Source organism: Oncorhynchus clarkii, chromosome 32 (assembly GCF_045791955.1).
Source record: "Oncorhynchus clarkii lewisi isolate Uvic-CL-2024 chromosome 32, UVic_Ocla_1.0, whole genome shotgun sequence".
Taxonomy (NCBI): domain Eukaryota; kingdom Metazoa; phylum Chordata; class Actinopteri; order Salmoniformes; family Salmonidae; genus Oncorhynchus; species Oncorhynchus clarkii.
The window spans coordinates 38,367,699-38,431,846 of NC_092178.1; the positions used below are offsets into that span (position 1 = coordinate 38,367,699).

Below are 64,148 nucleotides of genomic sequence, written 5' to 3' on the forward strand. Positions count from 1 at the left end.
GAACAGTAACCGACAGAGGGCACATATATAGCATACTAATCAGGGGAAATGGGAACCAGGTGTGTGTAATCAGACAAGACAGTCCGGGGTTTATGACAATGAAACCTGTTCAGTGAAGCCTAGAAAACCGGTGACTAGACCTTCGGAACTGGAGAACAGAATGAGCAGCAGTAACGGGGATCCGTTACAGGTAAACTCTGATCGAGGTGAAAAAAGTAACGCACCCTATACTTTCAATGCATTTTTCCGCAAAAGGTGGGTTAACTGTAAAAACATGTAATTAAATAAAAAGTAGGTAGCCAAGCTAAAGCTACGTAGTGCTCGCAGGCCACTACACATAGACAACTACCCACAATCACAGGTGGGGAAAAAGGCCTGCCTAAGTATGATCCCCAATCAGAGCCAACGATAGACAGCTGCCATTGATTGGGAACCACACTCGGCCAGAAACAAATAAATAAAGAACATAAAATTCCCACCCAAATCACACCCTGACCAAACAAATAGAGACATAAGAAGGCTCTCTAAGGCCAGGGCGTGACATGCACTTAGAGTTTGGACTTCTGTTTTGAAGCAATAAAACGGACAATTGTTCATTTTTGATTAAAAGTAATGATGATGGGTTTACTGTTGTTTGTATGTGTGTGCTTAGCGTGACTTTCACCCTGATATTAGCTACTAGGTAGCTACTAGGTAGCTACTTCACGCGCACCTGCGCATAATCAGACTCACCTGGACTCCATCACTTCCCTGATTACCTTCCCTATACATGTCACTCCCTTTGGTTCCTTCCCTAGGCGTTATTGTTTCTGTTTCAGTTTCATGTCTGTGCGTTGTTTGTGTTTCTTGTTTTGTATTACGTTGCATTTATTTATTAAAACACTCCCTGAACTTGCTTCCTGACTCTCAGCGCACATCGTTACAGTACTGTAGATATGTGGTGGAGTAGGGGCTTGAGGGCACACAGTGTGTTGTGAAATCTGTGAATGTAATGTTTTTAAAATTTTATTAACTGCCTTAATTTGGCTGGACCCCAGGAAGAGTAGCTGCTGATTTGGCAGATCCAATTGGGATCCATAATACAAATACCCTTCATTACTCCACTGATCGCTGATGACATTTCAGTGATGTCATTTCAGCAGCTTTGACACAACCTGGTCTTTTCAACTAATCTGTGAGCTAATGAGTCAGTGTACAATTTATCGTGTATGCGTGTGCGTGTGCCTTGAAGGAAGCAATAAGCACATGGACATTCTTTGGAAAGACTGTATCGAAGGCCTGTCAATCAAAGCAACAGCTGGGCACCACAGAGGAGAGTGAAAACAAATAACAAGAATGTTGCTGTTGCAGCTAGCTCTGTCTCACATCAGAATTAGATGTTCATCCATGTTTCTCAAACGTCAAATTTCAAAGTGTTTAAGGTTAAGTTTAGGCATTAACTTGGAATGGTTTGGCGTAGGCTTAAAACAAAAATCTAAAAAACAACTTTATATCTCTGGATTTGAACTTGCAACCTTTGGAATCAGAGGCTTACACCCATCCACAATTCCCTTCCACAACACCCTAGCAAAACCAAAACCTACTTGAAGGTAAGTGCCTGGTTTCCACGTCATCTCCCGACGTCCTCCGACATGGAAGGACATCGAATACTGACTTGTATCATCGATGACCAGGCTGGCTGTTGGCCATACCACTATGTGAAGTGCTTATGCAAGGAGAATTAGGGCTCCTGAAGTGCAGACACAGATAGCAATAGAGACATAGGCACATTTCAAAGCCAAGGGGTAATTTATGTTTGATGTAACAGAGAGTTTGCAGTGGAATAGGTCTTTGAGATTGTAATCTATAGTCTATACTACATAGCCCAAAACAAGTGACAGATGGGCATCTGCACTATATCCAGGTGATGAGGATGATAGACATTCTCTGTATAAAGATTTCCCAATATGTTTAAATAATCATCTTATTTCTATATTGATAGATTGTGTATGCGTGTGCGTGTGCCTTGAAGGAAGCAATAAGCACATGGACATTCTTTGGAAAGACTGTATCGAAGGCCTGTCAATCAAAGCAACAGCTGGGCACCACAGAGGAGAGTGAAAACAAATAACAAGAATGTTGCTGTTGCAGCTAGCTCTGTCTCACATCAGAATTAGATGTTCATCCATGTTTCTCAAACGTCAAATTTCAAAGTGTTTAAGGTTAAGTTTAGGCATTAACTTGGAATGGTTTGGCGTAGGCTTAAAACAAAAATCTAAAAAACAACTTTATATCTCTGGATTTGAACTTGCAACCTTTGGAATCAGAGGCTTACACCCATCCACAATTCCCTTCCACAACACCCTAGCAAAACCAAAACCTACTTGAAGGTAAGTGCCTGGTTTCCACGTCATCTCCCGACGTCCTCCGACATGGAAGGACATCGAATACTGACTTGTATCATCGATGACCAGGCTGGCTGTTGGCCATACCACTATGTGAAGTGCTTATGCAAGGAGAATTAGGGCTCCTGAAGTGCAGACACAGATAGCAATAGAGACATAGGCACATTTCAAAGCCAAGGGGTAATTTATGTTTGATGTAACAGAGAGTTTGCAGTGGAATAGGTCTTTGAGATTGTAATCTATAGTCTATACTACATAGCCCAAAACAAGTGACAGATGGGCATCTGCACTATATCCAGGTGATGAGGATGATAGACATTCTCTGTATAAAGATTTCCCAATATGTTTAAATAATCATCTTATTTCTATATTGATAGTACCAGGCTTGGGGTCAATTCCATTTCAGCTCAGTCAATTCAGGAAGATTGTAAGGAGTAGGTCTGTTGGGGATGTAGTAGTAGTACTATTGTAGTAATTGAGTTATGAACTTTATTGTAGACCGACTATTGTTGACTATTATTTTAATGTCATTAAACAATTTAGATACTTATGTTTCACCTAAATGGCCTAAGAGCCACTTTGAGATTAGGGACATTTGGCTCATTGTCGACAAATAGTTTTTCTAATTATACTTTTTGATTAACAGTGAGTGTAAAGAAGGGGAAAAAATAACAAGTAAAGAAGGAAAACGATATTTGCCTTTTTGTCTTGTCATATTGGATGACATCCACTGATGCAAATGCACCACACAGTCTCAAGCCTTCTCTCCAAAGGCTAGACGTGTCTTCATAGTCTTCACAAAATCCGTTCTTCTTTAAAAGTTTAACGTTTGTCTAAGAATTACATACATATTTTTCTAAACAAAAACAACACAAGATATGACTGATAAATTCCAAACGAGTGCATTACAAACAAAATATCTCCTCTTGAGATGTTGCCTGTTGGCGAGGTTTTCGGGTTCTTGATGCATTCAGAAGTTGGGACAGGAACGCGGTTGCATGCACTCTCATTCATGAGCATGCTGTTCTAAAGACACATGCAAAGAATCAATTTCGTCCAGGTCTCGAACCTAAGAGGCGACCCAGCTAGCACATTTGGTTCCTTGAATTTTGTGGTTATGTTACAGTTCCTTGCAAAAGTATTCATGCCCCTTGGATTTCTTCACATTTTATTGTGTTACAAAGTGGGATGAAAATGGATTTAATTGTAATTTAATTCTAAATATTATTTAAAGATTGATAGAAATTAAATAACTAAAATATAGTCAATACATATAATAAAAGCCTTTGGCAGCGATTACAGCTGACCTGTGCGTCTTCTTGGGTAAGTCTCGAAGAGCTTTACACACCTGGATTGAAAAATATAATCCCATTATTATCTTCATCATTCTTCAACCTCTGTCAAGATGTTGTGGATCATCACTAGACAGCAATTTTCAAGTCTTGCCATAGATTTTCAAACAGATTTAGGTCAAAACTGTGACCTGGCCACTCAGGAACATTCACTGTGGTAAGCAACTCCAGTGTAGATTTGGCCTTGTAAAGTAGGTTATTGTCCTGCTGAAAGGTGAATTTCTCTCCCAGTGTCTGGTGTGAAGCAGACTGAAGCAGGTTTTCCTCTAGGATTTTGCCTACGCTTTGCTACATCCCGTTTCTTTTTATCCATGAAAACTCCCCAGTATTAGCCGATGTCAACCATACCCGTGATGCAGCCACCGCCATGCTTGAAAATAAGGAGGCATTTACTCAGTGACGTGTTGTGTTGGATTTGCCCCAAACATAATGCTTTGAATTTAGGCTCAAAAGTGTATTCCTTTGCAATGTTTTTTTTTGCATTTATTTTAGTGCCTTGTTGCATAGGCCTCTGCTCCCGAGTGGCGCAGTGGTCTAAAGCACTGCATTTCAGTACTAGAGGTGTCACTACAGATTCTGGTTCTATTCCAGGCTGTATCACAACCGGCCATGATTGGGAGTCCCCTAGGGTGGCGCACAATTGGCCCATTGTTGTCAAGGTTGGGATTTGGCCAGGGTAGGCTGTCATTGTAAATAAGAATTAGTTCTTAACTGACTTGCCTACTTAAATAAAAGTTAAATAAAATACAAGATGCATATATTGGAGTATTTTTATTCTGTATTTATTTTTATTGTTTTACTCTATCATTTAAGTCATTATTGTCGAGTCACTACAATGTTGTTGATCCCATCCTCAGTTTTATCCCATCATAGCCATTGAACTCTGTAAACTGTTTTAAAATCACCAATGGCTTCATGGTAACAGCCCTGAGCAGTTTCATTCCTGTCCTGCAGCTCAGTTTATAAGGATGACTGTATATTTTGTGTGTCTGGGTGGTTTAATACATAATCTACAGCATAATTGTTAACTAGACCATGCTTAAAGAGATATTTAACGTCTGATTTGATATTGTTACCCATCTACCAATCACTACCCTTCTTTATGATGTCAACCCCTATTATTTCACACAGTGTGAGTCCATGTAACTTGTTATGTGATTTATTAATTAAGCCAAATTTTACTCTTGAACTCATTTAGGCTGAATAATTATGCAACAACTATATTTGAATGATCTAGTTTGTATTATTCTTTTAAAAAAGAATTCTTGCAGAGTATTTTGAGTAGATTGTTGACAAAAAAAACAACAATTAAATACATTTTGCAGCACAATAAAATGTGAAGAAATCCAAGGGCTATGAATAGTTTCCAAGGCACTGTATATTTTTGGTTTAACATTGATTTCGGGTACGAAGCCATAGGTTTCCTGACCAGTAAACCCAAACGTTTTTTAAACCTTCTGAGAAAAGAAGTGAAAATGTTGCCTGTTCTGGGAATGTTTAATTTTAGCTTGCAGGGAGGTTCTGAGAATGTTTTACTCTGGTTCCTTTAAAGTTTCCTGGGAGTATGATGATGCTGAGAATGGAAGGTATATGTTTTTAGATAACTTTGGTAATGTTCAGAGAACGTTCTAAGAATGTTTTCTTGTGATTTTTTAATGTAGTTTTCTTAACTTGGAAAATTTGAGAGCATGAATTTAAATAGAACCATGTGGAAACCTGTAGGAAACGTTATGCTGAAGTACTGACATTTCCACAGTTGAATGTTGTTTCTTAACGTTCTTTGAACTATACTGAACAATAAAGTGTTGGTGCCATGTTTCATGAGCTGTAATAAAAGATCCACGAAATGTTCCATACACATAAAATGCTTATTTCTCTCATTTTCTCTCCCAATTTTGTGCACACATTTTGTTTACATCCCTGTTTGTGAGCATTTCTCCTTTGCCAAGATAATCCATCCACCTGACAGGGGTGGCATATCAATTAAACAGCATGATCATTACACAGGTGCACCTTGTGCTGGAGATAATAACAGGCCACTCTAAAATGTGCAGTTTTGTCACAAAACACAATGCCACGGATGTCTCAAGTTTTGAGGGAGTGTGCACTTGGCTTGCTGACTGCAGGAATGTACACCAGAGCTGTTGACAGACAGAGAATGTAATGTTCATGTCTGTACCATAAGCCACTTCCAATGTCGTTTTAGAGAATTTGGCAGTACGTCCAACCAGTCTCACAACCGCAGACCACGTGTAACCACGCCAGCCCAGACCACGTGTAACCATGCCAGCCTGTAATAAGCCCTTTTATTACAGAAAAACATGACCATGACCAGGAGAGTGGAGGCAGCAAGAAAAGGGAGCCAGCGATTTGAGGGAACACGGCTGGCAAGGAAGCCCGAGAGGCAGCCCCAAAAATTTCTTGGCGGGGGCACACGGGCAGATTGGCGGAGTCAGGTAGGAGACCTGAGCGAACTCCCTGTGCTTACGTACTGGCAGGCACCGTGTTATGCGGTGGAGTGCACAGTGTCTCCAGTGCACGTTCACAGCCCAGTACGTTACATCGCAGCTCCTCGAATCGGCCGGGCTAGAGTGGGCGGAGGGATGGCATCTGGTCTCCAGTGCATCTCCTCGGCCCATGTTATCCTGCTCCAACTCTGCGCACTGTGTCTCCAGTGCGTCTGCAGAGCCCAGTGCGTCCTGTGCCTGCGTCCTCACCCTTCACTCCGGCGCTGCCGGAGTCTGCCGCCTGTCCGGCACTGCCGGAGTCTCCCGTCTATTTGGGGCCCGCTGCAAGGGTCCCCAGTCCGAGGTCGGCGGCAAGGGTCGCCGCTCCAAAGGTGCCACTTAAGTGGGCCAAGACTATACAGTGCCTTGCGAAAGTATTCGGCCCCCTTGAACTTTGCGACCTTTTGCCACATTTCAGGCTTCAAACATAAAGATATAAAACTGTATTTTTTTGTGAAGAATCAACAACAAGTGGGACACAATCATGAAGTGGAACGACATTTATTGGATATTTCAAACTTTTTTAACAAATCAAAAACTGAAAAATTGGGCGTGCAAAATTATTCAGCCCCCTTAAGTTAATACTTTGTAGAGCCACCTTTTGCTACGATTACAGCTGTAAGTTGCTTGGGGTATGTCTCTATCAGTTTTGCACATCGAGAGACTGACATTTTTTCCCATTCCTCCTTGCAAAACAGCTCGAGCTCAGTGAGGTTGGATGGAGAGCATTTGTGAACAGCAGTTTTCAGTTCTTTCCACAGATTCTCGATTGGATTCAGGTCTGGACTTTGACTTGGCCATTCTAACACCTGGATATGTTTATTTTTGAACCATTCCATTGTAGATTTTGCTTTATGTTTTGGATCATTGTCTTGTTGGAAGACAAATCTCCGTCCCAGTCTCAGGTCTTTTGCAGACTCCATCAGGTTTTCTTCCAGAATGGTCCTATATTTGGCTCCATCCATCTTCCCATCAATTTTAACCATCTTCCCTGTCCCTGCTGAAGAAAAGCAGGCCCCAAAAATGATGCTGCCACCACCATGTTTGACAGTGGGGATGGTGTGTTCAGAGTGATGAGCTGTGTTGCTTTAACGCCAAACATAACGTTTTGCATTGTTGCCAAAAAGTTCAATTTTGGTTTCATCTGACCAGAGCACCTTCTTCCACATGTTTGGTGTGTCTCCCAGGTGGCTTGTGGCAAACTTTAAACGACACTTTTTATGGATATCTTTAAGAAATGGCTTTCTTCTTGCCACTCTTCCATAAAGGCCAGATTTGTGCAATATACGACTGATTGTTGTCCTATGGACAGAGTCTCCCACCTCAGCTGTAGATCTCTGCAGTTCATCCAGAGTGATCATGGGCCTCTTGGCTGCATCTCTGATCAGTCTTCTCCTTGTATGAGCTGAAAGTTAAGAGGGACGGCCAGGTCTTGGTAGATTTGCAGTGGTCTGATACTCCTTCCATTTCAATATTATCGCTTGCACAGTGCTCCTTGGGATGTTTAAAGCTTGGGAAATATTTTTGTATCCAAATCCGGCTTTAAACTTCTTCACAACAGTATCTCGGACCTGCCTGGTGTGTTCCTTGTTCTTCATGATGCTCTCTGCGCTTTTAACGGACCTCTGAGACTATCACAGTGCAGGTGCATTTATACGGAGACTTGATTACATACAGGTGGATTGTATTTATCATCATTAGTCATTTAGGTCAACATTGGATCATTCAGAGATCCTCACTGAACTTCTGGAGAGAGTTTGCTGCATTGAAAGTAAAGGGGCTGAATCATTTTGCACGGCCAATTTTTCAGTTTTTGATTTGTTAAAAAAGTTTGAAATATCCAATAAATGTCGTTCCACTTCATGATTGTGTCCCACTTGTTGTTGATTCTTCACAAAAAAATACAGTTTTATATCTTTATGTTTGAAGCCTGAAATGTGGCAAAAGGTCGCAAAGTTCAAGGGGGCCGAATACTTTCGCAAGGCACTGTATGTGGAGTGGGGTCCACATCCCGCGCCAGAGCCGCCACCGCGGACAGATACCCACCCAGACCCTCCCCTATGGGTTTAGGTTTTGCGGCCGGAGTCCGCCCTGACCGTAGATTGCTTTGTAGGTTTCTATTTTTAGTTTGGTCAGGGTATGATGTGGTTGGGGAATTCTATGTTGTAGGTCTAGGTTTTCTTTTTCTATGTGTTTGGCCTGGTATGGTTCTCAATCAGAGGCAGCTGTCTATGTCTCTGATTGAGAGCCATACTTAGGTAACCTCTTTTCCCATTTTGAGTTGTGGGTGATTATTTTCTGGTTAGTGTTTGTTGCACCTGTCAGAACTGTTAGTTTATCGTTTTGTTGTTTTTGTTTGTGTATTCATTCTTGATTAAAAGTATTATGGATACGTATCACGCTGCACTTTGGTCCTCCTCTCCTTCCACCAACGAAAATCGTTACACCCTGCTTTAGCCCACTGCTGTAAAAGGCTAACCAGCCAAGTTTGAACCTCCGTCTGTGCCCTTGGGCATGTGATTTCACCATGAAAATGAAAGATACTCACGAGTGCTGTCCTGTTTGCCTGGAGTGGAAACATGCTCAGGAGGCATTTGGCTCTGACCAGTTTGTATGACCATTGTCTTTGGCTGGGATCAACTTTCATTGGGTATCAGGCTGACTTTATGATTGGGCCTGCTGGCAAAGGGTCTTCCGGTGAAGCGACCTATGGAATGGGCTTGTCTGAGGCCGGGAGAGAGCAGCAGCCGAGGTTGGAGTTGATAGCGGTGTCGTCCCAGCCGATGATGTACTATCCCTGGTTGGCTCTGGAAGGTTTTCAGGGTATGAATCGGATGACAGTCTGGGGCAGCTTAAAGCCCTGGCGTTGCTTATGTAACAGTATAACTTTAGACCGTCCCCTCGCACGAACCAGGGACCCTCTGCACACATCAACAACAGCCACCCACGAAGCATCGTTACCCATCGCTCCACAAAAGCCACGGCCCTTGCAGAGCAAGGGGAACCACTACTTCAAGGTCTCAGAGCAAGTGATGTCACCGATTGAAACGCTATTTAGCGCGCACCACCGCTAACTAAGCTAGCCGTTTCACATCCGTTACACTCGCCCCCCTTTTGACCTCCTTCTTTTCCGCAGCAACCAGTGATCCGGGTCAACAGCATCAATGTAACAGTATAACTTTAGACCGTCCCCTCGCCCATACCCGGGCGCGAACCAGGGACCCTCTGCACACATCAACAACAGTCACCCACGAAGCATTGTTACCCATCGCTCCACAAAAGCCACAGCCCTTGCAGAGCAAGGGGAACCACTACTTCAAGGTCTCAGAGCAAGTGACGTCACCGATTGAAACGCTATTTAGCGCGCACCATCGCTAACTAGCTAGCCGTTTCACATCCGTTACACTTACCCCTGTTTAAAGATTTTGCAGATGAGCTAAAGTCGACCTGGGATTTTCCTTATTCAGCCAGGCTGGTGCTACCAGGTTATGGTGAGTTTATGAATGTAGAGGGTATGGAGGCAGCAGGGCTCATTTGCATACCGCAGATGGATGGAAAGCTGACGAGATACTTAGCTCCAGGGGCTAACAAGGGGGCTAATCCTGGCACGGTGCTTCCGAATAAACAGAGCTGGTTCTCGGCAGATCAGCTGGACAAAGTGTACCAGGCTGAGGGTTTAGTTCCTGAGAGGGAATTTGGACGAGCCAGTTTTGCCAACAATGTTGTTTGGCTCGGCTATGGAGTCCTTACAGGCCCGTTTCGAGGAGAAACAAAAACAGGATGTTATTTTCCCATAAAAATCCATCGCAGGGGCAGTTCCCGAGGTGTGAAGGAAAGGGTCCAGGCCAGAGGCGGTTTGCCCTGGGCCAGGGGGTGGCTTGGTGTTTCTGGGCAGCGGTGAACATCTTGGCACAGACGCCGTGCTGTGTCAAAGGAGAGTGGGGTGAAAGCTGATTCTTTCGCAGAATGATAAAAACAGTTCTTGCTCCATATTTTGACACAAGGTTGTGAAAACAAGACTGACATTTTCTTTTATATCCCAGTCCTCAGGGTGGTGCTCTGTCCGTTCAGAGCATAATGAATGGGAGTCTGGCATCATGCTTTGTCCAGTGGCGGGCATGCACATGGGTGATGAGGACGGTGACGAGGGGGCAAAATATGCAGTTCTCTGTGCGTCCTCCTCCTTTTCGTGTTTCTGGGTCTTGTTCTGGACTCAATTCTGAATCATGCATTATTGTCCCAACAGAGGAGAGTCGCATTCTGGCTCTGTCTGGGACGGTTCCTCTATGATAGCTGTGGTGCCTCTGGGACATCTGTTGACGTGTCTGTTTCAGCACTGGGGGATTTATTACGCTACTGGATGCATCTCACTGCTGCCATTGGTTGCTCAAAGTATCCCCGTCGTGCCTAAGGGCGTTGACTACTTGGAGGAATCTGCGACTGCTGTTGCAGGGGGTTCTCATAGGCTGCGTAGTGTCCCGCATCCTGATCACAACAGACTCATCCTTATTGGGATGGGCAGCGCTGTGTTTGGGCTACATGGAAAGAGAGATTTGGTCAACAGCGTAAAGGGGACAGAATGTGTTGGTAAGGTCCGACAACAGGACGGCGGTGGAGTACACCCACAGGCGGGGGACGTGGTCTTTGTCTCTCCTAAACCTTGCCTGTTCGATCTGCTCATATGGAGCAGGCTGCATTTCCTGTCGCTCAGGGCAACATATCTTCCCAGATCTCTCGACGTGGGTGCGGATCTACTTTCTAGGGGAGGTCCCATCTCTACGGATTGGAGACTGCACCTCACGGTGGTTGCCCAGATATCCTTTTTGGCATGCTGACGTAGATCGTCTGTTCTTCTCAATGAGGGATCTGGGCGCTCTGTTGGGAATGGATGCTTTTGGCGTATCCGTAACCTCGAACCCTGCTCTATGCGTTTCCTCCGGTGGATCTGATCCAAGCCACCGTGGAGAAGGAACTAGTGTGTGCTTGTGCTGCCGGGGACCTCCTAGTTTGGTACCCTCTGAGCCAGCTTGGGGCGTGATTGTACAATCATGGCCAAAAGTTTTGAGAATGACACAAATATTCATTTTTACAAAGTCTGCTGCCTCAGTTTGTATGATGGCAATTTGCATATACTCCAGAATGTTATGAAGAGTGATCTAATGAATTGCTATTAATTGCAAAGTCCCTCTTTGCCATGCAAATGAACTGAATCACCGAAAAGCATTTCCACTGCATTTCAGCCCTGCCACAAAAGGACCCGCTGACATCATGTCAGTGATTCTCTTGTTAACCTCTCTGATATACGCTAGCGTCCCACCTCGCCAACAGCCAGTGAAAGTGCAGGGCGCCAAATTCAAAACAACAAAAATCTCATAATTAAAATTCCTCAAGCATACAAGTATCTTACACCATTTTAAAGATAAAATTATCGTTACTCCAGCCACAGTGTCTGATTTAAAAAATGCTTTACAGTGAAAGCACCACAAACGATTATGTTAGGTCAGTCTCAGAAAAATCCAGCCATTTTTCCAACCAAAGAGAGGAGTCACAAAAAGCACAAATAGAGATAAAATTAATCACTAACCTTTGATGATCTTCATCAGATGACACTCATAGGACTTCATGTTATACAATACATGTATGATTTGGTTGCTAAAGTGCATATTTATATAAAAAAATCTAATTTTACATTGGCGCGTTACGTTCAATAGTTCTAAAACATGCATTGATTTTGCAGAGAGCCACATCAAGTTACAGAAATACTCATCATAAATGTTGATGAGAATACAAGTATTACACATGGAATTACTTCTCCTTAATGCAACCGCTGTGTCAGATTTCAAAACTGCTGTTCACAAATGCTCTCCATCCAACCTCACTGAGCTCGAGCTGTTTTGCAAGGAGGAATGGGAAAAAATGTAATTCTCTCGATGTGCAAAACTGATAGAGACATACCCCAAGCGACTTACAGCTGTAATCGCAGCAAAAGGTGGCGCTACAAAGTATTAACTTAAGGGGGCTGAATAATTTTGCACGCCCAATTTTTCAGTTTTTGATTTGTTAAAAAAGTTTGAAATATCCAATAAATGTCGTTCCACTTCATGATTGTGTCCCACTTGTTGTTGATTCTTCACAAAAAAATACAGTTTTATATCTTTATGTTTGAAGCCTGAAATGTGGCCAAAGGTCTCAAAGTTCAAGGGGGCCGAATACTTTCGCAAGGCACTGTATTTGGAAATGTCCCAATGGTTCATGCATTTAAAACAAGATTTGCAATGTCAGTTACCTGTGTGATATAATCTGTCTGAGTAGTAAACTGTTAATAATTTAACGTATCTTCTGCATGTGGTAAGCTTCTGCATATGTACTTACTTACTTAGTCCTCTTCTTTCCTATGCAGAACATAAGGCATTCCACATGTAAGCTACTTGTCTAGTACTTATAATCGTTTCTACCCCCGGATCACCATCACCCTCAGAAACCATGGCACAGCCCACACCTCTGGAAGCCTCTCTGGGAGCTCTCATCATGACATTCGACAAGCACGCTGGTAGTGGAGATGCTAAGACCCTCAACAAAAAAGAGCTAACCAACCTCATCAAGGCAGAGCTGCCCAACATCGCTGGGGTGAGTCATTGCAACACCTCGGGACAGTTTCCTGGACACAGATTAAGCCTATAGTCCTGGACTAAAAAGCACTTTCGATGAAGTGTACCCATTGAGTAAAGCTTTTTTTTTAAGTCCGCCCTTTTATGAGATGGAAAATGCTTTTCTAATGCTAACTTTTATTGTTAAAGATGTAGCCCGGGAACTTAAGTACATATCATATCATACCATTTTTTGGGCTGGATGTAGGATATCATACAAAATGGATGATATTTGAGCAAAACGCTACCGAAGTTCTATCAACACATTGACTGTAGTACTTGCTCTGGTAAAACACTCGACCACTGCTACAATGAGATATAAACGGACACGGCAACTGAGTTCATCAGGAAGTGTATAGGAGATGTTGATCCCACTGTGACTATTAAAAACTACCCAAACCAGAAAACGTGGATAGATGGCAGCATTCACACAAAACTGAAAGTGCGAACCACTGCATCTAACCATGGCAAGGTGACTGGAAATATGGTTGAATACAAACAGTGTTGTTGTTGTCTCCGTAAGCAATCAAAAGGGCAAAATGTCAGTACAGAGACAAAGTGGAGTCGCAATTCAATGGCTCAGACACGAGACGTAAACGCCAGCAAAAAAAGAAACGTCCCTTTTCAGGACCCTGTCTTTCAAAGATAATTAATACAAATCCAAATAACTTCACAGATCTTCATTGTAAAAGGTTTAAACACCGTTTCCCATGCTTGTTCAATGAACCATAAACAATTAATGAACATGCACCTGTGGGACGGTCCTTAAGATACTAACAGCTTGCAGACAGTAGGCAATTAAGGTCACAGTTATGAAAACTTAGGACACTAAAGACTGACTCTGAAAAACACCAAAAGAAAGATGCCCAGGATCCCTGCTCATCTGCGTAAATGTGCCCTAGTCGTGCTGCAAGGAGGCATGAGGACTGCAGATGTGGCCATGAGGCTGGACTGAGGGCTTGTAGGCCTGTTGGAAGGCAGATCCTCATCAGACATCACCGGCAACAACGTCGCCTATGTGCACAAACCCCCCGTCGCTGGACCAGACATGACTGGCAAAAAGTGCTATTCACTGGTGTATTGCTGTTTAGTCTCAAACAGGGGTGATGGTCGGATTCGAGTTTATCGTCGAAGGAATGAGCATTACACCGAGGCCTGTACTCTGGAGCGGAATCGATTTGGAGGTAGAGGGTCCGTCATGGTCTGGGGCAGTGTGTCACAGCATCATCGGACTGAGCTTGTTGTCATTGCAGGCATTCTCAACGCTGTGCGTTACAGGGAAGACATCCTTCTCCCTCATGTTGTACCCTTCCTGCAGGCTCATCCTGTCATGACCCTCCAGCATGACAATGCCACCAGCCATACTGCTCGTTCTGTCCATGATTTCCTGCAAGACAGGAATGTCAGTGTTCTGCCATGGCCAGCGAAGATCCCATTTAGCATGTCTGGGACCTGTTGGATTGGAGGGTGAGGGCAAGGGCCATTCCCCCCAGAAATGTCTGGGAACTTGCAGGTGCCTTTGTTGGGAGAGTGGGGTAACATCTCACAGCAAGAACTGGCAAATCTGGTGCAGTCAATGAGGAAGAGATGCACTGCAGTACTTAATGCAGCTGGTGGCCACACCGGATACTGACTGTTACTTTTGACTTTGATCCCCATTTGTTCAGGGACACATTATTTCATTTCTGTTAGTTACATGCCTGTGGAACTTGTTCAGTTTATGTGTCAATTGTTGAATCTTGTTATGTTCATTCAAATATTTACACATTAAGTTTGCTGAAAATTAACACAGTTGACAGTGAGAGGACATTTATTTTTTTGCTGAGTTTATGTGGCAGGGTCTACAGACAATCACGGATTACAAAGGGAAAACCAGCCGCGTCGTGGACACCAACTTCTTGCTCCTGGACAAGCTAAACACCTTCTTTGAGGATAACACAGTGCCACCAACGCGGCCCGCACCCAAGGGCTGTGGGCTCTCCTTCTCCGTGGCCGATGTGAGTAAGACATTTACATACACAGACCAGATGGCTGGAGTGTTTACGGATATATTATTTTCCTATCCCAGTCTGCTCTCCCAACTTGCTTCAAGATGTCCACCATTGTTTCTGTACCCAAGAAAGCAAAAGGTAACTGAACTAAATGACTATCGCCCCTTAGCTTCTGTCATAATGAAGTGCTTTGAGAGGCTAGTTAAGGATCATATCACCTCTACCTTTAGGGAACAGGGGAGTCATTTGTTCAACTGAATGCATTCAACTGAAATGTGTCTTCCACATTTAACCCAACCGTGGGTTAACTGCCTTGCTCAGCTCAGGGATTTGATCCAGTAACTTTTTGGGTACTGGCCAAACGCTCTAACCACTAGCCTACCTGCCGCCCCAACCTTATCTGACACCCTAGACCCACTTCAATTTGCTTACCGCCCCAATAAAGCCACTGACGATGAAATCGTCATTGCACTGTACACTACCTTATTACATCTAGACAAAAGGAATACTTACAGTGGGGAGAACAAGTATTTGATACACTGCCGATTTTGCAGGTTTTCCTACTTACAAAGCATATAGAGGTCTGTAATTTTTATCATAGGTACACTTCAACTGTGAGAGACGGAATCTAAAACAAAAATCCAGAAAATCACATTGTATGATTTTTAAGTAATGAATTTGCATTTTATTGCATGACATAAGTATTTGATCACCTATCGACCAGTAGGAAATCTGGCTCTCACAGACCTGTTAGTTTTTCTTTAAGAATCCCTCCTCTTCTCCACTCATTACCTGTATTAACTGCACCTGTTTGAACTCGTTACCTGTATAAAAGACACCTGCCCACACACTCAATCAAACAGACTCCAACCTCTCCACAATGGCCAAGACCAGAGAGCTGTGTAAGGACATCAGGGGTAAAATTGTAGACCTGCACAAGGCTGGGATGGGCTACAGGACAATAGGCAAGCAGCTTGATGAGAAGGCAACAACTGTTGGCGCAATTATTAGAAAATGGAAGAAGTTCAAGATGACGGTCAATCACCCTCGGTCTGGGGCTCCATGCAAGATCTCACCTCGTGGGGCATCAATGATCATGAGGAAGGTGAGGGATCAGCCCAGAACTATACGGCAGGACCTGGTCAATGACCTGAAGAGAGCTCGGACCACAGTCTCTAAGAAAACCATTAGTAACACACTACGCTGTCAGGGATTAAAATCCTGCAGCACACGCAAGGTCCCCCTGCTCAAGCCAGCGCATGTCCAGGCACGTCTGAAGTTTGCCAATGACCATCTGGATGATCCAGAGGAGGAATGGGAGAAGGTCATGTGGTCTGATGAGACAAAAATAGAGCTTTTTGATCTAAACTCCACTAACCTTGTTTGGAGGAAGAAGAAGGATGAGTACAACCCCAAGAACACCATCCCAACCGTGAAGCATGGAGGTGGAAACATCATTCTTTGGGGATGCTTTTCTGCAAAGGGGACAGGACGACTGCACCGTATTGAGGGGAGGATGGATGGGGCCATGTATCGTGAGATTTTGGCCAACAACCTCGTTCCCTCCGTAAGAGCATTGAAGATGGGTCATGGCTGGGTCTTCCAGCATGACAACGACCCGAAACACACAGCCAGGGCAACTAAGGAGTGGATCTGTAAGAAGCATCTCAAGGTCCTGGAGTGGCCTAGCCAGTCTCCAGACCTGAACCCAATAGAACATCTTTGGAGGGAGCTGAAAGTCCGTATTGCCTAGCGACAGCCCCGAAACCTGAAGGATCTGGAGAAGGTCTGTATGGAGGAGTGGGCCAAAATCCCTGCTGCAGTGTGTGCAAACCTGATCAAGAACTACAGGAAACATATAATCTCTGTAATAGCAAACAAAGGTTTCTGTACCAAATATTAAGTTCTGCTTTTCTGATGTATCAAATACTTATGTCATGCAATAAAATGCAAATTAATTACTTAAAAATCATACAATGTGATTTTCTGGATTTTTGTTTTAGATTCCATCTCTCACAGTTGAAGTGTACCTATGATAAAAATTACAGACCTCTACATGCTTTGTAAGTAGGAAAACCTGCAAAATCGGCAGTGTATCAAATACTTGTTCTCCCCACTGTATATAAGAATGTTGTTCATTGGCTATAGCTCAGCATTCAACACCATAGTACACTCCAAGCTCATCATTAAGCTCGGGGCCCTGAGTCTGAACCCCAACCTGTGCAACTGGGTCCTGGACTTCCTGACAGGCCGCCACCAGGTGGTTTGCTGATCCTCAATACAGGGGCCACTCAAGGGTGCATGCTCAGCCCAATCCTGTACTCCCTGTACACCCATGAAAGCGTGGCCACGCACGCCTCCAGCTCAATCATCAAGCATGCACAATTGTGCAACATTTTTGGGGACCATTTTGTCTAGTGAGCACTATTTTCAAAACTACTGGCTGAAATTATACAATTCCCGCAGTCAAATGGCTAGTGGCTTCATGGGTGCAATGTTATTAATATTTTGCATAATTTCCTAATTAATAAACTTTACTTTTTTTAAACGGACAAAAATATAGTGTTTCTATGGCAAACAGTTTTGGTATATAAAGTGTAATATTGGGATGCAAACTCAAAATAATACATTTCAACTCTATATCTGACATGGTACAGGTGACTTATTTTTTTTAAGCCCATAACCATGCGTGTGAGGTGTATACTTTGGTAGATTTGTTTAAGACTACCAAGAAAGACTCTGTATGACCCTGCTTTAGCCCACTGCAGTAAAAGCTTTTAAGTGTGTCATGATTTTAATCAAAAATACACTCAAAAAAAGTTTTATTGAACTTTGACTGACTTGCTATATTGCATGGTGTCTCAGCCATTCAGTGCGAATAACAGTTAAATACAGAAATCCTAATGTATTGTGTCTCCCTTGTGATCTTATATCCCATGCCTGTCACGCCCTGACCTTAAGTTATCTCTGTTTTCGTTATTATTTTGGTTAGGTCAGGGTATGACGAGGGTGGGTATGCTTGTTTGGCTTGTCTAGGGTTTTTGTATTTCTAGCGTTTTTTGTAAGTCTAGGTAATTGTATGTCTATGGTGGCCTGAATTGGTTCCCAATCAGAGGCAGCTGTTTATCGTCTTCTCTGATTGGGGATCCTATTTAGGTTGCCATTTTCCCTTTTGTTTTCGGGGGTTATTGCCTAAGTGTGGTTGCCTGTCAGCACTTGTTTTGTATAGCGGCACGTTTGTGGTGTTTTGTTAGTTTGTTCAGTGTTATTTCTTCATTAATAAAAGAAGAATGTATGCATATCCCGCTGTGCCTTGGTCTCCTCATTATAACGATCGTGACAATGCCCACATTCTCTTGACATGAGCGGAAGGGTGTTTGACTGTTTTGGTTGTATGTTGTGTGGAGTGTCAGTCATTAAGTGTGAATGACAACAAAATACAGAAATCCTAATGTTTTGTCTTCCTATATTATATTGATATAAGCAGAATGATGACAATGCTGGACCAGAACACTGACGGTTCTGTGGACTTCAAGGAGTACATCACCCTGATTGGATCCCTTGCATGTGCAACTGTGTTCTATAGTGGAAAATGCATGCTGCCATATGCTTTGTACAGTGTATTACATTACACTAGTGCACCCTGCCCTTCTGAGCGGTAAATAATTTGAAATTAATCATTTGATTCAATGCAATTCTCCCCTCCTGTAAATCAAATATGTATCTGTTCAGATTTTTGGTATCTGGATAGGCTACCAATGTTATCATCTCTGGAGGAATGTGAAAAAAACAACATATTTCCCTTTGGATCATGGCACTTGCTTTCATGACCGTTACTTAAGTCAGCAAGATGTGCGAAATGGCCGCTTGCTGCCTCGTGTGTCGCTGACTTGGTGGAGTGTGTTTTGATAGGCCTACCATGAACCCATGTTATCAATATCTATTAAAAAACGTATTCTACAATAGAAATAGTGTAACGGCTTTCTTCGGTAGAAGGAGAGTCGGACCAAAATACAGCGTGGCTATTGAGATTCATGTTTAATAAAACAACGTAAACACAAATCAATACAAAAACAATAAACGTAATGTGAAAACCGAAACAGCCTAAACTGGTGCAAACTGACACTAAGGACAATCACCCACAAAACACTCAAAGAATATGGCTGCCTAAATATGGTTCCCAATCAGAGACAACGATAAACACCTGCCTCTGATTGAGAACCACTTCAGACAGCCATAGACTTAACTAGAACACCCCACTACAATCCCAACACACCACATACAAAAACCCATGCCACACCCTGGCCTGACCAAATAAATGAAAATAAACACATAAATACTTTGACCAGGGTGTGACAAATAGAGTTAGGTCTACTATTGTGATGCATGATTGCAATGCAATTCCCCCATTTAGCTAATCAAAATGTGTCTGGATATACTGGTAGTATTTTCAACTCCAGTGCATTAAAAAAAACTCCCATTGGCCTATTTCCTGTCGGATCATGGAGCATGCTTTCTCTTTAAAATTATATGTTTTGATAGGCCCATTATGAACCCATGTTATCTATATCTATTGTAAAAACAATAGGCCTGTAGGTTAGGGCTGGCCCAGCATGTCTGATGCGCAGGACGCACATCCAAACTAGGAGTGGGATGTACAGTTCACCTCTCATAGAGTGGGCTGACTAATCTACCAGCTCACGTTTGTTGCCTATGTTTAGGCCTAGAGCTTGTTTGACTCATTATGTACAGTACCTTGCTTTATTTAACAGCATTATTTGAAAGGCTTTGAGGGTTAGTTTAAGAGTTGGGGAAAACAGAGCAGTGAGCCATGAGATCTGCCTTTGCAAATGTTATGCACAGGGAATAGGGTGCTATAAACGCAGCAGCACTGTTGATAGTATACCTTGGATTGCTGCATGTTGCATATTAATACTTCTAATGTGATGCATAATTGCCATGGTAATTTGGATTGTCCAGTCAATGCGCAATTGATTCTACAGAATCAAAATTGGGCTACAAGTGCTTACATAATTTATATTGTGACAGCATGATATCCCAGGGATACCGGATATTCCAAAACACAAAAAGCAGGAAAATAAATAAACACAAAACACAAGGGGACGTGCTTCCTTTAAGCCTAAAATGAAGAAAATCAATGACCAAATCAACCGCAGTTGAGAGGCTTACAGTATTATAATATACTGTAGATTCTACATTAATAAATGGCTGTTTCATTTTCATTTGTTTGTGTTTTCTTTGTGAATATGTTTTGTGGATTAAGGAATTTATAAGGAATGAAAGGTTTTATGAATAAAATAAAAAACTAACTAGTAGGCTAATCCTGTACTCCCTGTTCACCCACGACTGCATGGCCAAACACGACTCCAACACAACAACGATTAGACAGCCCATGGGGGGGTGGGGGGGGGGGGGGTCAGAGAACTGGCAGTGTGGTGCCAGGACAACGACCTCTCCCTCAATGTGAGTAAGACAAAGGAGCTGATCGTGGACTACAGGAAAAGGCGGGCCGAACAGGCCTCCATTAACATCAACGAGGCTATAGTGGAGCGGGTCGAGAGTTTCAAGTTCCTCGGAGTCCACATCACCAACGAACTATCATGGTCCAAACACACCAAGACAGTTGTGCCCTCTTTTCAGTCTCGCCCTCAGGAGACAAAAGATTTGGCATGGGTCCCCAGATCCTCAAAAAATTATACAGCTGCACCATCGAGAGCATCCTGACTGGTTACATCACCACCTGGTATGGCAACTGCTCGGCATCTGACCGTAAGGCGCTTACAGAGGGTAGTGCGTACGGCCCAGTACATCACTGGGGCAAAGCTTCCTGCAATCCAGGACCTATATAATAGGTGGTGTCAGAGGAAAGCCCATAAAATTGTCAGAGACTCCAGTCCCCCAAGTCATAGACTGTTTTGTCTGCTACTGCATGGCAAGTGGTACCGGAGAGCCAAGTCTAGGACCAAAAGGCTCCTTAACAGCTTCTACCCCCAAGCCATAAGACTGCTGTGCAATTAATCAAATAATTACATTTTTTGTACACTGCTGCTACTCGCTGTTTATTATCTATGCATAATCGGTTCACCCATACCTACATGTACCTATTACCTCAACTAACCTGTACTCCTGCACACTGACTCTGTACCTGTACCCGTGTATATAGCCTCGCTATTGTTATGTTATTGTGTTACTTTTTATTATTTTGTATTTTTTTACTTTAGTTTATCTGGTAAATATTTTCTTAACTCTTCTTGAACTGCACTGTTGGTTAAGGGATTTCATGGTAAGGTCTACACTTGTTGTATTCGGCGCATGTGACAAATAAAGTTTGATTTGATGCTAAAATTGACTTTTGGGCACTAGAGTCCTCTATACATCTCTATGGGTTAACCCACTTGATGGGAATTGTAAAGTGGCTCATATAGCAAGAATCGCGACACTGCCCCCTCTGAATGCACCTTCCAGTTTTTTACTTCTCCGCCTCTTCACACGTCGGTGGGGCAGGGAAGAGAACCTGGGTCGCTGGATTGAAAGGCAAACACCATCGCGCTAACAGGGTTAACTCACCCGGTGGGAATTGTGAAAATGACTCATATAGTGATGATCACTACAAAATATGTTATCTTTGCTGTTAATAAATGGGCCAAAGACCCAAGTACGTTTTGTAAAGCATTTACGAACATTTGCAATCCCACTTGACAGTGGCAAACAGGCATGTCCTGTTTACCATTTTTTTACACCAGTAATTTATTACGTAAAATATACATTTAACTGAGGCCACTTTAACATGGTTTATTAGGCTACACATGCTCTGACTACTGTAGCCCTTACCCCCGCCCCATTATATTGCAGTGTACCAGCAGAGACCGAAATCCCTGAAGCGTGGCACGGTGTCCAAGGTTGATGCGATTCCGTAGAGGAGGGCGGGAGAAATCTATCAAGAGGGCGGGAGTAGCCTATCAAGCGCATAATCTGGCAAACACTCTGAAAGGGGTGTGTGCATTTTCATGATCGGATTATCGTTTAGACCTAAATTGAATTTCGTTACAAATTGAATTTCTTTCTTCCATTTGGATTGATTGTTCTATTGCGTTGTATAATGTAGGCTATAGCCTTACGCGCTTGCGTCCATTTCCAATTTTATTGCGCAAAACATATGCCGTATTAAAGCAAGGCCTTCTCCATCTAAATAACGTGATCATCCAGGAGTTATGAATATCTATTTTGCAATATTTGCCTTCATGGCACCTGTTGTTATTGTTATGATAACGGTAGGGGTATCATGTGTAATTCATCGAAGGAGGCACAGTCGGATTGAACGCTCACTTCAATGATGGACGCTCTGGTTCGTGAGTAGCCTGTGTCTGTGATCGTGTCAGTGTGTGATTTGTCTGTGTTTACACGTGTTGTTGTTTTCCCGTTGTAGTTATAGCCTATGACATTTTATAGGCTAATGATGATGCATGCAGACAAATCTTCCTTTCACCCCTCCTTGTGGCGGGCAGAAATACCCCCTCCCCCCACCCCCCTTCAGTTTCTATCCTCTCCGGGAGCATCGCTCCGATTACCATGGAAGAAACCTTCCTATCATGGCGGCTAGATTCCAGGCGAAGGTAAGAAATGCGCTGTTCTGGTAACCAAGCCGGTAACAGACAGACATCGCATTGCACAGCAATTTGCGCTGTAATAGGCTATTTGGACAAATTGCTTGTGAGGACCAGTGGTATGTGGAGGATCCTGCCTGCACTCTAAAAAAATGTTGTTTTTATGGTGATTAACTGTCTGCCAGTAAATTAGGGGAGACCAGGGTTGTTTGTAACATAGGATAGTTGTAACACTCTCAATATCTCCAATCAGGAACAAGCTAGAATTATGTGACTGGCTGTGCACATGCTCAGTTTAGTCCTCAACCCTCATGTGAAGAAACACGGACCTGTGATAGACAGCAGATTTCATTGACAAGAATCTGATTTGGAGGTAAGAAATACTTTTTTTTACCAAAATTGTTTTTGTGATGGCATTACCTGCATTGTAGTTAGATTCACCAAACTTGTATCAGGTTCATAACCAGTGTGTGTAGATTGATGTAAGATAACAATGCAAGGGTCAGGGTTAGTTGTAACAAGCCTTCAGGGGTATGGTTTCAGTGCTGGGAATGCAAATTATGGGCCTGTCATGCCAAATAGTGTCCGCCCCCCGCATCGCAATACGATTTGATGTGATTGTCTAACAAGTTGGAAGACAAGGGTTGTTGAAATACTAGTCTAAGTAAATTTGCTCTGTTTTCTTTCTCTCTGTTTCTCCCTCTCTTTCTCTCTCTCTCCATCTCTCTCTCTGTCTTTCACTCTCTTCCCACCTCCCGCTCTCCCTCTCTCACTTTCATCTTTTCTGTCTGTCTGTCTGTCTGTCTGTCTGTCTGTCTGTCTGTCTGTCTGTCTCTCTCTCTCTCTCTGTCTAGCGAAGAAACTTAGCTAAGGGCAGTTGGAGCTACCATAATTGCTCACACCTATCCATTTGATTGATCAAGGTTAACTTGTAGCTAGATACCTCAATATGACAGACATAACTAAATGTATAGCTAGCAACACGTAGATAACCAACCAGATGGCTAAGTGTTGAAAAACGGTTGTTCAATAAATCCTTCCAGTGATCTAATTGAAGTTAACTATTAAACTTTACCCTGTGAATTTCTCTGCCCTACGAATGTTGCAACTCTTGTTCGAGATCAGCGATGCCTTCATAGTATTCCACCTGATTGGAAAGATAAAACAAAATCTCCTCGAGGGATGCCATTAAAGTGCAAGCTACATACATTCAGAAAGCTACAAAAACAGTTAGCTAGCTATCGTTAGCTAAATAAAACTGGCTAGCTAGCTGACAAATCAGGCTGAAGTACAGTGCATTCTTAAAGTATTAAGACCCTCACCCTTTTTCCACATTTTGTTATGTTACAGCCTTATTCTATGGATTAAATAAAAAATGTTCCACATCACTCTACACACAATACCCCATGATGACAAAGTGGAAACAGGTTTTTAGGCATTTGCTAATTTATTGCAAATAAAAAACAGAAATACCTTATTTACATAAGTGTTCAGACCCTTTTCTATGAGACTCTAATTGAGCTCAGTGCATCCTGTTTCCATTGACCATCCTTGAGATGTTTCTACAACTTGATTGGAGTCCACCTGTGGTAAATTTAAATTGATTGGACATGATTTGGAAATGCACACGTCTATATAAGGTCCCACAGTTGAAAGTGTATGTCAGAGCAAAAACCAAGCCATGAGGTCGAAGGAATTGTCCGTAGAGCTCAGAGACAGGATTGTGTCGAAGGCACAGATCTGGGGAAGGGTAATTTCTGCATCATTGAAGGTCCCCAAGAACACAGTGGCCTCCATCATTCTTAAATGGAAAAAGTTTGGAACCATCAAGATTCTTCCTAGAGCTGGGCGCCCGGCCAATCAGGGTAATTGGGGGAGAAGAGCCTTGGTCAGGGAGGTGGCCAAAAACCCGAAGGTCACTCTGGCAGAGCTCCAAAGTTCCTCTGTGGTGATGAGAGAACCTTCCAGAAGGACAACCATCTCTGCAGTACTCCACCAACCAGGCCTTTATGGTAGAGTGGCCAGGTGGAAGCCACTTCTCAGTAAAAGGCACATGGCAGCCTGCTTGGTGTTTGCCAAAAGGCACCTAATGGACTCTTAGACCATGAGAAAGAATATTCTCTGGTCTGATAAAACCAAGATTGATTGAACTTTTTGGCATGAATTCCAAGAGACACTTCTGGAGGAATCCTTGCACCATCCCTATGGTGAAGCATGGTGTTGGCAGCATAATGTTGTGGGGATGTTTTTCAGCGGCAGGGACTGGGAGACTAGTCAGGATTGAGAGAAAGATGAACAGAGCAAAGTACAGAGAAATCCTTGATGAAAACCTGCTCCAGAGTGCACCCGACCTAAGACTGGGGCGAAGGTTCATCTTCCAACTGGACAATGCAGGAGTGGTTTCGGGACAAGTCTTTGAATGTCTTTGAGTGGCCCAACCAGAGCTCGGACTTGAACCCGATCAAACGTCTCTGAAGAGACCTGAAAATCGCTGTGCAGTAACGCTCCCCATCCAACTTAACAGAGCTTGAGAGGATCTGAAGAGAAGAATGGGAGAAACTCCCCAAATACAGGTGTGCCAAGCGTGTAGCATCATCATACCCAAGTACTCAGTAAAGAGTCTGAATACTTAAATGTAATATTTATTTTATTTATTTTTGCTAAAATTTCTAAAAACACATTTTGGATTTGTCATTATGGGGTATTGTGTATAGATTGATTTAATATTTTTTTTAAATCCATTTTAGAATAAGGCTGTAACGTAACAAAATGTGGAAAAAGTCAAGAGGTCTGAATACTTTCCGAATGTACTGTAAATACATAGCTAGCGATGTCAATCTAAAATCAATCTAAAAACAGCTTACATTTTTTCTTCCTATTTGACAATATTTTCTTATATAAAGACAAATATCAAAGAAATAGTTTTTTTTCCTTTTCAGTATTTTCGGTCTTCTGAAGCAGTAGGTAGTCAGCAGGTATTCACCGTAAAAACAACGTCCTTGTAGAGCGATTTCTGAGGTAATATATTTGCTCGGACCGAGTGAGCACTTATGAGGTGAAATAGATCTAGAACGTCGTCCCTCTTCCGCGACGCTACAAGGTAAAATAGAGTCAAGCAACCAGCATAGCAAAGGACTCTTTGTTTCATTACGTAGGCCAGTCAGAATTTTGAAGTTCAAGCAACAGCCCTATCAATGGAACCTAGAGGTCATTGAATCCCATTGTGACGCAGGGGGAAGGGACACTTTTTGGCATGACAGGTCCCACCAAGCCTGTACCTCAGGAATACCCTACCACTGTCACAACTGTGACTCTGATTCAGTGAGCATGTCCAAGATTCAGTCACACACACACACACACACACACACACACACACACACACACACAGCACCCCTCTGTCTCTCTCAAACTCACTCACTCACACACACACGCAAACACACACCACAAACATTCAGCTGTTTTGTTCCGTTGTTTAGTTGTCAGATGTTTTTGGTTAGTTGAGAAGGGACAGTTAATGGAGTGTAAAAATACTAAACATTTTATGATTTGTATTATTTATTATTTCTGCCACACAAAAATATATGTTAAACATGGCAATGTTGTTCTCATGGTCTGAATAAAGGATTTCAATATTTTGTTGCATGTCATGATTTATGCAATTTTGCAAACTGTTTCACCCCAAGCCCTGTTACATCTGACCCGGGAGGTGGTGTAAATTGTAATTTCACTCCTTGTATTTGAGGAAAAAGTCACACCTTGTCAGTTTGATTTAGAGAAATAACACCTATACCAATTAGTATCAAATTTTGAATTTAGTACCTCAAACAATCTCTGAGAAATTGACAAAAATGCAAAAAGTGTTACAGCCATCCCTGGTCTTCCCTACATACCATTTTTTGGGGGGGGATTTTTTTAAATCGGCTGATTAGACTGAAAAACAAAGTAGTACATTGATCATTAGGGTAGAATGCAGGAAGTAAATACTTTTAAACATTTTTGAGAAATTATTCTTCTCTTAATGATTTTTTTCCTTAAAGTGTACTATTCATATCTGTTTAGTTCTTTACCTACACACGCTACTTTGTCATAAAAATACTTAGAATGTCTCAAACATGAACATTAATTTACTGTTCATGCATTCACAAGAGTTCAAATGTCAGTTACTTGTGTGATATCATCCTCTGAGTAAATGTATGAATTTAACATGTATATTCTGCATGTGATAAACTCCTACTTTACATTACATTACTGTATGTAGTTTCACTTACTTACTGACTTAGTCCTCTTTATTCCGATGCAAAACATAAGGCATTCCACAAGTAAGCTGCTTGCCTAGTAGCCTACTTATAATAGTTTCCACCCCCAGGATCACCATCACCCTCAGACACCATGGCACAGCCCACACCCCTGGAAGCCTCCCTGGGAGCCATCGTCATGACATTCCACAAGCATGCTGGCAGTGGAGATGCCAAGACCCTCAGCAAGAAAGCTAACCAACCTCATCAAGGCAGAGCTCTCCATCATCGCTGTGGTGAGTCATTGCAAGACCTCGGGACAGTTTTCCGGACACAGATTAAGCCTATAGTCCTGAACTAAAAAGCACTTTCAATTAAGATTAACAATTGAGCATGCCTTTTTTTGTGAAGATGGGATCCGCAGTGAGGACACGGCCGGCCCAACCGCTGTTGTTATTTTTTTTGCTTTGTTGGCAATGCATTGGTGAGGAGCGTCGTGCAATGTGATAAAAAGGAAATGCAATACGTATTGTGCTGTTCTATAGCGCGTGCAAGGATATCCGAGTGAAAAGTATAAATTGTTTGCAGTAACGTTTTTTGTTGTAATATCGCAAACGGTCGTGCCAGTTTTAAAGTCCAGTACTAGGCTTAATCTGTGTCTGGGAAACTAGTCCTTCACAAACTAGCAAATGCTATTTTTTATTGTTACGTGTTGTGATTTTAATAAAACATTTACATGAAATAAAGTTGAATTGAGATTGACTGATTATAATGCATGGATTCTCATTAATTTAGTAGCCTACTAATAACAGCAAAGTATAGATATCCTAATGTATTGTCTTCCTTGTGATCCAACCCCCCCCCCCCCCCCCCCCCCTTCACGTTCTCTTGACATGTGCGAAGTGTCAGCCATTCAGTGCGATTGACAACAAAATACTGAAATCCTAATGTATTGCGTCTTCCTTGTGATCCTGTATTACGTTGTCATGAGCAGAAGGGTGGTCCTGAAGGGGATGACCTGATGACGATGCTGGACCAGGACGGCGACGGCGCTCTGAACTTCATGGAGTACCTTACCCTGATTGTATCCCTTGCCTGCATGTGCAACTGCGTCCTGGAAGGGAAAATGTGTTTGCATTTCGTGAAAAAACCTGCCTGCCTCCATCTGCTTTCTACAGTGTATTGCATTAGGCCTACATGTCACACTAATGTCTCATATCTCATTGGGTAAATGGGTAAATGCCCTCCTCCCTGTGTCCACACGCATGCACGCACGCCCGCACAGACACAAAGGGTTGCATAACTCGGCAATAATTAAGAGACTGATCATCAAATACATGCACCCACATGGATTCATTGTCAGAAAGTAGCTCAGTTGGTAGTGCATGGCGCTTTCGACAACAGGATAGTGGGTTTGATTCCTGTGATCACCCGTTGTAAAATGTAGGCGCGCATGACTAAATCGCTTTGGATAAAAGCCTCTGCTATAAATGGCGTATAATGTTAGATTATATTATTATATTAAGATCTCAAGAATGCTGCTAAACAGAGCATAGCATGTGATATAGTAAACATTGTGTGTAGGCTATGTGTAGGCCTAAGTATTTACCGTGATATGTTTTATCTTTGCTGCTAATAAATGGGCAAAATCCCCAACCAAAGATCCACGTTTGGAAAGTGGTTTGTTTTGCACACGTTCATGAACATTTGCAATCCCGCCTGTGCTATAGACTCAAGTGTACTTTTTAAAATTCTGTTTATAAAGCTGTAGCAATTTTTTTAGTAAAACAAATAAATAAATTGAGGTCACTCTTTTTAGTAACAGGCCGGGTTTATTACGCATGCTCCGACTACTGTAGTCCTCACCCCGACAGAGACAGAAAAACTGAATCGTGGCAGAATTTCCGAGGCTGATGTGATTCGGTAAATGAAGGTTGAGAGACGACTAGTTGGGGAGTAGCCTACCAAGCACATAATCTGGCAGGATTTGGAATGGTGTGTGTATTTTCATGTTCGCTTTCATTTCCTTTGGTTACAAATTCCATTTCTCTCTTCCATTTGGCTTCATTTTTTATTTTGTTAAGGTTTTTTTGGAGGTTGTAGGCTCATGCGCATGCGTCCATTTCCAATAATGCGCAAATGTTTATTATGGCTAAATACGCTATATTGATCCAGGAGTTGTGAATATCTATTTTGCCGTTTTTGCCTTCATGACACCTGTTGTTATTGTTATGATAACAGTAGGCCTATCATGTCTAATTCATCGAAGGAGGCACACTCGGATTGAACGTTCACTTCTTCAATGATGGACGCTCTGGTTCGTATTAGTGTGAGTAACATGTATCTGGTCATGTCAGTGATTTGTATATGTTTACATGGTTGTTTCCCCGTTGTAGTCTACTAATAGCCTATTACATTTTATAGGCTAATGATGCAGGCAGTAGCCTAAAGCCTTGGCTACCAGAAACAGATCACCATTTATTTTCAGGTGTATGATTCGCGCCCATATGCATCTGTCGGACCCCTCTACGACATAATTTCTAACATTTAACACGGCTCAATGTAACACATTGGTATCTTTTTTTTAGGTGATATAGGCCTGTCTATACACTGTTTTCTAGAAAATCTATTCCCCTTCCACCCCATTCCTCTACATTGAATGTGGTCATGAATTCGTTATGATGGCCTAACTATTCTTCAACCTAGACCAAAAGGAAACATATATTTATGTTTTAAATAACACTATCATTTAACATACTATTCCCATTAGGCAATATTCCAATTTCCATTGAAATCACCTGCAAATATGTGGATGCCTACCAAATGCATTGAACCACTTATAGGCCTTTTATAGGCGTTACCCTTTTTGGGCAACATTTTTGAGAACTAGGCTATAAGGTGCTCTATCATGTATATATCTTTTTTGGGTGGACAACAAAAATGCTAAAGAAATGTAGACCATATGCCTACTCAAATGCAACATTAGACACTGGAAACAAATAATGGAGCCGTGCAACTAAAATGCTACGCGTTTTGTGCATGCTCCGGGGATGCGCAGGGACCACGGATGCTCGTTACCATGGAGACGGGATGCAGGAAAGCGTCGCGGTCTTGCGCAGCAGAGGGGGAGATAAAAAAAAAAACTAGGGTACCGAATATTGCACAGCGCAATGGGCTAACCTAGTTTTGAAAAATAAGAACAATGAAAGACTGAAAATAACAATTTTTTACGCACTATATTAACAGGAATGAAAAGGGAGTCCTTAAATATTTGCATCTCAAAACTCTCCCATGCCACACCTTGTGGCGGGGCAGAAATACCCCCGGCTTTCAGTTTCTACTATCCCCTCTGGGTGCGTCGCTCAGATTACTATGGAAGAAACCTTCATATCATGGCGCCTCGATTCCAGTTGAAGGTAAGAAATGCGCTGTAGCACAACGCGTGTTCTGGAAATCAAACCGGTGACAGACAGACATCGCATTGCAAATCAATTTTCCTATTTGGAAAACGAATTTGTGGGCGTCAATAGATTGTAGCCAGTGTAGCATAGCCTGTCTAGCCTATTGCTAATTTAGTCGCCGGTTGTTTTGAACAGAACAAGAAAGGACAGGACGGATTTGACATTGGTGAATGACAGCGATGTCTAACCATGTCCTGCTGGTAAATTATAAATGATCTTTCAGGTCTGCATGTTTTTTATGATGTGATGTGTGTGTGGATTGTTTGGTATTGCTTCATATAATACCCCCAAAAAATCGCTTTGGTGCAATTTCAACAAGTAGGCTGGCTATGTGGTACATTTTCACAACTGTAAGCACAAAAATCCAAACGAAAATGGCTCATGTTTCAAAACTCTAAGCACATTTTAAATTGACTGAGTACAACAAATTAATTCACAGTCACTTGTTAATTGCATCAAATCACTCTTTCAAGTTGGATACATATTCAATCGAAGTATCTGCTTTTCAAAATGCAATAAGCCTACTTTTGATATGATGTTCTTGTCATTTGTTAACAATACAATTAACTATCATTTAATCAAACTGCTCAAAACTGTTAACTACTGGACCAAAAGTAGTGTATAGTTAACGCATATACTGTACACTGAACAAAAAAATAAACACAACATGCAACAATTAAAAATATTTAACTTACATACAAGGAAATCAGTCAATTGAAATAAATTCATTAGGCGGTAATCTATGGATTTCACATGACTGAGAATACAGATATGCATATGTTGTCATGGATACCTTTAAAAAAAAAGGTAAGGGTGTGGATCAGAAAACCAATCAGTATCTGGTGACCACCATTTGCCTCATGCAGCGCGACACATCTCCTTCGCATAGAGTTGGTCAGGCTGTTGATTGTGACCTGTGGAATATTGTCCCACTACTCTTCACTGGCTGTGTGAAGTTGCTGGGTATTGGCAGGAGCTGGAACACACTGTCGTACACATCGATCCAGAGCATCCCAAACATTCTCAATGGGTGACATGTCTGGTGAATATGCAGGCCATGGAAGAACTGGGACATTTTCAGCTTCCAGGAATTGTGTACAGATCCTTGAGACACTGACTGGGCCGTGCATTATCATGCTGAAACATGAGGTGATGAATGACAAGACAATGGGCCTCAGGATTTCTTCAAGGTATCTCTCTGCATAAAAATTGCCAATCGATTAAAATGCAATTGTGTTCGTTGTCCGTAGCTTATGCCTGCCCATACCATAACCCCACTACCACCATGGGGCACTCTGTTCACAACGTTGAAACCACTCGCCCACACTGCGCCATACTGCCCGGCAATCTGCCTGGCATAGTTTAAACCGGGATTCATCTGTGAAATGCACACTTCTCCAGCTTGCCAGTGGTCATCGAAGGCGAGCATCTGCCCACAAGTCTGTTATGACACCAAACTGCAGTCAGGTTAAGACCCTTGTGAGGACGATGAGCACGCAAATGAGCTTCCCTGGGACGGTTTCTGACAGTTTGTGCAGAAATTCTTCGGTCGTGCAAACCGAAGAACCAAAAAGGGTTCTTCAAAGGGTTCTCCTATGGGGACAGCCGAAGAACCCTTTAAGGTTCTGGATAGCACCTTTTTCCCCCCTAAGAGTGTAGTGTACAATGCACTGCTGAAAGATCTGGGTTGTATATAGCAATATATTCCACTCGCTATCTGAATTTCATTGATGCACTGTAAGCGAATCCATTTTGTCAAGCAGATAGATAGGTGGTACCGCATCAGTTGACAAGTCACGTAGAAAACATGATCTTGTACAATCTTGCATGGGGCAGAAAACACTATGCTACGTTTTTAGCAAACTGCTTTACAATACCCCTATTTCTGATGATTTGTCCTATGTATGTACTGTATAGGGATAATAAAACGGTAACACTGACATATTTCTCAACGTCCTCACAACCTGCCATTGGATACAAAAAACGAAATGGTGCATGTCAATTTATAGTCAAGTACTGTATGGAAAATGCGTAGTTAAAATGACTAAATGGTGAGCCTATCATTATCTGATGTATTGGTGACTGAACCAAATGTGCACATGGTATTTCACGGAAAACTTAGATTTTTCATGAATGGCTCAGGGGTGAAAAATGTGTGAAACCCCAATGAATGCACAGTCAAAGTTTCTGAACATAAGATAGGGGAGGGGGTATTACAAGTGTTATCGGTTAAGAGTTTTTTACTTAAAATTTTGAAAATGTACCACTTATATCTGAATTTTTTTCCAAAGTGATTGAAAAAAACTGTAATGTGGGAAATGTATCAATTGATTTAGGCTGTGCTATATTTAAGCAATAAGGCACAAGGAAGTGTAGTATATTATCAATATACCGCAGCTACAGTGAGGGAAAAAAGTATTTGATCCCCTGCTGATTTTGTACATTTGCCCACTGACAAAGAAATGATCAGTCTATAATTTTAATGGTAAGTTTATTTGAACAGTGAGAGAGACAGAATAACAAACAAAAAAAATCCATAAAAATGCGTGTCAAAAATGTTATACGTTTATTTGCATTTTAATAATGAGGGAAATAAGTATTTGACCCCTCTGCAAAACATGACTTAGTACTTGGTGGCAAAACCCTTGTTGGCAATCACAGAGGTCAGACGTTTCTTGTAGTTGGCCACCAGGTTTGCACACATCTCAGGAGGGATTTCGTCCCACTCCTCTTTGTAGATCTTCTCCAAGTCATTAAGGTTTCGAGGCTGACGTTTGGCAACTCGACCCTTCAGCTCCCTCCACAGATTTTCTATGGGATTAAGGTCTGGAGACTGGCTAGGCCACCTTTTTCTTGAGCCACTCCTTTGTTGCCTTGGCCGTGTGTTTTGGGTCATTGTCATCCTGGAAAACCCATCTACGACCCATTTTCAATGCCCTGGCTGAGTGAAGGAGGTTCTCACCCGAGATTTGACGGTACATGGTCCTGTCCATCGTCCCTTTGATGTGGTGAAGTTGTCCTGTCCCCTTAGCAGAAAAACACCCCCAAAGCATAATGTTTCCACCTCCATGTTTGATGGTGGGGATGGTTTCTTGGGGTCATAGGCAGCATTCCTCCTCCCATAGGCAGCATTCCTCCTCCTCCAAACACGGCGAGTTGAGTTGATGCCAAAGAGCTCCATTTAGGTCTCATCTGACCACAACACTTTCACCCAGTTGTCCTCTGAATCATTCAGATGTTCATTGGCAAACTTCAGACGGACATGTATATGTGCTTTCTTGAGCAGGGGGGACCTTGCGGGCACTGCAGGATTTCAGTCCTTCACGGCGTAGTGTGTTACCAATTGTTTTCTTGGTGACTATGACTATAGACTTGCATGGAGCCCCAGGCCGAGGGAGATTGACAGTTCTTTTGTGTTTCTTCCATTTGCGAATAATCGCACCAACTGTTGTCACCTTCTCACCAAGCTGCTTGGCGATGGTCTTGAAGCCCATTCCAGTCTTGTGTAGGTCTACAATCTTGCCCCTGACATCCTTGGAGAGCTCTTTGGTCTTGGCCATGGTGGAGAGTTTGGAATCTGATTGATTGATTGCTTCTGTGGACAGGTGTCTTTTATACAGGTAACACACTGAGATTAGGAGCACTCCCTTTAAGAGTGTGCTCCTAATCTCAGCTCGTTACCTGTATGAAAGACACCTGGGAGCCAGAAATCTTTCTGATTGAGAGGGTCTCAAATAGTTATTTCCCTCATTAAAATGCAAATCAATTTATAACATTTTTAACATGCGTTTTTAAATTATTTTTATTTTTTTCTCTCTGTTCAAATAAACCTACCATTAAAATTATAGACGGATCATTTCTTTGTCAGTGGGAAAACATACAAAATCAGCAGGGGATCAAATACTTTTTTCCCTCACTGTAAGTGCTGTTCTTAAGCACGACACAATGCAGAGTGCCTGGATACAGCCCTTAGCTGTGGTATATTGCACATATACCACAAAACCCTGAGGTGCCTTATTACTATTATAAACTGGTTATCAATGTAATTAGAGCAGTAAAAATAAATGTTTTGTCATACCAGTGGTATATGGTCTGATATACCACAGCTGTCAGCCAATCAGCATTCAGGGCTTGAACCACCCAGTTTATATTGTTGCTTAAATCATATAATCAAATGCAAATAATGTAATTCAAGTGGATGTGATTAGTTTAGAAAATTCAAAGGGAGGTTGTTATCCTCTCCCCTCTCCCCTCTGCAATCAATATAATGGATATGTTAGATTAAGTGGTTTTCAATGTAATCTGTCTGATTAAATTGTGGCAGTGTGTGTGTGTGTGTGTGTGTGTGTGTGTGTGTGTGTGTGTGTGTGTGTGTGTGCTATCAATGTTAATGCATTCCTGCAGCAGTTACACTCTCATAAAAAAAGGGTTCCAAAAGGGTTCTTTGGCTGTCCCCATAGGAGAACCCTTTTAGGTTTAATGTTGAACCCCTCTGTAGAAAAGGGTTCTACCTGGAACCAAAAATGGTTATTCAAAGGGTTCTCCTATGGGGACAGCCGAAGAACCCTTTTAGGTTCTGGATAGCACCTTCGCTGCTACAGTTTACAGGGGGATTTCCTTCATTCATTCACTCACTCATTCACTCATTAATTCATTAATTTCCTTCACTCAGAGTAGGAATGCTGATCTAGGATCAGGTCCCCCCTGTCCATGTAATCTTACCCATTATGATCTAAAAAGTTAAACAGCTAGAATCTAGCCGCTAGCTGTTTTAGCCAAAGCTTTATGTCTCAGACCTCTGTCAAGGGCAACCACAGAAGCAACACACCTAGTCTTGGACCTATCAGTGCCCACTGTCTAGCTCTAAGGGACACGCTATCTTCAGCATTACAAATGCATTTCCTCCATTCATCCTTCCGATCTAGGTCTGTATTCATAAAACGTCTCAGAGTAGGAGTGCTGGTCTTGGATCAGGTCCCACTGTCTATATAGATCTTATTCATTATGCTCGAAAAGGCTCAACTGATTATAGATCAGCACTTCTGCAGGAAACTTTATGAATACACCCAGGTATGGTGTGTGTGACAGCAGGGAGCACCCGTCTATACAGCAGAGGTGTGTGGAATGAACTCATCGGGACCAGGGGTCACACACACACACACACACACACACACACACACACACACACACACACACACACACAAACTCACATACACACACACACACAAACTCACATACACACACACACACTCCGGATCAGGCGTGTGCAGGAATTACAAAATGTCTGGTCCTCCTTCCTTATTGATATTTAACGCGTCTCACACTGTTTTGACAGCCCATTGAGGACAGCTATTTATAAAGCCCACTGTCATAATGTCACGTTAACACTTAGCTAGAGAAATCTCTGCCCTCTCTCACGCTACGGCTGCATCCCAAATGGCACTCTATTATCTATATCAGGGGTATTCAACTCTTACCCTACGAAGTCCGGAACCTCCTGGTTTTCTGTTCTACCTGATAATTAATTACACTCACCTGGTGTCCCGGTCTAAATCAGTCCCTGATTATAGGGGAACAATGAAAAAATGCGGTGGAATTGGTTTCGAGGCCCATAGTTCAGTTCGATGGCCCTATATAGTGCATTCTTTTTTACCAAGGCCATAAGGCTCTGGTCAAAGTTAGTGCACTATATAGGGACTAGGGTGTAATTTGGGATGTCAGCCTATCTCTCCTCCTTCGACCTCTCAGCCTCTCTGTATCTCACTCAGTTACCGAGCTCATCTCCTGTGCTCTGTGTTCTCGTGACTTGCATGTTTATGGATCTTGAGTGCTGCGGTTTATTGTAGTTGGTGGTGCAGCTATTTGTTTTATTTCTATAACTCTCTTAAATTTTCTTCATGTCATTCCTCTGTTTCTGTCCCGTACATACTTCGGTCTCTTTTCAAAAAATGTATTATAAATTCATCCCTGGACACCCTCCATTTTTGTTGTTGTCTTGGTGGGTTCATTTTAGTTCAATTAATTACAGTAATTCCCTTGAATATCAATGTAGTAGAGACTCCCCATTTATATTACATTTAGGTCATTTAGCAAACACTCTAACCAGAGCGACGTACAGTAGTGGCCCACAACCCTGACCTTGCAAGCGCCATGCTCTGCCAACTGAGCGACATGGGACAGCCTTAGCTCTGTCTATCTGCTGTACCTGTGTGATTCATTGACTCTCTCCATCTCCCTCCTCCCTAGTCTAACATGAAGAGCATGGAGCGCGAGCTGCATTGCCCGGTGTGTAAGGAGATCGTCAAGCAGCCTGTGGTCCTGCCGTGTCAGCACAGCGTCTGTCTGATGTGTGCCTCCGAGGTCCTGGTTCAAAATGGCTACCCTCCTCCGGAGTTGCCGCCCGAGCCCAACTCTCCTGCCTCCACCCCCAACACCCGCTCTCCCCACCAGGCACGCAGGCCCATGCCCAGCAAGGCCGACCATCGACCCATTGACCGCGTGCTACGTTCAGGTAATGTTTGTGTGTGAGTGTGTGCACATGAGAGAGAGTGTGTGTGTCTTTAGATTCAATGTCGAATGTGACGACCAATAGGACTAGTCTGGGGATGCGATGGGAATACACACATCCTCCTCTGATTCTTGTTTTTACTCTATTCTCCTCCACCCTTTACCCATCCCCTCTCCCACCCTGTATCCAGGATTTGGTACCTATCTGTCGCCGGGGCGACGGCGTAAGGAACCACCCCATGCAATGTTATTTCCATGCCCGCCCTGTGGGAGGGAGGTAGAGCTGGGAGAGAAGGGTCTGGCTGACTGCCTGCGTAACCTCACCTTGGAGCGCATTGTAGAGAGGTAACACACACACACTTATACACACTTACGCGTATGCACAATCATATGGAGGGGAGGTGTCGGTTCATGGTCTTGTGACCCCTTACGTGAAAAATCGAGAATTTCACGTGATCCCATGTGATCTTATCTGAAGTTAATGTGATAACATGCAAAACACATGATCACATTTGGTGTTCCGAAATGACGTTTTCACATGATTTTCAGAATTTTCCGTGAAATCGTGGTTCTTCTGTAAGGGAGGATGTAGCCCTCCCTGCCTGCAAAATCAGTGTCACCATCAGGAAGGAATTTCTGTTTAAGATTTTTGTTTCCCAAGAGGTTCAGATCTCACATTTGAGTCATTTAGCAGACACTCTTATCCAGAGCAACTTACAGGAGCAGTTAGGGTTACGTGCCTTGCTCAAGGGCACCTTGACATTTTTTTCACCTAGTCGGGGATTTGAACCAGCGACCTTTCGGTTATTGGCCTAGCCTCTTAACCGCTAGGCTACCTGCTGCCCCTGACACACACACACACGCGCACACACACATGCACATGCACAAACACACTCAGACAAAGATACCTATAAAAACAGCATTCACACTGTGTGGTGGTCGGTTGTTACATGCCTCTATGCTGCAGGGTAGGCTATAGTGTAACATTTCACTTAGTAGCAGCTTTAGCCCCTTAAATAGTGAGTGAGAGAGCGTGTCCAAGTTCTGCGTCCCAAATGGCACCCTGCTAAAAAGTAGCGCGGACCCTGGTCAAAAGTAATGCACTACATAGTGGGAATAGGGTGCCAAGTGCTGACTCTTGTTAATCAGCGTGAAGCTGCGCTAGAGAGGAAGCTAGCAGAGCTCCTGCAACCTACTGCAGCAGGACATACACTGCACTTCCACTGGACTACTGCAGTGTAACTGCAAGCAACTTATTTCCCCCTGTACAGTAATCTCTTTATGATATTTATCACCATGTCTTACCCAACCACTCTCTCTCTGTCTTGGCACCGTTTTCTCCTTCCACCGTATTCTTTTTTGTCTCTCTTTTTTCCCACTTCTTTTCACCTTCACTCACCCCCTTTCCACTTCGATCCAGCCCTAATTCGCCCAATGCTCTCTCTTTCTCTCCCCTATCCTCCTCCCTTTAATCATTCCCCTCTCCCCCCCCCCCACTCCCTCTCTCCCCTCCTCCTCTCAGATACAGACACACAGTGAGCCTAGGCAGTGTGGCTGTGATGTGTCAGTTCTGCAAGCCTCCCCAGTCCCTGGAGGCCACTAAGGGCTGCGCCGACTGCCGAGCCAGCTTCTGTAACGAGTGTTTCAAGCTCTACCACCCCTGGGGGACACCGCGCGCCCAGCACGAACACGTCCAGCCCACCCTCAACTTCAGGCCCAAGGTGAGGCCTGCCTCTCTCTCATCCCTCTCTGTCCTCTCTCATCCCTCTCTTCTCTCCTCTCTCTCATCCCTCTTGCCTCTACTCCTCAAGGTTCTGTCGTGTCCTGAGCATGACCAGGAGCGTCTGCACTTCTACTGTAGGACGTGCCAGCGGTTGCTGTGCCCGCTCTGCAAGCTGCGCCGCGTACACGCCGGGCACAAAGTGGCACCAGTCGCCCAGGCCTACCAGACTCTCAAGGTGGGCATCTGGGTGCAATAGCTTAATTGGTTATAGCATGATTCCTGCATTGGCCTTATACTGTACAATATACTGAATAATGTATGTAATACCTTTTAGCTGCTTTGCATAAAAGTATCTGCTAAATGGCAATAGTTGTTATACTCAGTGGCATTAGTGGATATCACATGCAATGGAGATTGGCCCTCAATGGTTGGTGGTTAGTCTAGTAGTACAGTGCATGACAGGAAAGGGGTAAGAGTAGCCATTGAACTGTGGGTTTAGATCATCCAGTGTGTAAGAGATGAGTACAGTTAAAATGTAGTGCAATTAAGAGCTACTGTTGTGCATTAGGATTTAAGTCTGGTCTGGGTGTTAAACTCTTTGTTTGTTGTCACTGTTTATTTGTCAGGACAAGATTACCAAGGAGATGAACTACGTTCTGGCCAACCAAGAGACGGTGCTGGGCCAGATCACACAGCTGGAGAGTGCCATCACTCAGACAGAGGTGACTAAATAATACTGCAGTCTGCAGAGCTCCAGAAATACCCCACCAGAGGAGTATACTATAAAGCAGCTAACTTTGATAAAGAACCAGCAATAACTATAGATTTTCTGGTTTGTGAAGAAAGTTCAACTTCGACATGTGTTTTTGGTTGTTGAGTCAATTAGACCATGGCCATTTCAAGTTATTTCAGAATATTTAGGCAAATTAGGATCATTGATCCTACTGACCACACCACGATGGACAACACTGTTTACCACAGTAAGTAAACATCATATGCTACTGTATTCTGTATATGAAATATCTTGCTCTATGGTCCTAACTTGTGTGTTGCTGTGTAATACATAATCTCTGTGGTCCACCTAACCTCTCTGTGTGTTGCTGTCTGACTGTGTTAATCACAGAATGAAATAGAACACAACTCTAGAATAATATAGATTCATATACAGTATATCTCTATGGTCCTAACCTCCCTGTGTGTTGCTGTCTGTCCCCAGGCCAACAGCGTAGCGGCACGGGAGCAGCTGTCCCAGAGCGTGAGGGACCTGACTGCCCTCCTCGCAGAGCGCCACGCCTCATTGACCGAGGCCCTGGAGAGGGCGAGACAGAAGCGGGGTGAGGCGTTGGCGGGCCAGGTGGCGGAGAGGCGGAGCCTGCTGGAGCATGCAGGCCTCATGGCGTTGTCCCAGGAGCTGCTGAAGGAGACGGACCCGCCCTGCTTCGTCCAGGCAGCGCGCCAGACACACAGCAGGTACACACAATAGGTCTGACTGGCTGGACAGCAGACAGCGTGGCAACTTAAACAATAGCACCCTATTGTTATACAAATAACACCCTATTCCACATAGGGTTCTGGTCAAAAGCACTGTAGGGAATAGTGTGCTATTAGGGACGCATACCCAGGACTCTTTAACTCCCCAGTTTTGTTGTTTGTTCATTTTTCTGTTCCTTTGTTTGTTTGTTTCTCTGTTGTTATTGTTCCATTTCTACTCCCACTCCTTCTATCAATGTCTATTGTCTATGCTTCTTTCCTTTTTCTGTGTGTTTTCGTTGCTCATCCCACATCACCAGAAAAATAACAAATGACCCAAGAGGGAACCATTATACCTGTTAGATCAAAATAACATGGCGTGGTTTTAGTGATGTTGTTCTTTGTTAAACTCAGCAAAAAAAGAAACGTCCTCTCACTGTCAACTGCGTATATATTTTCAGCAAACTTAACATGTGTAAATATTTGTATGAACATAACAAGGTTCAACACCTGAGACATACACTTAACAAGTTCCACAGACATGTGACTAACAGAAATGAAATAATGTGTACCTGAACAAAAGAGGGGTCAATATCAAAAGTAACAGTCAGTATCTGGTGTGGCCACCAGCTGCATTAAGTACTGCAGTGCATCTCCTCCTCATGGACTGCACCAGATTTGCCAGTTCTTGCTGTGAGATGTTACCCCACTCTTCCACCAAGGCCCCTGCAAGTTCACAGACATTTCTGGTGGGAATGGCCCTAGTCCTCACCCTCCAATCCAACAGGTCCGAGACGTGCTCAATGGGATTGAGATCTGGGCTCTTCGCTGGCCATGGCAGAACACTGACATTCCTGTCTTGCAGGAAATCACGCATAGAACAAGCAGTACGGCTGGTGGCATTGTCATGCTGGAGGGTCATGTCAGGATGAGCCTGCAAGAAGGGTACCACATGAGGGAGGAGGATGTCTTCCCTGTAATGCACAGCGTTGAGATTGCCTGCGATGACAACAAGCTCAGTCCGATGATGCTGTGACACACCGCGCCAGACCATAATGGTCCCTCCAACTCCAAATCGATCCCGCTCCAGAGTACAGGCCTCGGTGTAACACTCATTCCTTCGACGATAAACGCGAATCCGATCATCACCGCTGGTGAAACAAATCCGCGACTCGTCAGTGAAGAGCACTTTTTGCCAGTCCTGTCTGGCCCAGCGACGTTGTTGCCGGTGATGTCTGGTGAAGACCTACAAGCCCTCAGTCCAGCCTCTCTCAGCCTATTGCGGACAGTCTGAGCACTGATGGAGGGATTGTGTGTTCCTGGTGTAACTCGTGCAGTTGTTGTTGCCATCCTGTACCTGTCCCACAGGTGTGATGTTCTGATGTACCGATCAAGGGGCAGGTGTTGTTACAAGTGGTCTGCCACTGCAAGGGAGGTCAGCTGTCCGTCTTGTCTCCCTGTAGCGCTGTCTTAGGCGTCTCACAGTACAGACATTGCAATTCATTGCCTTGGCCACATCTGCAGTCCTCATGCCCCCTTGCAGCATGCCTAAGGCACGTTCACGCTGTCACGAACGTCCTAGTGAGGAGACCAAAGAGCAGCGTGATGTGAATACACCCTTTTAATGATAGATGAAAACAAACACGAAGTACACTAAACAAACAAACAAACAAAATATCAAAACGAACGTGAAGCTATACTACAAACGTTCAGACACAGGCAACTAGACATCGACAATAACCACGAAATACCCAAAGAAGATGGCTGCCTAAATATGGTTCCCAATCAGAGACAACGATAAACAGCTGTCTCTAATTGAGAACCAATCTAGGCAACCATAGACACACATAAACACCTAGATGATAAACAACCCCATAAACCTACAACACCCCATGTCACACCCTGACCTAACCAAAATATATAAAGAAAACAAAGAATACTCAGGTCCCGGTGTGACACACGCAGATGAGCAGGGACCCTTGGCATCTTTCTTTTGGTGTTTTTCATTTTTCAGAGTCAGTAGAAAGACCTCTTTAGTGTCCTAACTTTTCATAACTGTGACCTTAATTGAAAAGCTGTTAGTGTCTTAACAACCTTTCCACAGGTGCATGTTCATTAATTGTTTATGGTTCATTGAACAGGCATGGGAAACAGTGTTGAAACCCTTTACAATGAAGATCTGTGAAGTTATTTGGGTTTTTATTAATTATCTTTGAAAGACAGGCTCCTGAAAAAGGAATGTTTCTTTTTTTGCTGAGTTTAGTTGTGCTCCAACCGGTGTTCACTGTTTCCAATGATAGTTTGTCTGACTGACAATGGATCCGTGGCATGAAACATGTACAGTCCCTTCCGATCTACACACAAATACTCCATGATTTCACGGTGGAATTATGTTTTTAGAAATTCATAAAAAATGAAAAGCTGAAATGTCTTCAGTCAACAAGTATTCAACCCCTTTGTTTTGGAAAGCCTAAATAAGTTCAGAAGTAAAAATGTGCTTAACAATTTGCATAATAAGTTGCATGGACTCATTCCATGTTCAATAATAGTGGTTAACCTGATTTTTTAATAACTACCCCCATCTCTGTACCCCAAACATACAGTTAGTTTCAAACCTGTAAGGACCCTCAATCGAGTAGTGAATTTCAAACACTGATTCAACCACAAAGACCAGGGAGGTTTTTCAAAGCTTCGCAAAGAAGGAGACTGATTGCTAGATGTGTAAAAAAAAAAAGTTTAAAAAAGCAGATGCTGAATATCCCTTTGAGCATGGTGAAGTTGTTAATTCGACTTTGGATGGTGTATCAATAAACCCAGTCACTACAAAGATAGAGGCGTCCTTCCTATCTCAGTTGCCAAAGAGGAAGGAAACTGCTCAGGGATTTTACCATGAGGCCAAAGGTGATATTAAAAGAGTTACAGAGTTTAATGGTTGTGATATGAGAAAACTTAGGATGGATCAACAACATTGTATTTACTCCAGACTGAAAATAAGGAAGCCTGTACAGAATAAAAATACAAAAACATGCATCCTGTTTGCAACAAGGCACTTAAATAATACTGCAAAAAATGTGGCAAAGAAATTTACTTTTTGTCCTGAATACAAAGCGTTGGGGCAAATCCAACAACACATAACTGAGTACCACTCTTCATATTTTTTGAAGAATGGTGGTGACTGCATCATGTTATGGTATGCTTGTAATCTGCAAGGACTAGGGAGGTTTTTAGGATAGAAAATAAATAGAATAGAGGTACACACAAGCAAAATCCAAGAAGAAAACCTGGTTCAGTCTGCTTTCCTACAGGCACTGGAAGACAAATTCACCTTTATTCAGGACAAAAACCTGAAACACAAGGCCAAATCTACACTGAGTTGCTTACCAAGATGACACTGAATGTTTCTGAGTGGCCGAGTTACAGTTTTGACTAAAATCGGTTTGAGAATCTATCGCAAGACTTGGAAATGGCTGTCTAACAATGGTCAACAATCAACTTGACAGAGCTTGAAGAATGTAAAAAAGAATAATGGTCAAATATTGTACAATCCAGGTGTGCAAAGCTCTTAGAGACTTACCCATAAAGATTCACTGCTGTAATCACTGCCAAAAGTGATTCAGGGGTGTGAATACTTATCTACATTTAATATTTCTGTATTTAGTTTTCAATAAATTTGCCCCCAAAAATGTGAACATGTTTTCATTTTGTCGTTATGGGGTATTGTGTGTAGCTGGGTGAGAAAATGTTTTATTTAATCTATTTTGAATTCAGGCTGTAACACAACAAAATGTGAAATAAGTCACTGTATGTGAAAATGAACATTCCAAAATGAACTGCAAAGCACACTGGGTATTATTATTGGCCTTTTTTGGGGATCATGTCTTGATGGGATACAGCTTAGCCTAATTCTCCTAACCTGCTACGTTAATTTGCCTAACCCTCTGCATATGTACTTGTCACACCCTGACCTCAGAGAGACGTTTTATTTCTCTATTTGGTGAGGTCAGGGTGTGATGTGGGGTGGGCATTCTATGTTTTGTATTCCTTTTTTTCTATCGTTGTCTCTGATTGGGAATCAAACTTAGGTAGCCTGTTTTCCCATCTATGTTGTGGGATCTTGTTTTTTGTTAGCTCTGTGAAGCCGGCAGAACGTGAAGGTCGTTATGTCGTTTTTGTTTGGTGTTCTGAGTATTAAACAAGTCAAAATATATTTCATATTTGACATTCTTCCAATAGCCAGATTTGATGACAGATTTGCAAACTCTTCTACAATGTAGAAAATAGTAGAAATAAAGAAAAACCTTTGAATGAGTAGGTGTTCTAAAACTTTTGACTGGTAGTGTACATGTTACAGAAATACTGCCTATCTCTGTGTGTATTACCCAATGATAAAATTGACTCCCTCCCCCAACTTGTTGTATGTCTCGTCTACTCCCAAACAATTCATCTAAATGTATCTCCCTTTCTTTCTCCCTCCCCTCTCTCCATCTCCCCCCCTCCACGCTCTCTCCAAGGTTATCCACGTCCATCGAGGGGCTGCAGTGTTTCTCTCTGGCCGCTGATCCCTCCTTCAGACACTTCCAGCTGGATGTCTCCAAAGAGCTTAAACTCCTCACAGACCTGCAGTTCATCCAGGGTGAGACAGAGGAGGAGAAAAAGATAAAGGAGGGGACCTGGGGCTAGGGAAGGGTAGCGGGATAGAGTCCACAAGAGAGAGGATAAGAGGAGGTGGCTGGGGAGGCATAGAGGGATAGTCAGCCAGAGAGAGAGGAGAGGAAGATGAAGGTGGGGTCTAGGGGGGCATGGAGGGATGGAGTCAGCCAGAGAGAGAGGAGGATAACAGAGGGGGATATGAAGGTGAAGGAGGATAGAGTCAGCCAGAGAGGGTTAAGGCAACGTCATCTCGCTGAGTCTACCTTTAATTATGTCATATTACTGCGTCTTCAACTATGTATTTCACGGTAAGGTCTACGTATTCGGGTGCATGTGACAACTAAAGTTTGATTTGATTTGTTTACAAACTGTTTATTTATTTATTTTACCTTTATTTAGCTAGGCAAGTCGGTTAAGAACAAATTCTTTTTTTCAATGACGGCCTAGGAACAGGGGGTTAACTGACTGTTCAGGGGCAGAATGACAGATTTGTACCTTGTCAGCTCGGGGGTTTGAACTTGCAATCTTCCAGTTTCTAGTCCAACGCTCTAACCACTAGGCTTCCCTACAAACTGTAATGAACATCTGGTAGTATTGCATATACAGTATAATCAAGCCAGAGAGAATTGTATGTTTGTGAATCTAACATCTGACTGACAGCTGTAATGTTTTCTCCCATCAGCCCCTCTGGCCCCTGTCATTGACACCCAAAAGACCCTGGCCTATGACCAGCTTTTTCTGTGTTGGCGGCTGCCTCAGGAATCCGCTCCCGCCTGGCACTTCTCTGTTGAGTTTCGTCGCCGTGGGGTGGTGCCAGGAGGCGGGGCCAGAGGTGGTATCCAAGGACGATTGGCTGCGGCCCGCTGGGGCTGGCAGCGGCTGGAGGAAGTGGGCGGGACCAGTGCTGTGATTGACAGGTTGGAGATGGACAGTGTGTATGTGTTGAGGGTGAGAGGCTGCAACAAGGCCGGCTTCGGGGAGTACAGTGAGGAGGTGTACCTACACACCCCGCCAGCACCAGGTGAGGTCTATACACTGTTCTAAAGGCGCACACACACTATACACACACACACGCGCACACACACACACGAACACACACACTTGGCCTCATTATAAGTCTTGGTATAGCTGGTATGCATCAGAACAGTATCCATGGAGATCATCTTAATGACAAATGTCTCTCTTTTTCTGCCCATTCCCATACTTCTTTCTGCCCATACCATCCATCTCTCCTCCCATCCCTCTCTTTACCCATCCCATCTCTCTATCCAACCCAGCTTCTTTCCTCTTTACACTTTGTCTTCACATATCTCTCCTCATCTCACTCATTCCGCTCTTAGATCCAATCTCCCAATCCACATTTCTACCTCTGCCTGTTAGTGTGAGCATCTACACCCTTTCTCCTTTTTCCTCTTGTTGCTTTGCACATATCTCTACCTCTTTTACATGTATACCATGCATCTCTTGTTCTCCCAGCCACCCTCTTTCTCCCTCTCTCCCATAATGAAATCTCAGAGTGTGTTGATGAGGTTTGCTGTTTGTTAAGACCTGAGGCTTGACAAATCAATTTGGTTGGTTGAGATCCATGCTAATGGGTCTGAGAAGTCCTGAGTGGTCAATGTATCCCTTGTCTCCCCTGGTAAAGTATTCTATCCTGTGATATTTCCCTCAGGAATATTAATCCCCAAAATTATCCCAGTTTAGGAAAGATGCATCCCCTCTTTTGATTGACCTTTGGCTTTGAATGTTTTCTATCCGTTTCCAGTTTGTTGATGGACAGTTTGACTCCCTTTCTATTAGTCCTTGTCTCCTCTCCTAATTCCAGAGGACTTGCATGTTGTCCATACCTCTCCTCCTCTCTTAACGCTCTCAGTTCTTTCCTTGCCCTGATTCTAAGTCTAAGTCTATCCCTGTATTTACCTCCTCTGTACCCTTATCTTCTACCTCTCTCCTATTTCACTTCTTTACTCCATCCCATCAAAACCCTCCCCTTCCCGCTTCTCTCTTTCCTAAAAATGCACTCCTCCTTCCACCCTCCCTCCCTCTCCCTCCATCTCCCTCTCCTCCTGCCTCCCTCCATCTCACTCTCCTCCCCTGCCTTCCTCTCTCAGTGTTAAATTTTTACCTGGACTCTCGCTGGGGTCTCCATGCCGACCGGCTGGTGGTGAGTAAGGAGCAGCGCTGCGCCCGGAGCGTCCCCGGTCTGTCCCTGCTGCAGGCCGCCGACCTAGCGCTCACTTCCTGTCACCTGACTGCAGACCTGCTGGTGGGCGACGTGGCCATCACCCAGGGCAGGCACTACTGGGCATGCTCAGTGGAGCCTGGCTCCTATTTGGTCAAGGCAAGTGGAATGGCTGGGAAGAGAGTTTTGCCCAATCCCATATCGTCCCCAAAGCCCCGTGCCCTATTCACCTGTAGAGAACTGAGAGGATTTGACAGGTGAAATCCATTTGGTAATAACTCCACCTTGCCCTCTGATAGGCTAGGTGGACGTTTACCCATATTTCTTATGCCAATCAAATCCTCTCAGATCTCCGCTACTGCATAGGGCTTAACCTCACTAGGGGACGTGGGATGGTAGCATCCCACCTGGCCAACATCCAGTGAAATTGCAGAGCACCAAATTCAAAAACAGAAATACTCATTATAAAAATTCATAAAACATACAAGTGTTATACATTGGTTTAAAGATGAACTTCTTGTTAATCCAACCATGGTGTCAGATTGCAAGAAGGCTTTACGGCGAAAGCATACCATGCGATTATCTGAGAACAGCGCCCAGCAGACAAATCATTACAAACAGTTACCAGCCAAGTAGAGGAGTTACACAAGTCAGGAAGAGCAATAAAATTAATAACTTACCTTTGATGATCTTCATATGGTTGCACTAACAAGACTCCCATTTACTCAATAAATGTTTGTTTTGTTCGATAAAGTCCCTCTTTATATCCAAAAACCTCCGTTTTGTTTGCGCGTTTTGTTCAGTAATCCACAGGCTCAAATGCAGTCACAACAGGCAGATGAAAAATCCAAATAGTATCCGTAAAGTTCGTAGAAACATGTCAAACAATGTTTATAATAAATTCTCAGGTTGTTTTTAGCCTAAATAATCGATAATATTTCAACCGGACAATAACGTCGTCAATATTAAAGGTCAACAAGAAAGGCGTGGTCTCGGTCACATGCATGAAAAAGCTCTGGGACACTGCAGTGTCTACTCATTCAGAGTGGTCTTACTCCCTCATTTGTCAGAATACAAGCCTGAAACAATTTCTAAAGACTGTTGACATCTAGTGGAAGCCATAGGAAGTGCAATTTGAGTCCTAAGTCAATGGATACTGTAATGGCATTCAATAGAAAACTGCAAACATAAAAAATCCCACTTCACGGATGAATTTTTCTCAGGTTTTTGCCTGCCAAATCAGTTCTGTTATACTCACAGACATTATTTGAACAGTTTTGGAAACTTTAGTGTTTTCTATCCTAGCTTCTGGGCCTGAGTAGCAGGCGGTTTACTTTGGGCACACTTTTCATCCGGAGGTGAAAATAATGCCCCTACCCTAGTGAAGTTAAAGAGCAATTTGGGATTGGCCCTTACTGTACTGTAGATGGCGTGGTGTATTTTGTATGGTTTTGTAGGCTATATACAAAAATGTGTATGAAAATGAATGTGTGATCATATGTGTTTTTGCATGTTGACCTCTTGGGTAATAATGTACTCTGGGGTCGGAAATTATTGGCACCCTTGATAAAGATGAGCAAAAAATTAATAATACAAAATACTGGGCTATATTGTACGCAAAACAAATGTGAAAATAATCCTATTGTATGATATTATTATTGCTCAGAGAAAGAGTTATAGTTAACAACTCGTATTTTTCTCAAAAAGACGGGTCAAAATTATTGGCACCCCATTTTCAATACCTTTCAATAACTCACCATGCAAGTTATTTTTCCAAAAATATTTTATGAGATTGGAGAACACACTGGGAGGGATTCTAAACCATACCTCCGTACAGGATTATTGATATCCTTCGTCTGTGCTTATGGACTGCCCTATTCAATTCAAACCACAGGTTTTCAATGGGGTTCAAGTCCGACGATATGGCCATTGAAAAATGTTGAGTTTGTGGAAATGTACCAGTTGTGGATATCGATGTGTGCTTGGGGTTATTGTCTTTCTGGAAGATCAACTTGCAGCCAAGTTTCAGCCTCATGGCAGAAGCAACCAGTTTTTTTCCTAAAATGTCATGGTACTTGGTAAAGTTCATGATGCCGTTGACCTTAACAAGGGCCCCAGGACCAGTGGAAGCAAAATAACCCCATAACATCAAAGATCCTCCACCATATTTTACAGTAGATATGGGGTTCTTTTCTGATTATGCGTTACTTATTTTTCGACGACAAACCCACCACTGGTATATGCATGGCCAAAGATCTATATTTTCCCGTCATCCAACAAATGTAAATGCCTGGAGTTGCCTAAATGGCATTGGCACTTTGATTGGAACCGGTGCTATGGTCAGATTAAATGAAAATAGAGCTGTTTTATCACACACACCAGTGGTGGGTTTGCCGTCAAAATAATGATGACAAAAACAACAATTTAAACTGAGAAAAATATATATTTCTTGTTAAACAAAATCTATTTCTCTGAGCAATTGTATTAGTATAAAATAATGTAATTTAAAAATATTCTGGAGCATACAATATAGCTCAGTATTTGTATTATTATTTTATACTGTCTTTTTTGCTAATCTTTATCAAGGGTGCCAATAATTTTAGACCCCGTTGTATGCTGCTGCGCCTTTTCAGTGCCTCTATCTGTTCCGCAGGTGGGGGTGGGCCTAGAGGCCAAACTACAGGAGTGGTTTCATCTTCCCCAAGACATGGCCAGTCCCCGGTGAGTGGTGCTGGAGGTTAAGGCTGTAAAGTGCATGGAGTACAGGAAGTAGTCAATGGGAAAATATGTTGAGGAGAGACTGACCTACATCAGGGCTTGTATTCAAAAAACATCTCAAAGTAGGAGTGCTGGTCTAGGATCAGTTTTGCCTTTTACAGCGTAATGAATAGAATTACATGGACAGGGGGACATGAAGATCAGCCTTCCTACTCTGAGATGCTTTATGAATACAGGCCCTAGTTGTGTATGTATGACTCATCTCTCTCTCTCTCTCTCTCTCTCTCTCTCTAGCTATGACCCAGACAGTGGTCATGACAGTGGGGCGGAGGATTCCCTGGACTCCCCTCCCCCCTTCTCCTTCCTCACCATGGGGATGGGCAAGATCTTCCTGCCCCACGGTCCCAACCATCATAACAACCATGGTTGCCCCGCCAATGGCACCAGCCCTCGCCGCAGCCCTACCATCTCCAACGGGAACATCCCCGCCTCCTCGCCTACGGGCCTCACCTACCCCCTGCCTCCCAGGCTCGGGGTGTGCCTTGACTTCGAGAAGGGTCGCGTCACTTTCTACGATGCCCACTCGCTCCGTCCACTGTGGGAAGGGCCTGTCGATTGCTCTGGCCCCGTTTGCCCGGCTTTCTGTTTTATTGGCGGAGGGGCGCTGCAGTTACAGGAGCTTGTGGCCAATCGGATGGCAGACCAGACTCCAGTCAGGAGGGTCACCATCCAACCCCGTGTCACTAATCTGAATAACTAGGCCAGATTCAATCCGAAACCACGGCGTAGCGCGCTTGACATTTAAAGGTAATTTCCAATTGTGACAACATCTGCAGCGTTTACCTTGAATGCGATCTCCGCAAATGCGGTAACATTGCCTTTAAAACGCGCATCAATCATCTGAGGTGATTGATTGGACATAGAATGTAAAGTTAATTGTAAGCTATTTACTTGGCCGGAGCAAAAAGTTACTAACCTCAGAGATTGTGTTGTTTTGTATTTCATTTGTATGAGAAAAATTGTTTTTATTGCAACCAATATGCAAATGTCTAACTTTACTGCATTATTTTGGGGGTTTGCACATTTTATTTTGTCAGAAATACTAAATTGCTTAAGTAGGAGCTGTCAAATAACACACACAGCAATTATGTAATGTCTCATATCTCTGACACTTGCACTATTAACCACACTATACTGTATATATACTGTATATATTTACAGTATCTATGTTTATATATATATATGCAAGAACAGATATAGTTTAGAAACACTCTTTCTCAGTCATGTTATGTCTGGGTGTTCATCTAGGTCAGGGGTACTCAAATCTTACCCTACAAGGTCCCGGGCTACTGCTGGTTTCCGTTCTACCTGATAATTAATTGCACCTACCTGGTGTCCCTGGTGGAACTGGCTTTGAGGTCCAGATTTGAATTTGACGGATCTATGTTTTTTGATACTTCATGTAACAGGTTCACTGTGTACTAACACTTTTCACACGTCTATGTCTGTGTATCTCCAATGGTAAAAAGTCCTGACTGTTAGTGAAATCTTCCCACTCACTCCATCACAACCCCAACCAAAGTGATTTCTCTGGACTAAATACTGTTGTAATTGAGTAGACAGTAGATTTAGTTAGGTGGATAACATGAACATGAGGCAATACTGTAATTAAGAACTGAATGATACTGCTTCGGCTTCAGCCACCTTTATCACTTGCTTCTTGATTAATACGTTTGTGCATTGATTGTTTTTCCAATGTTTAACTTCTGCAGTGTGTGCGTGCATGCGTGTGTGCGTGCGTGTGTGTGTAGGAGAAGGAGCGAGAATGCAGTAATTCACTTGTCTGATAATCATATTGATCACCATTGGCTAATGATAATTTTGGCTTTTAGGGAATATTTTGGATTATTTCAAAGTGGGCTTGATTGTAAATTATGAGCAGTGCTTCTTATGAATGATAAGCTTTCTAGAAATGTAGGTTGTCTCTGAAATGGCACCCTATTCCCTATATCGTGCACTACTTTCGACCAACTTGATTCTTGGTCAAAAGTGGGACGCAGACGAAATGTAGACTTCTCCTGCTGGCAGAATGTTTGTAAAAATAAAAATAAAAAACAAAGACCAACAATTAACTCTAAATAAATACAAATTCTGAAAATAAGCTAAATCTGTCCTCCTTATTGTTTTGGGTGGTAGTAGTAGTCAAACCAGCTTCAGTTCATTGTCCTTTGCAAAATGTGTCACATATTCTGAGTACTTTCATGTCAAAACAGACTCTTCACATTCACTTTTTATTTAACAGTTAATTTAACCTATTTTGTGAGGGGAACCTACAAACTGCATAGGGGTGACTACTGCAAGTGTTTTGACCAATGATGTACAGCACCAGTCAAAGGTTTGGAAACACCTACTCATTCCATGGTTTTTCTTTATTTGTAATATTTTATAGACTGTAGAATAAGAGTGAAGACATCAAACTATGAAATAACACATGGAATCATGTAGTAACCAAAGTGTTAATCAAATAAAAACAGATTTTATATTTGAGATTCTTCAAAGTAGCCACCCTTTGCCTTTATGAAAGATTTGCACACTCTTGGCATTCTCTCAACCAGCTTCACCTGGAATGCCTTTCCAAAAGTCTTGAAGGAGTTCCCACATATGCTGAGCACTTGTTGGCTGCGTTTCCTTCACTCTGCGGTCCAACTCATTCCAAACCATCTCAATTTGGTTGAGGTCAGGGGATTGTAGAGGCTGGAGGTGTGTAGGGTCATTATCCTGTTGAAAAACAAAGATAGTCCCACTAAGCCCAAACCATTCTGGTTAACATTCTGGTGAAGTGTGCCTTGAATTCTAAATAAATCACAGACAGTGTCACCAGCATAGGCCCCCCACACCATAACACCTCCTCTTCCATGTTTTACGGTGGGAAATGTAGTATCCAAAAAAGCGTTAAAAATAGCTCGGTACATTCAGCTTGTCAACACTTCTTACAAAAACAAGTAGTAATGAAGTCAATCTCTGTTCCACTTAGAGCCATGAGAGATTGACATGCATATCATTAATGTTAGCTCCCTGTGTACTTTTAAGCGCCAGCTGTGCTGCCCTCTTCTGAGCCAATAATCATTTTCCTAAGTCCTTCTTTGTGGCACCTGACCCCAATACTGAACAGTAGTCCAGGTGTGACAAAAATAGGGCCTGTAGCTACTGTTGTATCAATATGTTTTGACCATGACAGTTTCATTGTCAACTCCAGGGTTACTCCAAGCAGTTTAATCACCTCAACTTGCTCAATTTCTACATTTTTTATTACAAGTTTTAGTTGAGGTTTAGGGTTTAGTGAATGATTTGTCCCAATCACAATGCTTTAAGTTTTTGAAATATTTAGGACTAACTTATTCCTTGCCACCCATTCCAAAACTAACTGCAGCTGTTTTTTAAGTGTTGCAGTCATTTCAGTCGCTGTAGTATTGTTTGCTATCCAATGGTACCAATTATATGCCTATCCTGGCTTCTGGGCCTGAGTAACAGGCAGTTTACTTTGGGCATGTCAGTCAGGCGGAAATTCTGAAAAAAGCCATAACGTTGCAGTCATTTCAGTCGCTGTAGTAGCTGTCGTGTATAGTGTTGAGTCATCCACATACATAGACACACTGGCTTTACTCAAAGCAGTGGCATGTCATTAGTAAAGATTGAAAAGTAAGGGGCCTAAACAGCTACCCTGGGGAATTCCTGATTCTACCAGGATTATGTTGGAGAGGTTTCTATTAAAGAACACTCTCTGTGATCTGTTAGACAGGTAACTATTTTTCCACAAAATAGCAGGAGGTGTAAAGCCAGAACACATATTGTATGTTTTTCCAGCAGCAGACTATGATCGATAATGTCAAAGGCCTCACTGAAGTCTAACAAAACAGCCCCCACAATATTTTTTATCAGCAATTTCTCTCAGTCAATCATCAGTCATTTGTGTACCAGGTGCACCTGTGTAATGATAAGGGTTACAAAGGGTCTGAAACGTTCTGTTAAATTTTCCATGGGAGGATAAGCCTGGGAATTTGGGGAATTTTGCTTAAAATCATCAAAAAAGTGATCTTATAACAGTAAACCTTTTTTTGGGATACACGTAAGGCAATTCTACGTCTTCTGGTATATTTTGGTTAAACTATCCCCAATTCAATGGGATTGCAACCCTCTGCATGCACAATGCATTCTTCCATCACATGTACAGTTGATTCTCAAGATCTTGCGCACTAATGGGATGCTATTGAGCCCACACTACTACACTGTCTCAGCCAAGGACTACATGCTTTCTGGTAAGTTTTGATTATAATACTGGGTGAGTGAATATATTTTATGTGACATTATTTTTTGTTAACTAATAAATAGTAGCATACAGCAAAGTGTGTTTAAAACATTTCTAACTTGTTAACAATTTCTGCTAGTTCGTTTTTACTACCATGTGGGTTTTAGCTTGTACATTTGCAAATACTGTGCCAAATCATATGTGAAGAATTCAACAAGATGCAGAATAATTTGGTCAAGTGCATAAAGTTCCCTCAGTGCTCACAACAAGCAACCTCTGACAAAAGTCCCTCTACTTATATTCAAGATGAAAATGATGAATCAGACACCTTATAGCAACAGCTCACGGTCCTCCTGGAATCAGAAGTTGTTTTTGACTCAATGGAGGAACGTAGTCAGAGAAATGCTGATGAATGTCTTGCTCGAGCCGTGTATGCAACTGGTTCACCTCTGATGCTCACAGGCATTGTGTATTGGAAGAGATTTCTGAATGTTCTTCGCCCAGCCCACCCCTCCAACCAGAACAGAGCGGCACGTTTTCTCTTAATTGTAACCAGAGGGCTGATATAAATACTATGCATGCCAGCCTCTCTTGGCTAAGAGTTGAGGAGAGACTGACTGCATCACTTCATTCTTGTTTCTTTTTTGAAGAAACATTAATGTGGTGAAAATCCCAAATTGTTTACATAGTCAACTTACACATAGCTCTGACACACACACTTATTCCACCAGACATGCCACCAGGGGTCTTTTCATAGTCCCCCCCCCCCCCAAAAAAATAAAACAATTCAGGTCAAATTCAAAAAAACATACGGTATTATATAGAGCCCTTATTGCATGGAACTTCCATCCATCTCATATTGCTCAAATAAACAGCAAACCTGGTTTCAAAAAACAGATAAAGCAACACCTCGTGGCACAACACCTCTCCCCTATTTGACCTAGATAGTTTGTGTGTATGCATTGACATGTAGGCTACGTGTGCCTTTTTAAAAATGTATGTAGTTCTGTCCTTGAGCTGTTCTTGTCTTATGATGTTCTGTATTATGTCATTCTGTATTATGTTTCATGTTTTGTGTGGACCCCAGGAAGAGTAGCTGCTGCTATTGCAACAGCTAATGGGGATCCTAATAAAATACCAAGTACCAAACCAGACATGCTTTATCTACTAATTTGCTGGATGCAGAGTTCAACAGAGTTCAAGTGAAGGTCAAGCAAATCATAGAGAAAGCAGACTGTATTGCAATCATCTCTGATGGGTGGTCGAATGTTTGTGGACAAGGAATAATTAACTACATAATCTCCACCCCTCAACCAGTACTCTACAAGAGCACAGACACAAGTCTCGGTCTCTACATTGCAGATGAGCTGAAGGCAGTCATCATTGACCTTGGACCACAGAAGGTACTTGCACTGGTAACAGACGATGCTGCGAACATGAAGGCTGCTTGGTCTAAAGTGGAGACCATCTCTCATATCACACCCATGGACTGTGCTGCTCATGCATTGAATCTGCTCCTCAAGGACATCATGGCACTGAAAACAATGGATACACTCTTACAAGAGAGCCAAGGAAATAGTTATGTACAGTTGAAGTCGGAAGTTTACATACACCTTAGCCAAATAGATTTAAACTCAGTTTTTCACAGTTCCTACACCAATCTACCCCTCCGTTCAACACACCACCCAGCAGAGGACACACACCCGTCCAGCAGAACACCACCGCTCTCCACGAGACCCACCCAGCCCAGACACCTCCCGTCGGAGACACCACAACTACTACACGGGCCGTAGTAGTCATCGGTCCCCCCTTGGTACAGGAAGATACCACCACAAGACATCCTACAGCAGACACTCCCACTATACAGGGAGGCAGAGCAGACCAACAGAACAGGACCGAACAGCTCCTGCACCTGATCCACCTCTGACTCAAAACCACCACAGCGACACCTCTGGAACAGAGACTACGTCCCACACCGGCAGCAGCTTCAGCCAAGCCACAGAGGCCACCACTACTACTATGGGTACCATGGACTACTCACCAGTCCCCAGGACTTCTCCTCCCCTAAGACAAGACAGCAGGAGCACCTACACAGAGGACTCCACACCAGCAGCACCGAGACCCCTCTCACGACACTAGAGGACATTTCCTCCTCCTCTTCCCTAACATCATTCCAGCGGCCCATCTCCCCTCTCCACACCCGTAGAACTATGGAACAGCAACCAAGAGAGATCTTCACCCTGTTCCACCCTAGGGTCAAGAGATCAGCTAAGCTGATCTCCAGACTCCTCAGAGCGATACACCACCTGGAAGCAACCAGCGAGCACTTCTCCGGAGGCCCTCTATCACCTGGCTACCAGACCAAGACAAAGGAACTAATAGCCCTCTTCACCCCATCTAGAGCATCAAACAACACCCTCAATGAACTAACCATCGCCACCACGCAATGGCTCAGAAGGAACCATGAGATCCTGGAGAGACACTACAGGAACGAGACAGAATACACCCACCACATCCTCTCTGATTACACCAACTGCAGAGGTCGGGTACCTCGGCAGCAGATGGGCAGAAGAACTCCTTCAAAGACCCCCACTACTACCACTTCTGGAGAGCCTGCGGAATTCCCTCCCTCACCTTCAAGGAGACTGGCCAACCAGAGACAATGGCCAATTTGTCCCCCACTCACCCACACCCCCCAGGCAGTTGAGCAGATGACGACTCACCTCTCCAGACCTCTCTACACATCACCCCAACTTAGGAGAGACCTCCTTCGCCACGCCAAGACCTGAAACGGCCCCTCTCAACAGAAGAAGAACCGGCAGGACCGAACTTCGACCCTCTTCACTCCACCGGACTACCATCTGCACTGGCTCCAGAGGATCAAGATATCCTAGACGATGCCCTCCTCATGCATGCTGTGACAGAACTCTCCCAGCAGGCTAGAAGAGAGAACACAACAGCCACTAGACGCCACTCAACCCAGACACAAGAGGCACCACTACCCTCCACAAGGAAGAAGACCACCACTACAACACTACCGTGGCACCGCTTCTTCTACCTTCTCCACGATCCTCCACCACAATGACGAACACCAGACAACATCGAAAGGGACACAGCACCCCCAGGATCAACCAACCACCGCCCAACAGCAAGACCATCACACCAGCACAGACCAAGAGCAGCTCCTCCACACCTCAACCCTCCACCAGCAATGACTCCTCTACACACTCGTCTAGAAACATCGCCACCACCACCTCCTCCACCGCCGCCGACTCCTCATCATCATCATCCCTCTCCTCCTCCACCTTCTCATCCTCGATGTGCTCCCATCACTACCCAAAACCTCTGCAATTGCGGACCAACCCAACACCTACACCTACCACATCCCATCATAGAAAATGACACAACAGACTCCAATCAACACTCTACTCAACAAGATACAAAGCCAAGTGTGGACTCAGCAACGGGCCCCCAAGGCACTAGCCATCAAGGGAGCAACAAAAACACAGGGAGGCAACAGCCTTCCGGTGTTTCAACATATCCACTCTCCAATCAAGCCTCTCATCAACCTCAACTCCCTCTGTGCGCTGAGCCTCCCTTGCAAATCAGGCCCGTCCAAATCCTAACACCAAAGGGTGAAAAGTACGGTAAAAGGGTAACCATCTAAATACGCCTGTGGGACTGGATGGAGGGTCTTCCCCTCCAAATCTACCCTTCAACCACATCTTTAAGACCTTCACGTGACCCTCGCCCCCGCTGCTCCGAGGGGCTTAGAGATGGAGTGCACCTTGGATTCATGCCCGGCATAAGACGCTCTAACAAAGCAATGCTGCCCTATGCATATCCGTTCCATATCTCTTAAAAAAAAATGCCAGACACTCTCACCGAAGAGTATGCGGGGCTTGACTAACGGCCAACGACATGCCTTCGCTCCCGGCAGAGCTACCCTGTAAGTCACTGGCCTGCTGATTCAGTACCTTGACAGAATGAGTCGGGAAGTTCAGCCTCTGACCGGCTGGTGGCCATCGATGTCTCCAATGGAGTGTTGGTGAAATGGGCTTGGGATCACTTGGCACGCTGGAACCTGTTTGGGGCCTTGGAACCTGGAAGGGGGACCAGGTGCAGTTTGACGGGGAAGAGGATCCATCAGATATGGAAACCAGCTTCGGACACTCTGCGGACACCTAGCCCAGTCTCGCTCATACTGATCCAACCACTACAAGACTTGAACAACATAATGACAATAACTCACTGGCTAAGAATGACACCCTATGGGGACCCACGATCCTGGAAGGGAGTGGCCTCACTAGTTCTTGCCATCTGAATCACTGAGTACAAAGGACTGACACTTGGGGTGGATGACTGACAACCGTAGAGGAGGTTATACTTCCTGGGTTTTTGTCTGCTCAATCTCTCAAGGCCGACTGATTGACATGCTTGGGATGGACACATGGCAACCGACTGAGAAGCTGGGTTCCTGGAAGGGAGTAGCCCTCTATGTGTTTTGCCTGACCCTTAACCAAGTATGTATCTACGAGGACGATGGACGGAGCTCAAAGGGTGGATGCATGACAACTGGCGCAGGTGGGGGTTCAATGTCTCCCCTCACCATCGCCCTGGCGATGACAGGGGAGAACCCAGATGCTCTCATTTCAACCTCAAACCTTTTTGTGAAATATGTCATCTTGCTCTGGCGAAAGTCGGGCGGGGTTATCCAGGTAATGAACTCGATTCCATAAACATTCCAGGGCAACCAACCCGGGTTATCAAAACTGGCATCACCTTTCGGCAAGGCAGAGCCGTAAGACAGACATTGCTCTTTCAACCCCTACTCTGTGTCACATATTTAGGGGAGTCACTTCAACGACTGGGAAAAAAATCACTTCTAGCAGGATAGTATGAGGAGGTAAGGAAGGTGCCCTCTAGTAGGGCCTCTCTAATCCCTTCTTGTATGACACCTGGTGGGGTTGAGTAGATCTATCTCTGACAGGGTAGTGCGAGGAGGTAGTGAGGGGGGCCTCTAGTAGGACCCCTCTGGTCCCTTCTTGTATGACACCTGGTAGGGGCAGGTCGAACTGTCTCTGGCGTGTTAGTGCAGGGAGGTAAGGGAGGCAGCCTTCCAGTAGGGCTCTTTCAACCCCTCCTTGTAGGTCACCTGTTCTCAGGTGTCGATAACGATGCAAACAAGAGTAGCCAACCGCCGAATGGTGGCTCGGCTAGGAGGGGGAACTATGTTCTGGGAGACGGCTGATGGAACTTCGGCAACATCAGTCTGATCACAGAGCCTCTGTGGTGAAACGTTTAAACGCGCGTCCCTATACTTAGGTAACGCTAAACCGCGAAGGTTTGAATCGAACGCCAAAGAATGAGCATTAAAGGGAGACGGTCGGTGCGATGGTCGGTGCTTAGCGGTTAGGTACTACCAGGTCTCAGGTTTGCCTGAGTAAGGGACTCTACACATTAAAATGGGAGCTCCCTTTCACGCTTCTCAGAGCATGAAGTGGGATGGCATGTGACTAACCATGGGTCTTAGGTTCCGAGGACCCGGGGGTAATAACTGCCCCCATGGTGAATAGAGAGGATAAAAATGCTGGCCGAAAGGGAGGTACACTACATGCATACGTGCACATGGTAAGGTGCGCAGGGGCGGAACGGTAACATGTATCACTCACACCGGCAAAACCCACACATAGTGTTACAGTTCCATACAATGCAGAGGCCGCTACCATCCGACGCACGGTCGAATAATCCCACTCTTTTGTCACCCTCAGGTCTCTTGTGGTGACGGACAGAGTCAAGCAATAGGAATCGGATGCCCTCTCCAGCTGGAGGATGCCAGATACAGTAGCGCTAGTCCTTGGTGACCTCGTTTCCAGGTAAGTAGTACGCAGCACAAGATGGCTTGTAGGCGACTGACGGCCAGTCGGTAAACCGGAAAAGAGTCCACCCCGCCATGCGGATCAACCGGGGGTCAAATGGCTGACGTTCAAAAGAGACGAGCCCCGCTTCGAGCTGTCAAAGTGAAGAAATTCAATGAATTCCGGGTAAAGGGCGGGAGTGATTGTGACTCTGTTAAGGTAGCCAAATGCCTCGTCATCTAATTAGTGACGCGCATGAATGGATGAACGAGATTCCCACTGTTCCTGCCTACTATCTAGCGAAACCATAGCCAAGGGTTTGGCGGAATCAGTGGGGAAAGAAGACCCTGTTGAGAATGATGTTCAAGAGGTGGACATTGAGGAGGTCCAAGGAGAAGACATGGAAGCCTCAGAGGAAGAGAACCAAAGCTTTAGTTTCTAGACTATCATTTTACAGATGTATGTTGAAAACGTTTTTGGGAGATGCAAGGGATCATTGGGATCATTCAATATTCCCTTTATTTAGTTGTTCAGTGAAATCATCCCATGCGAAGCGTCAACTCATTTATTTAAAGTTCAATTTGTAACTAAATGTTTTTTTTCTACTGGAAGAATTTAATCATTTGCAATTATGTCTACTGATGATAAGGTAAAATGTTTATGTTTCTGTCTCCATATGATATGATATGGTAAATATATCCAATGCAAAAAACATCTACATTTAAATGGTATTAATATTCATTTGCATATATTTCCATTAATTCCCATATATTCCTGTTAATTCCCACAGACAGTTCCCACCTCTGAATATCCCCCAAATTGTTCAAGCCTAGTAATGATCATGTTGTTTAGTCAACTTCATGATATGCCACACCAGTCAGGTGAATGGATTATCTTGGCAAAGGAGAAATGCTCACTAACAGGGATGTAACATTTGAGAGAAACATTTTGTTGTCCATAGACAATTTCTGGGATCTTTTATTTCAGCTCATGAAACACAGGACCAACACATGTTGCATTTCTATTTCTAGTGTATACAGGGCATTCGGAAAGTATTCAAACCCCTTGACTTTTTCCACATTTCTGACCAATATCTGAGCAGTGTTTCACCTTGACCACTGGGAGGCAGTAGAACATTAACTATTCTAACAGTAAGCCTAATTCATACCTTGATAGAATCTAAATTGTATTGCTGTGATACCTCATGCCCTCTCTCCTTGCCTCCTCAAAACCCATTGGATGAGAAAGTGAAAAGGGAGGGACCACTGACCTTCTCATCGAAAGGGGTTTTAAGAAGAAGGTAAGGAGAGAGGATGCGAGGAATCAAGGAAATGCAATTGAGATTCTCCCCGTACGATATTATATTATATGTAATATATGTACTATGTACTAGGATAGACAGCAGTGATGAGGGAATGTAGCTCACTGTATCAACTATGCATAAAAACCATGGTACATAAAACTCAGCCTGGCCTAACAAACAATCTTAGGGATTTAAAAAAACATTTTATATTATACCACAGTGGTATTCTTTAGCGTTGTGGAGGCATGGAGCCACCTGTTGGGAGACAATGACAATAGAGTCACTAGCCTGGTCGCTAATCTCTATGTACCATAGCAAATCCTCAGAATGACAATGATAGTGAAACGACTTGGCTAAAGCACACATACAGATCTTTAAACAAGCAATGCTGCTATCCCAGCCTCATAATATAAACAATATGGTTTTATTGTAGTTGAATGGAAGGAAAAATGTAGGTTTCCTTCTCAGTAGCCTGAATGCTGAAGATGGATGACATTGTAGACTATACAGTACATTTTTAACAAATTCCACATGTTTAACAAAAAACAAAATTCTGACTGTAAAATGCTGTATTTATGAAATAACACTTGACTGAAGTGAGAAATAATGTCGTATTATGAATCATGTGAATAACATGAACATCTGATGTGCCCTTAAATATCATTACACAATAATGAAAACTGTAAGACTGTACAGGACATGTACGACTGTTCAGCATATGGTCCCTATGTAGATGAGCGTGATGTAAATCCCTACATTTTTTTTTTTTTTTACGAGACCTCGATATGAAAATCCACATATGTATTTAATTGGGTCCATGTTCAGGGGAACCAAAGGGTGGATGGGTTTGCTAGCTTCAGCCACCAAGGAGAAATAAAAACCGACCAAAAAAACTATAGAAAGTCAACAGCACAATACAGAGGTTCTTCATTTCCTAAGACATAGATAAAAGTCATCCTGGATGGCTTTATCTCTCTATCGCCGCATGATAGAGGGAGTGGAATTGGAATGTATTGTACTCTACCACTCCTCTCTTTCTCTCCTGCTTTCCCTCTCTCGCTCGTTGGCATTGCACCTCTCTTTTAATTTTTTTTTTATATTTGGTCTAAATCTGTAACAGATTGTGTTTAGACTGGCTGGAGGTATGCTGCCACAACACCACATGCAGGGGGACCACATTATCCTCCCATTGAGCATTAAGCCCAGCATGGGCCTTCTTTTAAATACCTCAGAACAACTACCACCAATACTTCATCGCCATGATCATTATTTAACATGTACTGTAACGAGAGGGGGGAGGTGGATGGGGGACTGGAAACGGCATTTGACATTTTCTGATGAAGGCCTGGCTGGCTGTGAGATCAAATCTGGAAGAGCTGTACTGTAGTCTACCATCTTGAAGACCCATTCTGGTTGTTGAGGCTGGTAATGATCTTCTGTATACAAGATCGGTGTTAGTACACACTCTAAGCCAATATCATTTGTACGGCCCAGTGTACTAAATGATATCCATATAGCATGAGTTCCAGTCTGTTTGTGCTATCATGTCAACTCCCTGTCAGCAGCAATGGAATAGACAAGAGCACAAACAGATCTGTGACCAGGCTACTGTCTGTGCACATGGCCTATATTTCAAGGTTTGTTGATGACCTGTCCTATACCGCACAGTTAAAGTCATCATTACCATGCTTTGCTGAAATGGAGGCTCTCAGTGTTACATATAGACAATGCCTTTTATTAACCAGTATAAATAGTAGCCTAACATCCCACCTACATGGCACTGACTGTCCCACTTTGGTTTGATTGCAATATAAATGCTTTGATTGAATTGCAACCCAATCAGCACAAGTTACATAATAAAACTATTCTATTTATCTTCCTTTTCACCTTTGGCATGCTGTATCATTCACATTACCTATTGTCCCAAATTATACTTTTTCATCCTGGACTTTAAACTCTAATTATAAAACCATTTTACACAAAAAATAGGCCTCTGGTTAAAACATTTATACTGTTTCTTTCATCCATCAGCAGCATGAATATATTCCTGTCTGTCTGCCTTCATCAAATTGATAAGCTGAATTGAAGTGCGGGGGTGGGGGGCGGGGTCAATCAACTAAATGTTTGGTAAGAGGATTTGAGAAGCCATTGTGGGGTCATCTTCATTCACTATAATAAATTAGGGGTGACAGTAATACTAGACAGCCCATATGGCCACATACTGTATCCGGGTGCACTACGGTGATGGGGGGGGGGGGGGGCCTAATGGATAATTAAATTACCATTTACACTCCCAAAGCCACATCCATTTGGATTGTCTTTCAATATTTCCGTTTTCCCTATACAGACAAACTCTGCTTTCATTGTTACACAATGAAGATGAACTGGCAGAGTGAATGTGAACAGGCAAGCATAAAGGCTCAGTCATTGGTTTGCTGCTGCAGCTACAGTATATCCTTAACCCAGTTAGGGTAAACTATAGCTAAAGCTATTCCACCACACACTTTGAAATGTGATATTGACAATAAACTCTAGGGTTTCTCCATGCATCGTCGAGATCGGACAGCGGACAAAAACAAAGGGGGAGGGGGGGTATGCCCCTCTTTGTAAACCCTAACCCTAATGCTAACCCTCAGGAGGTTGAAAAGATTTGGCACGGCCCCTCAGATCCTCAAAAAGTTCTACAGCTGCACCATTGAGAGCAAATTGACTGGCTGCATCCCCGATTGGTATGGCAACTGCATCGCCTTCAATCGCAAGGCTCTACAGAAGCAACTGCACCGCCTTCAATCGCAAGGCTCTACAGAGGCAACTGCACCGCCTTCAATCGCAAGGCTCTACAGAGGGTGGAGTAGAGGCACAGGCAATCATTTTGGCCATCCAAATTGTCAAAGACCACAGCCACAACAGCCGTAGACTGTTCACTCTGCTACCACATGGCAAACAGTACCGCAGCACCAAGTCTGCGACCGGAACAGCTTTTACCCCCAAGCCATAAGACTGCTGAACAGTTAATCAAATCACTACCAAGACTATTTACATTGACCCTTATTTGCAGTGAATCTTACACTCTCTGCACACTCACTGGACTCTACTCACACATTCACACATACTTACACTCCAACATACACATGCTCACGCTCACAAAACACACAAACATGCATATTGACACCACACACACACTCTTCACATACACTGCTGCTTCTCTGTTTATTATCTATCCTAATTG

General features: G+C 43.4%; 1 protein-coding gene across 2 annotated transcripts; it reads left to right on the forward strand.

Moving 5' to 3' along the window:
* The first annotated feature begins 21,894 nt into the window (after positions 1 to 21,894).
* LOC139392318 (tripartite motif-containing protein 46-like) lies at positions 21,895 to 50,406 on the forward strand. 2 transcript variants are annotated; one of them, XM_071140219.1, is made up of 12 exons: positions 22,477 to 22,515; positions 36,449 to 36,713; positions 36,901 to 37,054; positions 38,232 to 38,430; positions 38,521 to 38,667; positions 39,059 to 39,154; positions 39,649 to 39,902; positions 44,414 to 44,535; positions 45,235 to 45,573; positions 46,664 to 46,893; positions 49,388 to 49,455; positions 49,747 to 50,406. In XM_071140219.1, exons 1-12 carry the CDS (start codon positions 22,492 to 22,494, stop codon positions 50,210 to 50,212), a joined length of 2,364 nt encoding a protein of 787 aa, XP_070996320.1. In that variant the 5' UTR covers positions 22,477 to 22,491; the 3' UTR covers positions 50,213 to 50,406. The 2 variants fall into 2 exon arrangements, 1 of the variants encoding a protein (XP_070996320.1); XR_011629660.1 differs by lacking the exons at positions 36,449 to 36,713; positions 36,901 to 37,054; positions 38,232 to 38,430; ... (6 more) ...; positions 49,388 to 49,455; positions 49,747 to 50,406 and adding exons at positions 22,760 to 22,879; positions 26,873 to 27,037; positions 27,736 to 28,389 and having other exon boundaries at positions 21,895 to 22,515.
* The last annotated feature ends 13,742 nt before the right edge of the window (positions 50,407 to 64,148 follow it).

Bases quoted from the DNA above. Each gene is read 5' to 3' on its own strand.
- LOC139392318 (XM_071140219.1), top strand. From the start codon at position 22,492: ATGGCGGCTAGATTCCAGGCGAAG. The intron at 38,431-38,520 runs GTGAGGCCTGCC...CTACTCCTCAAG, and splicing joins CCCTCAACTTCAGGCCCAAG to GTTCTGTCGTGTCCTGAGCA. The intron at 44,536-45,234 runs GTGAGACAGAGG...TTCTCCCATCAG, and splicing joins AGACCTGCAGTTCATCCAGG to CCCCTCTGGCCCCTGTCATT.